At 35.6% G+C, this 72,089-nt stretch overlaps 2 protein-coding genes across 2 annotated transcripts in view; one reads left to right on the top strand and one right to left on the bottom strand.

Annotated features, from left to right (window-relative positions):
* Window positions 1-13,608: 13,608 nt before the first annotated feature.
* On the bottom strand, window positions 13,609-47,698 carry LOC123307376. The gene is made up of 5 exons (XM_044889658.1): window positions 47,466-47,698; window positions 36,465-36,696; window positions 29,019-29,123; window positions 18,306-18,431; window positions 13,609-13,835 (listed from the first exon to the last, which is right to left on the bottom strand). The coding sequence occupies exons 2-5, from the start codon at window positions 36,631-36,633 to the stop codon at window positions 13,717-13,719; spliced, it is 519 nt and encodes a 172-aa protein (XP_044745593.1). The 5' UTR covers window positions 36,634-36,696; window positions 47,466-47,698; the 3' UTR covers window positions 13,609-13,716.
* A 16,952-nt stretch (window positions 47,699-64,650) lies between these two features.
* LOC123307924 overlaps window positions 64,651-72,089 on the top strand; it is a 14,090-nt gene continuing 6,651 nt past the window's right edge. Inside the window, exon 1 of the mRNA XM_044890423.1 lies at window positions 64,651-64,897. Within this exon, the coding sequence (XP_044746358.1) occupies window positions 64,801-64,897 (97 nt within the window). The 5' untranslated portion in view covers window positions 64,651-64,800. The remainder of the gene's footprint in view (window positions 64,898-72,089) is intronic.

Genomic DNA, 72,089 nt, shown 5'->3' with positions numbered 1-72,089 from the left:
CTGATCAAGCTTTATGAAACCGAGGGTTAAACTCAAAATTCAAGACCTTACCAGACGGATTTTTTAATCCAGTAGATAGTCCAGCAAGTAACGCTTGCCGAGAAGATGTAACTGTTTCATCGGTCCACACTTTGGATTTAGTATGACCAGCATTTACCCAAGTTTCATCCAAGTAGTAAATCTTCCTGCTTTCATCACGGAAGGCCCTAATTTTCGTGAGATAGTTTCTTCCCCAACATTTAATGTCGTCACGGTCCATTAAAAAACTGTTGCGTTGGCGACGTCCATCAGGCCCGGATCTACGATTTTTTCTGACCGGGGCAAAAATTCATGATGGCGCCCCCCCCCCCCCTTCTAAGGTTCGTAGGAAAAATCTAATTGCATATTCGTCATCGCTTTCAACCCAAGTTATTTTTTTCACTAGTTCGAGGTCGTATAGATTATGAATATGCAATTAGATTTTTCCTAAGATGAGTACTTTGGGAAAAAAATCACTCATATTTTTTTCCCATTGTTCCATCAAAAGATATTGTTTCTCATTGTTCCATTAAAAGTTATTCTTTTCCCAAAATACTTCCAAAAATTGCATAAATAAAAAAAAATTAAATAGTTTGTATTAACAAGAATGTCGCTTCATGAACGAAATTATTCCGAACAAAAATTAATTTTTTTAGCTACATATATCGACTCGGATCATTTAACATATAAATTCAAGGTAGATCACGAATATGATTGATGACAATTAGATTTTTGGAGGATCAGTATTTTGAGGAATAATTCACTTTTAGTGCGAAATTTCGGAAATATTGGTCAACTTTGAGGAGCTGTAGCTGCTAGAAAAAAGGCACTAGTCATATGCTGTTTTTTTTTGGTGATGAATTGGTTCTTTGCAAGTATAAAAACCACACTTCATTCAGCTATCTCGAACGGTTCAGATTTTATGAATTTTTTCGCGAAGGTCCAAAATTTCCGATTTTCCATCGACCATAACTTGAAAAATAATTTTTTTTTTAAAATATCTGTTTGCATACTCGTGTTCTACGCCCTCGAATAAGTGTACAGAATGAATTCGGTTTTGATCGGAGACCAAAAATATTCTTCAGAAAATCGCCCACTCTGTATATATTTCATTTTGTGAAAACATTTTAAAAAACTCAATTTCGTGAAACTTTTGTATAAAACTTTTTTTTGTACCTATCTTAGTAACAAAGTTAAAGGGGGGCTCAAATTATGGTGAAAAACTCGGTACATCTATGGAAAATTTGAAAAAATTTGGATCTCACCGATTTCCACCAAAATTGGTGTTTTTACTAAGGCATAGATTACGAATATGCAAACAGAATTATGCTGAAAGGATTAGTTTTTAAGTTATGGTCTATAGAAAATCGGAAATTTTGGCCCTTAGTTCCAGATGAGTCGGTAATTCCCCAGACAAAGAAATTACTGCTTGCGACGCAGTGTAAACATATCAAATCTTTCAACCTATTTCACCCAAGTGTTGCGGTCATTCGTAGATGACTGAATAATATGCAGTTAATTGATCCCTCATTGATTTTAAAGATTTTAGGCATAGTGATGGTTTATCATGTTTCCATTCTATAGTTGTCCATTTAGCGCCGAGAAAATCAAAAGTAAAAAAATTTTAACCTCTGGTTGATTTTGGCGCCCCCTTAAGCTGGCGCCCCGCTTGCCCCCCCCTAGATCCGGGCCTGACGTCCATATTTGAAATTAAGTTTTTTCAATATAATAGAGAAGGTACTCTTCTTAAAATTTGGCAAGTTCGAGTCTTCATTAACCATTTTTAATACTTTCTCTATAGTCGGGTGTTCATTTCTGAAGAAAAACTCGTGAACTTTTCGCCGTATTACATTTTTATCGAAATCTGATAAGGACTCTCATTTGGTGGTCCGATTTTGATTTGTTGCCGGCTGTGATAGAACACCGGAATTTATGTATTCGGAAATAATCCTCCTAACACTTCGAGCTCCAATGCCAAGTCTCTCAGCAACTCGGAGTTCTACGTCCTTTAAACACATTCCTGCATTTTGAATAATCTCAATTTTATAAGTATTCAAAATCATTTGTTTTATCTCGCCACTGAAGTGTCGTTTCAGACGTCTCTTTTTTGGAGGACTTAAGTCAACACGCGATTCCACAGCAGTATCAGTACTTGGCATTATCTTAAATGCTTGTAACTTGAATAACTTGCTACAACTATAAACCAATTTACGAAAGAAAAAGCAATGAATGACCTCTGCAGTTCTGCACAACAAAACGCTTACGCATACAATCAATGAATCAAACGTAATGCGGTTCTGCGGAGGGCTTCTTACTCCCGCCTGCAAACATATGGCGTTCCTGAAGCTTTGACCAATAAGAGGAATACCTCAAATAAGATCACGCGTTAGTCAGTTTGTTTACGCTGGCCTCTCGGATTTGGATAGACTATAGACCATTTTGACACAACATTCATCTTGGTAATAATTGGAAAGTTCTAATCGATTTTTTCACATCTTTTCAATTTTTTTTATCCAATAAGGCGACCACTCACGAACGGCAGACGGACGGTTTCAAGTTCACATTATTGAAATGAACCAAAATTGCCAAACCAAACCTTTGGTAACTTATGAGGTAGTTGTTTTTGCTGCCAGCTCTCGGACTACTATTGAAAGGGGGGTATCCTTGAGAGACCATATTCGGAATGAAGAGATCAGAAGAAGAACGAAGGTAGAAGATGTAATAGGTAGGATAGCGGAAATGACCTGGGCCTGGGTGAGACATGTGGCTCGGCAGGAAGACGATCGATGGTCTAAGAGGATTGTACATTGGAGATCACGAGAAAATAAACGAAGAGTGTAGGAAGACCACCAAATCGCTGGTTAGATGACATTGAATCAAAGATTGGACGATGTTGGCACCGGTTCCTCAAGATAGAGAAAATTGGAAAATTCAATGGGAGGCCTATGTCCAAGAGTGGATGCAGACAGGCTGTTGAAGAATATCCCGCTCAGCACCGTCAGCGGTTTGAGTCGGCATTTGAATTATTGGATTCGTTCCAATGGTTGCTGTTGCTGATGTGGAGCTGTGTAGCTTTTTTCGCAGCAGAAGCTCGCTTCCTTAGCATCCGGCATGCTATCACGTTCAGCGCCGGCTGCAGACATGCCCTGACGATCCCCAGGCACTGGCTTGTTTCCGATGGTTCTCGTTATCACCATTTCCATGGGCTTGTGCTCCTCTTTCTCGCTTTGGGTGAGGGGTAGAGAAATGAGAGTAGGAAGAGCACCCCTATATAAGATGTGAAAGAAAAAGGAAAGAGGAATGAGAAAACGGACGGCGTGGCTGGCTGGCTGTACCATATACGTTGTTACGGTGGCTACCTGACGGTCCATCTACCAGAGACCTGACAGGAAGGCCAATTATTATTATATCAACCATCTGCAGGCGCAATAGCAATTCAATTGGACCTTACATCATTTGAATAGCGCAGTAATGAAATGACATTTATGAGGGAGTGCTTTCTCTTCGATAAGGTTGCAATTGTAAGGATAAATTTCTTCTGGAAAAATTCGTCCTGCAAATCTGACGGGTAAAGCTAGTAATAGTGGAGTAACGTTAAATTGTAAAATGAGAAAATGTAGTAACCTACGGAACATGCATCGATTTCGAAAAAAACTTTTTTATCAGATTCTTTATATTCCCTATGAAAATGTTTACCCATCAGAAGTCGTTGCTCCTTTCGAAATACGTCAATTTTTTCAAGAATATACAGGTTATCACAATAGTATCGGAATTGTTAGAATAACTAGGCGGGAGAGCATTTCTTCTGAAGTTCTGAAATGCTTTCCTGGCAGGTTATTCTGCCTCTTTAGCACATTTGCAACATAAAAGTGCCAGACGGATATAACGATCGTGATATTCTGTTACTATCATGGCCCATCCCTGAAAGTTTTAGAAGTATTTATCTTTCATTTGTAATTGTTTGAAACGAAGTTTAGTAAAAATAATAGTTTATTTTCCTGTCAAAGTAAGTATATGAATAAACATTATATTGATGCTAAATTAGTTCTAATCAATCATCATCAATTTTTAATGCAGGTGAAGGGTTTGAACAGCTATTTCCGTTGCAGAATATGAAGAATACAGAATGGTCGAATATATTTATTTTTGTAAGATCTCAACTTACTTTTAAGGCTGGTTTTTTCTTCTTATGTTAATGAAGAAACTGGAAGAAGTTGGTAAAAATTTTTGTTCGGAGAAAATTCATCACATCAATGAAAAACTATATATTCCGAGAATTACTGCAATTTTTTTTACGATAACTCGGTCAATTTTCGAGGTATGGAATCGGACTATGGACCATTTTGTAGAAATTTTTTAAAGTTATGATCTCCCGTAAAGGAAAAATTTTTAACTCGTTGAGCGCAGCATTGACAATTGCAAATCTGCCCCTGGGACCAAACCTTCATATCCATGTATTTCAACCAGTATTAGAGAAACACTCATTATTTAGTAACTATATAGTAACTATCTCTTTTATAACATTTTTTCAAAATGTCCACCGGTGAGAACGTGGTCTTACCAAGTAAATTTGCATCCTTGGACCGCTAGCCCACCGGTGGTCACTAAACTTGCCTCTCGGACCATACAGCATACAGTAGATTATTATAAGCCAATCGATGGAAATCGTGCCCATGGATGGACACTCGCAGTTTGAAATAAACCCTCGATGTGCCCACCAGTGGGCACGCGGTCCTTGGGACAATGCACAAAATGCCCACCGGTGGGCACGCGGCGCTCAACTTGTTAAAGAACTCCACTTTCAAAATTATTATCTTCAAATGCATGGGAAAAGCGAACTTTTACTGCAACATGCAAACTTCAAAGTTTCATAACTCAGTAATTTTTGATGCTACATAAAACAAACGAAAACTGTTTCATAGTAAATTTAAAATATTTCATTTTTGCATTCCTGTTATGTTCTCATATATGCTTTAGTTTTTAACCCTCTAATGCCCAAGTTCTTTTTCTTTTTTAAAATTATTTCCGTATCGTTTCAATTTAGCTTATGTATAATCTACATCTTTTTTTCGCAAATAGTTAACTGACTTACATTAACACCTGTTCTCACAAAATGAACCTATATGAAGCGGACAGGGACAGGAAATAATTTTCTATCCACTTATATGCAACCAGTCTCAAGGCGGAGTTGGGTATTAGAGGGTTAAGTAATTTGAGAAATAATTAAATTTTTTGTTCAATTCTAAAAATGTCTTCTCACTTGATTTCGTTTTTTTCCAAACCGAACATACAAGAAGGTCCAAACTACTGTACAACCTTGACAGTATTCAAGTGCTAGGAAGTGTAAAATGATAACTATTCTATATTCTGGTGGTAATGCATGGGGGAATTGTTAAAAAATTTTATGCTGAAAAATGACGATATTGAAGTTTTGAATATCATAGCTCTTTTCAAGTACTTCAAAAAAGGTTCTATAAATTTTTTCCGAATTTGTCTTTGTTCTTCTGCTATTTGATGTTGAACGTTTGAAATTCAGTAGTTCGCGAATTCATACTCAACATAGATAAGTCATATCTCGGTTCATATTGCATTCAGATAGTTCGTTGACAGCTAATTTGTTTTGTTTTTTAAAAGACTACAATTTTGTTTAAGACAAATTTTTCGATAAAGCTCATAGTTGTTCGGTTATTCGTGAAAACGTGGCTTTTTTAGGTGAAAAACCTTAGGTTCTGATCGCAAATAACTCGAAAACTATTGATTTCACGGAAATACTTTTCGATACATTTTTGCTTAAATTCAATCCCCCTAACTACTTCTGAGGGTTATTTCAACTGTACTGATTCAGTAATTTAGATTGTTTATAAATAAATAAATAATAAAAAGAAGCAACAATTATTTTTGGGCAAACTTTGCCAAAAAAAAAGTACAAAAAATAATTTGAGATTCGGGTGGTATTCTGCTTTAATCTGTAAGCTAATCTGTAACTTTTCATAACACATAAGGACAATTGCAGTTCTGGACGTGTTTTACTTGTAGCTAACAGGAATCCGTAAATATTTACGAGTATTAGAGGGGTGCTTATAACTTTGGGACCAAAGGTTATAGAGTATATATATTAAACTGATTCAAAAAAATCGACTTTCTTTTTTTTTCGAGAAACACACCCCTTATTATCTTCAGGGCATTGAAAAATGACGTCTGTGAAAACATTAGCCAAAAATCTTATTATTTAGAGGTCGCTCATCGAGGATTTCTATTTTCCCTACTAATAGCAGGGGAAAATAATTCTAGTTAAAAAATTCCAGTTCGCAAACCAGCGATATATTTTTATGTAGGGAGTTAAGTGCTGTACAAAAACTGCCCCATGAAATTTTTCCATAAAACGGCTTTTCGAAAAGTTATTAGAGCTTGAAATTAAATTTTTGTCGAAGTAGCTGTTTTCACTCGGATATCGGGGAGCAGTTATTGGAATTTACTTTGAAAATCAGGGAATCGTTCTCGAAAATTACAATTGATATGATTTTATTTAGATTTAAATCATTTATGACATCCCCAAATTGTCAACCTCAACAATTGTTAGGGAGTTAGTGTTTCATACTCTTCAGAATCAAATTATTTAGCATCTCTTATTTCTCATTCACTTGGGTCAGAAGGAATGATTGGTTTTGTTCCCTCTTTCAGATTAGTGTTTGATCTTAAACTCAGTACTTGTCTTCAGTTTCATCCATAATACAATTTTGTGTATTCATTATTTTTGCAAACCCAAAATGGCCGCATTCACAAAATTCTCGCTATATGATTTCATTGGAGAAGACATTACGTAGTGAAAGTAACATATAGATGATAGGATCTTTCTGTTGTTAACGGATTTAGCGGAGCGAGTTATTGGTTTAATTGAAGAATGCAATAACTACTAAAAGAAGAATGAAGAATTAACAGTTACAGTTTCTTTTACAATTGATCATTTGAAACACAGATGGCGCCACAATCGCTTTAGTCGCCTCGTTTCCCATCTTTCTACTCTATAATCTTTGTTTTGCATTTCTGAATATATTGAAGGCAATTGAGAATCTTTGAATGGACGTATAAAAGTCATAATTTCTCCTAAATTGTCCCTTCTTGCAAGGTATGCTTCCTGCATTCAGCAATTGACGTGGATGAACAGTTCTCAATCGACTTGCAGTAAAATGTTCATTGCACATGGTGTAGTCAGTAGTGTTTGCAGGTCTTTACGCCCTGAAAATTTTATCCGCTTCGTAGAAATTAGACAAAAATTTCAATAATCAGCAACTAGAACGGGCTTGAAAAACATAAGGCGATACGAGGTTATCTCTGGATACGAGAATCAAAACTATGGAGAGTAGAGAGAAGGAGAACGATCGCTGCTTTGAGACCACAGATTTTTTGTCCCCTAAAATATGTACCAATAGTAGTAGTTCATTTTTTTGCCAACAGTCGCGCTGGCCATCACGAGAGTGCGAAATTTTGTTTACACAAATCAAATTGTAGTTGGCTCGTTGGCTGAGTGAACTGTTTTCCTGGTGACAGATGATAGGAATATTATTATTGTCGATTTTTGATAAGAGAACAACATGACCATGGTGAAATGTTGAAGCGTGCGCTAGTATAAGAGTGTTTTGGCATCGGAAAGAAAAGGAGAAGAGATAAAATTTCCGAGAGCATTTTTGAGAGAAAATTGGAAAAAACCTTATCTCAAGAATCAACTCCCAATCAATTTGTGTGTCAAGAGCACTTTTGCGATGAAGATATCAAAAAGATGATGGATTCATTATAAACGAAATCGAAATTGTCATCCCTCGTGAGAAGTTGACTCTTCTGAATAAGAATATTTAACCAATAAAACTACATGGTTCAGAAGTAAATATTCTTGAAGAATTTTGTTGGCATAACATAATATATGGTTTATATCGGTTCTCAGCTGAGTATTGGCAAAAGAATCTACTCTAATACCTAAGTGGTAAATCTGAGACTGCTACCTTTTGTTGTCTTGATGTGTACTGCTCCTCACTACGGATTTATATAATTTTGAAGATTAGTAAACCAACTAACATAGCTGCTTTCAATAAACAATGATAAACAAAAGTAGGTACAATTTTTTTGATCAGTGATTTCTTTTGAATTTCATTGATTTCGACTTGCATTTTATTGCATATAATTCAGAGAACTCATATTCAATATAGATTTGAAGAAAGGTATGTATTTGAAAAATCATCAGAAAAACCACGATGACACATAACCTTAAATAAAATGAAGGCTGTTCATTTCAAATTGACGCTTGAATCCCCACTCCTTATCGATACCCGTTGTAATCGCAGCGACACCTATTTTCCCCGTTTTTGGAGACACATTTTTAGTACGGCGATCGTTCTCCTCTCTACTCTCCATAATCAAAACATTCAAAACCTGTTTGATCAAAATGGCCATATGATTCTGACATTTCGCAAAATTTCATATGTCCCTCGAATTAAAATTTTAACCAGTCTTACGTCCAGTTGCAGGAAAGTCCATTAAGATTTGATGTCCTATCAAAATTTAAAACTGTCATTTTTGAAGGGGAAAATGGAGGATTAAGATTTTAATGAAATATTAAATTTTAATGGACTTTCCTGCAACTGGACGTTAGGGCCTTAAAAACACATTTGAAACATAGATTGCGCTCACATCACTTTAGTAGTACGGTGACTCTATCAAACAAGTGGCGACAATTGTGTTCTCGTTTTTCATCGTTTTAGCAAGAATATGGCGGATTTGGTCACATGACGTGACATGAGCCAATCCGCGTTCCGAATAAGAGATCATAGCATTGAAATCTGTGCTTCTAAGCCGTCATATTCTTGCTAAATTTCCAATTGTCGCCACTGTGTTTGATAGAGTTACTGTGTTTAGTCGCTTCGTTTCCTATCTTTCTACTCTATAATCTTTGTTTGGGACGTTTATTGAAATATGTATACGACAAAACTTCAATCAACGCTTGGGAGAAACTGGTATCTTCGACATAAATATTTTTAAAACAATAAGTTGTTCCAAAATGACACTTTGATAGTTACAGGTGTAACGTGGTGACCTCGGAGAAAACTTACCTCGAGCGCCAGCTATTATTTTCACTAGGAAGAATAGGAAACCTACCAGAGTAGCTGCTAGTCGGAGACAGAGTACGCTGTTATCTAGTAGTCCGGGAGGCAGGGCCTTTTTTTTCAAGGAATTTCATCCCGGCTGAATTTGATACTGTATGTTGTAGTCACATTGCAAATGACGAAACTGACCGTCAGCTGGTCAAGTAGCGGTGGGTGCGCGCGTGGGAGGCGGCGGAACTTGGGAAAAAATGCAAAATTTCAAGTGATTTTATCCCGGCTGAAATTTTTTATATGTGATATTAATGTTAAATAGAAACAAAATAGTGAAGTCAGCCGAAAGGCGGACGGTGGAAAATACGTTAGTCGAGCGCATGAACTGGGGAAAAAAATTTGAAAATCAAGTGATTTTATCCCGAATGAAAACACCTCCATATGATTTCTTACATATATGGAAATATAAAAATGACCGTCAGCCGCGTGTCTAGCGGGGGAAAGACCGTCAGTCAGATCATTGAAAATTCCGCGCGCCGTAAAAATGCATGAGCGCGCTCATACATTTTTGCTCTGACTGACGGTATTTCCCCCGCTAGATACGCAGCTGACGGTCATTTTTATATTCCCATATATGTAAGAAATCATATGGAGGTGTTTTCATTCGGGATGAAATCACTTGACTTTCAAATTTTTTTCCCAAGTTCACGTGCTCGACTGATGTATTTTACACCCTCCGCCGATCGGCTGACTTCACTATTATGTTTCTGATTATGTCTCTACATATAAATGTAGAGACCATAAACTGTCAGAATGTTGTTTTTTCCAAAGTGACCCCGAGACGATTCTCTATGTCCAAATGATAGTATAGATCTTATTGCACATATGCAATAGGTCATTCATATTTTTATTAATTCGTTATCAACATAATCAACATTCAAATAAATCTGTAGGTACCTACAGGTAAATGTTCTTGGCACCAAAGCTGGTGCTGGTGGACGATGTATGCCGTTCGAAAGAAATGTTGGTTCATTTCAGCCTTAGAGGGCGGGAATAACAATCCTTCAATTTTTTTTTCCAAGTTAAGTGGATTACAATAATCTTAACTGCCGTATGCTCTATTGAATGTTAACACATGAGCAGTGTTGGTATCATCAAATTCTGTAAATCCATATATTCCACAAACATAGCATTCTAAGTATGTGAACAATTGATCGAGGTTACAATTGGAAATTTGTGAAATGTCACGCACTGCTTGGATGTACGTTGGAGACTTTCGGAGAATTTCAAACGTTTTTTTTTTTCTTCACGGTAAAATGCTGAGTTGAAATTGCATCCACTGAAGGCATGAAATCCTGGCAATACAGAGCACATCAATGAATGTCTGAATATTGCTGGTCCAACATGCATCGAGATTTGGACGTTCTTCTCGATGAAATTCATATTTCCCAACATAATGATCAATATATCTGCATCAGAAAATCGCATTGTTACAAGAACATCAGATTTCAAGTGACAGACATGGAAAACCATCTCTGCTTCTTCGTGACCTGGACACGTTAACAATGGATCCGATGATCGTTGAATTTTACCTTGTTCAACTTCATATTTGTGGCATTCCATATTGTTTACGAAAACTGTTTTATTCCCAATCCACGATGCCATGTGATTCAATTCAACGAGCGCGTCTTTGAAAATAAGTGTGGTGGGTGCGGGCGTGGGAGACGGCGGAACTTGGGAAAAATGCAAAATTTCAAGTGATTTTATCAGGGCTGAAATTTTCTATCTGTAATATTGATGTTAATCAGAAACATAATAGTGAAGTCAGCCGATCGGCGGAGGGTGTAAAATACGTCAGTCGAGCACGTGAACTTGGGAAAAAAATTTGAAAGTCAAGTGATTTCATCCCGAATGAAAACACCTCTATATGATTTCTTACATATATGGAAATATAAAAATGACCGTCAGCTGCGTGTCTAGCGGGGGAAAGACCGTCAGTCAGATCATTGAAAATTCCGCGCGCCGTAAAAATGCATGAGCGCGCTCATACATTTTTGCTCTGACTGACGGTCTTTCCCCCGCTAGACACGCAGCTGACGGTCATTTTTATATTCCCATATATGCCTCCCACGCGCCTCCCACGCCCGCACCCACCGATGGTATTGAAGCTGACGGTCAGTTTCGTCACTTGCAATGTGACTACAACCTTCAGTATTAAATTCAGCCGGGATGAAATTCCTTGGAAAAAAAAGCCCCTGCCTCCCGGACTATAGGGTGGTAGCGATAACGAAGTAATCAAAATCAAATTATGTACTATAGTTTATTCACACCTTCGGAAACTGATTATATATACAACGGAAATATGTGTATGTATGAAATGTGAGTGAAGCGATCAGCAAACATACATTCTGGAAATTCTATCCGATCACGGGCACTTTATAAAGTTTATACCGGGTACAGTGAAGAATCAAATGATACTAAGGATGACCCCGCGAAGTGAAATGACTTGCTATACGGTATCGGGATGAAATTAATTGTATTTCTCCAGAAATGAAAGGAACATAACCAGGGCGGATCTACTCGAGACTTTTACTCGATACCCCAAGGGCTAACGCTCCATGACTGATAGAGAAGAAAAGGTCTATTTTTAGCGCAACTACGGGATTTCACTGACGACGAGCGGTATCTCTTATTCTCTACCCCAAGGGCTTACTCGCCATGACTGATAGAAAAGAAGAGATTTCGGATTCAACACTTATGACGCGGAACGCGAACAGGGGGGTTAACGGGACTTTCCCTTCAGTACCCCAAGGGCTTACGCACCATGACTGACATCGAAGGGAAAAGTCAGACTCGCGAAACAGGGTAAAGTACGATAAAATATAACAGAAAGCGATACAGTACAGCAGTATCAAAGAAGTAACCGGTGTAGGTCTAATTAAGAAACTGAACGGTAAAGACGGGGACCTACCTCTTTTATTTCAGGCACTCGCGGAAAACAAACGAAAACTAAAAATTAATTCCCAATAGCACTAACCCTCGCAACACAAAATTATTTCTAAATTTGTTGAACAGCTTGTCGTGCACACAATTAAAGTCTTATCGCAGAGAAAAGATAGTACGGAGCGTAAAAGCGACTAAAGAGTAAAAGAATTAAAGTAAAGAGACTGAAGTAAAAGAGGCCGTCGCGGGGGAAAATCGTCTTTTATAGGCAAATCCCCACACACGTTAAAAATCTGAAAATTCCAGAATGCGACAAGGGTGAAAAACATCTTCAGCTCCGGTTTATCGCATATCAACATCAGGAAAACGTCCAAATCTTCAACGGCGTGCAAGAAAAACAACGTTAAACACAGATAAACGGTTTTTTACATTTACTCTGCTTATCGGAATGAATGTACTGAATATTTGAGAATTAAAATATTATCAAAGGCGGAAATGTAAGATGAAAGGAATGCACTAAAATAAACTCCACTTTTTCTCAGAAAGCTGGAGATCATTACACAGGCATAGATCAATCTATGGTTACAGAAACCTTTCCAGAATTGCATTATTTACGAATCTGCAAATCGGACACTTACAGATCGACCGTACGCTACAGATTCGTAACTTACAGATGAAAAGCAGAATACAACCATTCAATCTTCGGTACTCAGATGACGAATATCTGATGCAAATTATTTTCTTTTATTCCTTTGTTCCACTGTTAGATTCATAGACTCTGCAATATTTCACCATGTCTCAATGTTTTTTATAATAATTACTTTAAGAGATTTCATTAATAAAATTTATGTTTTTTTTTGAAAAAAACCTATTCTCATTGAAAAGTTTTTGAATGTAGGGGGGAGGAAGTTTTCAAGCGTAGGGTCCCGGAAATGGTCCATCCGCTACTGGCTAAGATTTGTAATAGGTGCACGGTGCACCCTGGTCTGTTAGCAACATACAAATCTATCATGATTGCAAATGAGAAAATTTCACGGAGTTTATATAGGGGAAAGCCTAAAACATGTTTTAAACAGCAAAGGAATATCCGAATCAAGAATTCAGGACTCTGGAGACTATAAGGCCTGCCGCAGACATGCAACTTTTCAGTTTTGCAACTGTTCAGTTGCATTTCTGCGGCAGGCCTAAGAGTTGGTACTACGACCCGAAGGAAGGTAGAGGAAGAATGACAAAAGTAAATAGACTTATTGGAAATATCTCAATAAGTGACATCTTCACAGGAAAAACACAAAAACACCAAGAGGATAGCGTATGTATAGAAGTATAAACAGATCAAAAGACCTACCTACGTGATTAATATATCCTGATTGAATTATAACGATAATCACGAATAACGTGAGCTGCCAAGCGGTAAACACTCCATACTGATAACCACCCGACAAGTCTAGGAGCAGCCTTACATTCTGTAGTACTTCCTAGGAATTGATGAATAAATTTATGAGACAGGTGTCCCATGAATTCTCCTGTACATTCATACGAAGATGTCAGTTCAGAACATATATAGAATATCGAACATTTATTCATTTATGTAACAATGAATTAACAAATAATTTAAAACATTTTAAGGTCAAATAATACTGTTAATTTTAATACGTACTAACAAAATACATCAAATAAGAATCTTTGGATAATAAATTAAAAATAATATATTCAAGAACATGAGGTGAAGCGAATGAAATCTAAATTCACTTCGAGTAGAGTTGTTCCTTTTCATCAGTTTTTGTTTCCCTGAAAAAATGAATAGTGATTAATCATTTTTTGAAGCTCTGCCTGAGTGAGTAAGAACATACATATATAGACATTTGTGATTATTGGTAAGAGATGCGTAAAAGAATAATATCTAATCGAATCAGCTATATTTCATTCTAATGAAATTCATGTAATTCAGTTTTTTTTATTTAGTTATAGATTCTCATCAAGCATTGGCCACATCAAATGTTGAGACTCTCACTGTGATTTATCCATATTACAAGATTCATGTGTTTGACGGTTCTTTGCGGTTGAAATTTTTGCCAGTCACCTTGAATTTTATGGATTCTTTTGTTATTTAATATTTAACTCAATGAAAGAAATTATTTTCGCACGTTGAAAGAAATTATTATGGAATCTGCTAGTATTAACTTTTCCTTTTCATTCATTATTATTTTGGGAACATGATTAGAGGTAAGAATTACGTTGAGCCACAGACAGTAGTGGCGCTTTCAGGAGTGATTTGGGGGGGGCGGCATATTTTTATAATTGAAATTCTGAGAGGTGTTTGTTGATATAAAATAGGTATATCTTCATAATTATAATATAAGCTATATGTTATGCTTATTCTTATTGGAAAAGGGAAATAAAATCATTTTTCGATATTCGAAAAAGTATATCTTCCAGAAAAAACATCGTAGATTTCTGAATGTGATACATATTCTGAAAAAGCAACTCTTTTAGTAATGAATCTCGAAATTTCAGCAACTTCGGTGCAAATGTTCGGTCTTGACGAATTTTTTACTGACCTCCTCTTTTTCGGAATTTTTCGAAGGAGCTCTTTCGACACGTAGATCGTAGAAACAAATGTGATAAATATTCCGGAAGAGCAACTCTTCTTGTAATAAATCTCCTTTCGGTCTTCACGAGTTTTCAACTGACCGCATCTTTTAGATAGCACATTTCTCCCAGAAAAATTATATTAGATCTGAATGTGATGAATATTCTGAAAGAGCAACTCTTCTTGAAATAAATCTCGAAATTTCATCGAACTTGGTGCAACTGTTCGGTCTTGACGAATTTTTAACTGACCCTCATCTTTTTCGGGATTTTTCGAAGGACAACTTTCGACACGTGTATCTCCCAGAAAAATCATCAAACACATCGTACACATCCAAATAGATGAATATTCCGATAAATTATAAATCTCGAAATTTCATCGAGCTCGTTGCAGTGGCGGCTCTAGGGGTGATGTTGGGGTGGGGGCATAATTTTATATTTGAAATTCTGTAAGGTGTTTCTTGATATAAAATGAATAGGTATATCTTTATAGTTGTAATAATCAATATACAGAGTGTTTCATGGTTCGTTGGCCATTGACCAATATGGAAATGCAGGTCATCCAGGCCTTTCAGAAAACTGGCTTGTTCTGTATCCTAAGGCTATTATTTTCGGAGATACGGGGTGATCCATGCATATTGACCTAAATTTGCGATATCCATAACTCTGGAATGCAAGGTCCAATTTCGATCAAAATTTATTATTATGGGTTGGTTCACTTCAGAATGCTCTTTCAAACAGTTCATAAAAAAATCAATATTTTCAGTGCAGTACTCAGAATATCATGATTTTTCTTTCAGGCTCCAAAATCTATATTTTTCACATCATTTACTGAAATTTCGTTATTGCCATGAAAAACTACATAATTTATTATAAGGAATTCAATTTTCACTTTGCATGGCACACTTATGTGACTTTATGACAAAGGGAAAAGGAACCGGACGAATTCATATTTTATGTCATTTTTTCGAAATGCGGTCCTGTTTTTATTTCTTCAGTGATAATATTTATTGTCATTCGCCGCGATTCTGAATTATTTTAAATTCTGTTCAATTCTTCTTCATTTGAAACCCTCAGCACATACTGAGTGTTCGTGAAAAAGTGTTTAAAAGTATGCAAAGTCGAGCTGTGAATTCTTTTGAAATTACATATTGAATTCAGATACAAACGATGTACACCTTCTTAGAAAATGTACTTCGTAAGTGTACTTGCTTCATACATAACTATTGAAATTTATTCTTCCGAAAAATTATAACCTTACTATTTTCTTCCATAAAACAACAATGAAGGAACCGGACGAATTTATGTTTTCATTCATTCATTTATTCGAAATGCGGTTCTGTTTTTATTCCTTAGTGATATTATTCATTGTCTTCGGTCGAGATTTTAAATTTTCTAAAATTCTGTTCAAGTCTTTTTCATTTTAAACCCTCAGTTCCCACTCAGTGTGCTTGAAAAAGTTTCAACTACTTCTGAAATCACGGGAGCATTTGCGGCAGTGGATAGAAGCCTGTGCAGAAGTGGAACAAAATCCAGATATGGTAGGAAGGGCAATAAATAATCTGATAGAAGAACTCCATTTCGAACGTCTCTTATCATAGTACCTACATTTTCATTGTTGAAGAATAAATTTTAATACTCATGTGTGTAATGAAGCAAATACACTTACGGATTACATTTTCCAAGATGGTTTACATAATTTGTATCTGAATTATATATATAATTTCAAAAGAATTCACGGCTCGACTTTGCATACTCTTAAACACTTTTTTACGAACACTCAGTATGTGCTGAGGGTTTAAAATGAAGAAGAAATTGAATAGAATTTAAAATAATTCAGAATCTCGGCAAAGGACAATAAATATTATCACTGAGGAAATAAAAACAGGACCGCATTTCGAAAAAATGACATAAAATATGAATTCGTCCGGTGCCTATTCCCTTGTGACCAGTGTGCCATGCAAAGTGAAAACTGAATTCCTTATAATGGGTTATGTTATGTTTCATGGCAATAACGAAATTTCTGTAAGGGATGTAAGAAATATAGATATTGGGGCTTGAATGAAAAATCGTGATATTCTGAGTACTGCCCTGAATATATTGATATTTCATGAACTGTTTGGAAGAGCTTTCTGAAATGAACAAACCCAAAAAATTTGATCGAAATCGGACCTCGCAGTCCAGAGTTATGGATATCGCAAATTTAGGTCAATATTCATGAATCACCCCGTATCTCCGAAACTAATAGCCTTAGGATACATAACAATCAAGTTTTCTGAAAGGCCTGGATGACCTGCATTCCCATTGGTCTATGGCCAACGACTCATGAAACACCCTGTATACTCCATTCACTTTAATTTTAGTACTCGGTTGGCCATGGAAATTTGACACATTTGTACTCTGTATAGTACGAAAATGTGGGGTTATGACGCTTGTCAAAACATTTTTGGGTTTTAAATCAACGCTATGTTGACCGTTCTACGTGAAAGTTTCTGTTATTACGTATTTTATCACAATGTCGAATCTCTTCGGAAAATATGTGACGAACATAATTGAAGTTTATAGGTACAAACTGATTGAAGGCATACCAAATTCAGTTATTTGCATGGAAAATACAAGAGATCAGTATAATATCAAGATATGCACTAGCTTGAGGAAAGTTAATGTTTGTTATCTTCTTTGGGTAAAGTTTGAATACGTTACATCAGTTGTAGATTTCAAAAATATTAACCCGGAAGATGAAATGCATATGATGCAGTGGTTGGGAATGGGTATCTCCCGAAAGAATTACCAGATAATTACAAGAATGTTAGATTCTTCAACAAAAATCATCTTGCATCAATGGAAGTAAAAGGAATTAAAGGAAGTTTCAAGATCAAGACTTCACCTTTGAAGAAAAATTTCACATGAATAAACAATTAACAGGACAACTGCCGCGTATTTGTGGCTGTTCATCTCAATACATTGATATAATAATAATAATTAGCTTTATATTGGTACCTTAAGACATTTACAATGTATAGGGCAAGTCAAATGAAAAATAGAAACATCAATTATTCTACGATGACATTCAATCCTGTAGTAAACCTTTCGCATTAATTCACTCAAACATAAAATTCTCAAATGCCACCACCTTTTTGGGTCTCTCAATAGAAGGAAATTGGATTTTAGAATATCAGGATATAACTATTTGAATGAGCGGACCTGAATTCTAAATAGCACTTCCTGAAACCCTGTCTCTTTTTTCAATCACTTTCGGTATTTTCGTAATAAAAATTGATATTAGTTGTGTCAACGGCGTTATGACATTAACGACATTTTATGAGTGCCAACCTTACTCCGTTCTAATTAAAAAAAACTTGAGAAAATTATTTCATGGCCAACCGACTGCTAAAATAAATGTGAATGGAGTATATATACAATTTTTTTGAAGGAAAACTACTTTGAAAATCATTTATAACTAAAGAGAGAAATAAAATCATTTTTCGTTATTCGAAAAAAATATTTCTCTCAAGTTATCAATAGGAACTACCCTTGGTCACAGAACATCAACCTTCAAAATTCCATAGCCTGCTTGACGATGAATTACTCGAACGCACGTTATCAACCTAGGCGATACTGACAAATACAAGTATATTTTACGTATATCAATATTTATCGAATACTTACACAATCTCAAAACATGTCTGTCACAGCAGCATAACTTCCTCCTATAATATTCTTCACAATCCGCTGCTATTGTTCTGCAGAGCGTCGTACCCGAATAACATGTATGTGGGATGAAAGGCAGCGATTCTAAATCAAAAACACATGATTATTCAAATTGCCTCCAGAATTCAGTTTGATATTATTATCTTATTCAACAAAAATATAAGATGGTTACAAACAAACAAATGGTCTACTCCACTATATATTTAAATTATGCACTATGCATTTCGGCAAGGTAACGAGCAGATTAACTTTGACTGTTCAACTTTTTTCAATTCTATACGAGGTGCCTGATTTTTGCTGAGTTTCATTGTTTTATTGTTTTTGTTTGTTCGTGGACTGTTCATTTTTGTAATTTTAGACAATATCGAAGAACGGGACGACATCTAGGTTTTCTTTCTTTAATGCGTGTGTTTTCGCATGTTCCCCTTTTTGTTGAAAAGTGTGATTGTGGATATGTTTAATTTGATTTTAATTGTTAAACATAGATGTCGTTATTAGTGTGTTTTCTTGATGATTTTGTTTATTTTTATTCCATTTTGCTCATATTACATCGTTGACGTCTTAACAACTGCATCGGTAGGTTATAATTTGTTCAATTTAAGATCTTTTCATTTGTTTGACAAATTGTTTGATTTTAGAGCACCTGATGATGGCAAGTTACCTTGCCGAAATGCATAGTGCATAATTTAAATATATAGTGGAGTAGACCATTTGTTTGTTTGTAACCATTATTAAAAACTCCACCGATGGACTATTACCAGATTTTAAAAAATATAAGAGGAAGACTTAGGTTGTTAGGCCTTTGCAACATTGTTTCAATAAAGTTAATTATTATATACTACAACTACAAAGAGTTACTGGGAGGAAACAGAATATAGATCTCTCAAAAGCTTAGTACTATTTAAATGTATTCAATTTTCCCATCGGAATGAGAATAAATTGTTCTTTTAACTTGTGTATCACTTACTTCTTATATTACGAGTTCATAGAATAAGTCGTGTAAACGCAGGAGGTGACAAATGGAATAACTTCTATAATATTTTTCCGCAGCAGTATGACTATATTTGAAGCATGCTATATTCGTAATTACCACGAAACTTAAACCACTGTTTTCCGTTCTTTAATGAACTACCTACCAAAAATGAAGAATAAAGGACTATTAAATTAATCTAATGATCTTCTATGCAGGTGAAGAAATATACAGGCTGTCCCACGAGGAACTTTACATACTCCTACCATATCATATAGGGTCAACCATGAGAATCACGAAATGGCTACTTGGAAATGTCTCCTATCTTTCCTTGCCAATATACAGGATGATTTATTCATTCTGACCGATATTTCATTCGACTATACCTATTTCTGGTTCTGTATATCAGAATTGATTGATTTTTCAAAATTTTCAACACTTTTTAGCATCTGTTGGATTATGTCTACCGAATATCATATTTCCAGTACCGTACTCGGAAAAATCAATTTTGACTGCTGATGTGAAAATGACCACCCTATAGGCCACTCTCTAATTTTTTTTACATTAATTCGAAATGCATAAACACAGAAATAGAATTCAATCATTCAGATTCTTGTCACACCTCTGAACGTGTTATAATGATCAAACAAATCTGAAGATACAGGAACATTATGGGAATTATTCATTGTTATTCTAACCAGAGTAGCTTGAATCCAAGAAATTTTTTCATGAAACATTTTATAATAATCGAGAAAACCAAAAATAAATGTTCGATATTTTTTCATTTACAATTTTATCATCATATTACATCTTGACAATAATGACGATAATTCATTGTATGTTGTCGATTCTTGATGTATGCATTCAAGAAAACTCAGTTAAAAACAATTTTATAAACAAAATTAATATTCAGTTCCTCGAAAAACACATAAATTAATAATTGTTTGAAAAAAGGTGAGTAAGCTCACAACATACTTTTGACTCACAGAGGATGCTCGAAGTGGAAATCACCAGTTTCCACACATTTTCTTATGGTCACACCATCATTGCGGATATCATTTGTGAAATGTATAATCCTATCTATTAATTGCTCCCTTGATTCAATATTTACATTAGAAACCATTTGTGTCAAATGTCCCCAAATGAAATAATCTATGGGGATCTGGAGATCGTGGGGGCCATTCAATATGACCACCACACTTCATGATCGCAAAATTTAATTGCTAAAATACGCATGATTATTGAGAATTTTACAAGTGAAACACTTAGGTTGAGTGTGGAGCTATGAAAATACGCAGATTAGTGACAAATTGATTTTCTCACTATCATAAATTCAAATTTTGAAATTTTATGAGAACATTCAAAGAATATGATCTCCCGAATCGATGAGATGAATGTTATAATTTTCGAATAATTCACTAATTTTTTAGATTCGTTCGATCATTATGAAACGTTCAGAAATTTGAATGATTGAATTCTATTTCTGTGATTATGCATTTCGAATTGATGTAAAAAAAAATTCAGAGAATGGAATATAGCTAGGGTGGTCATTTTCACATCAACAGTCAAAATCGAATTTTCTTAGTACGGCGCTGGAAATATGATAGTCCATAGTCGGTATACATAATACAAAAGATGCTAAAAAGTGTTGCAAATTATGAAAAAAAAACATTCAATTCTGAAATACAGTACCAGAAAAAATATAGTCGAATGAAATTTCGGTAAGAGTGAATTAAAAATGATGAATTGGCCATTTCGTGATGCTGATGTTACTGATGGTAGACCCTATATATGGCAGGAGTATGTAAAGTTCCCCGTGGGACAATGTTTATGTTACTGCTAAAGATAGGTGTGAACATAAACTTAAGATTAGCCGACTACACTCAGGTTTAGCTTTGGGTATTTGCTAATGTGAGTTTCTTCTATCTTTAGCCGGCTAATCTTAAGTGTAACCAACCACATCCCATCGGCTAAAATTGTAGAAGATAATAGAAGAGAAGAAAAGTATTGGCAAGGCTTGAGGGGAGCAAATTTTGGGCAATTAAAAAAATTTGAAGAAATAGTATAATAATATAATCAAACTATTAATGGAATGCATTTCTTGTATGAATTTTACATATTTTCAATAGAAGAGAAAAGCATTCTGTTAAGCCCGTTTGTAACAGCCGAGAATTCTCTACCAAATTTTGGTAAGAAAACGGCAGAGATTATTTTGTATGCAAGTGAACAGAGAATTCTACCGAAAGTGCGTATGTAACGGTAAAGAATTCACAGCGCATGATATCTCGAGTAAATTTTCTAGAGAATTCTCGGCTGTTGCAAACGGGCTTTAAGCAGTTGAGAAATTGAGAATGAACATATATTTGTTTCTACTGTGTCTCAACGTAATCTTATTAGCGAATCTAAAAATCTAAACGCCTCATGACAAAATGCGAGACGAACAAGCTCTTTTGAGCTTGAGTCTCATATCCGATAATTCAAAAGATATCACCCCTCCGCGTGTCCATCGAATATATTTTTAGCCATTCCGTTTTGGGTAATGTGCACATTAGGCCGGTCCCCGAATATAAACCTAAGTCATAGCCGGCTTATCTTAAGTTTATGCTCACACCTATCTTTAGCCGTAACATACAGGGTGATTCAAAACTCGAGGCTAAAAATTAAGGTACATATAGAGACTGATATTCTTGATTAAACGTAAAAAAAATTTTGGCCGATGAGGCTTCGTTTCCGAGTTTTTGGACATTAATGTTTCTGTATGCAATCAATTAAATTTCATACATTACAGTAGGCCTAGAAATAAATGAAATGAATCTCACCTGGTGACAAAAAACTTATTGTTTGCCAATTCAAAAATTGCTTTGCTGGTTTAGTCCTTCTTTTAAACATGCAGTTTTTTAACGAAGAATATGCAGATATTATTTTTGTGTGCGGTTTCTGTAGTGGCAGCTCATTAAAAGCTTGTAGGGAGTACAACATGAGATTTCCTAATACACGACAAAAATCTCGCCGGGTGTTTTCTGACGCTCATCGAAGGTGCTATGGCCAGCGAGATCACCGGATTTGAATCCTTTGGATTATTTTGTATGGGGACATTTGAAACAACAACTTTACGCAATGGAAATGATAAAGAACAATTAATGGAACGAATTATTAATGCAGTCGAATCCACGCAGAATTGGCAAAACATGCAATTAGTGTACAATTCCCTTTTTCGTTGCCAAGCATTGTATCGAAGCTAATGGTGGCATTTTTGAACATTTGATTTAAGTTTTTCTGTATTTTTATCAGCTATTAAAGTTTGAAATTGATGACATGCAGAAATTTTGAACACTTATACCTTTTAAACAAGGCAATATCCAAAAATTTATTTATCTTTTTTATCAAGAATAGCAACCTATATACGTTCCTCAATTTTTTGCCTCGAGTTCAGAATCACCCTGTAAACATCGGATCTGTTTGCAACTTTGAACAAAGATGCCAAGGACCTTTTTTTTAAATATTTTCTACGATTTATGACTTCCGGTGATAGATACCGAAAATGGATCAACTCGATTATTTCACATGAAGCACCCTGTAGACTATTGTATTCACCAATGTATTTTCAAATTCTACGTTCCATAAATATACAATCAAAAAATGCACCCCTTAAAATAAAAATTGACATAGATTATCTCGGCGTTTTCCGTTTTATATGGGTCATCCGGTATAAGAATTTTCTGAATTGAAAAATGAGCTCGAAGAATACTCATTGCTTCTCTTTAATTTGAATTCCATTCAATGAAATATCACTCTGCATAATCATGCAGAAACCTTCTTCCCATTTCGACTTAAATATTCTTCGAAATATTTGACTTAAAAGTTTCCTCAAAGCCAGAACGGTTACGATATTTCAGACAAAGATCACATTCTTCTCATGTAATGAGGATATTATTCTTCATTATTTTGGATACCTAATAAGGAATGACTCTTGGAACAAATACGAATCGATCAAAAAAATTTTCTAGAAGAATATTATAAAATTGGTAAAACATCTCAAATTCCTTTCCCTAAAATTTAGTACTTTCGTATCTTGAAATCACTGATAACTTTTTTTGAATGTAAAATAAGTATTTGTGATATTGCAATTCAAATAATTCCCTTGGCAAGTTATTGTAATTGTGAACTACCCAAAGTTATCCATTTCTAATGGTCAGATTTAATTGAAATGATTTTTCAAGTGAAAGATGCGTCAGTTTTTTTTCAAGAATCCGTTATAGATTGAAGTATTCGAATGAGAGGATTTTTAATATTCATCGAAGGAACTTTCCGAGTAAGAAGGAATTTGTATGCAACAGAGGAAACACAGATAGTGTAATTCAGATTACACTTCCTATTACTCACCGTAGGTAAACCACCTTCTGGAGTTTCACGACCTTTACTGAACCGCCTTCGATAAACCTAGCTGCAATATAATTGAAATTTCGAATCGAAGATATAGAACAAGTGGAAATCGCACAGATCTACATGTTATAGATACGTGACACGCTAGTTTGGAAATATTAAGGGAGATCGGCCACCGAATGCGAAGTTGAGCGAAGCTGAGAGTTTTCAATGCTAAATGATGAGCTACGTCACTCGATTCGTAGCTTGTCGATTATATTAGTACTGAAAATGCCCAGCTTCGGGCAACTTCGCATTCGGTGGCCGATCCATCTTATATTTCATGCTTTATTATTAACCACAGCGTATAGAAAACCGAATGAGATCTTTTCTCAAATTTTTTTTTCCTTATGAATGAGCGAGATCCATTTGGACCCAAAGGAAGCTACTTTTCAAAAGACTGACAATTTGAACGTGACGCAAGGTGACAGTGGTCCTTTGAAAATGCAAAAAAAATCGTTACTTGTAGATACTCGAGCGGGTCAGATTTTCATAAGGATGGTTAATCTCGGTTTTGCAGGTACTGCAAACAGTGTTGTCCCATTAATCTGACACTAATCAAGGGGGTTTTTCTTAATCTTACAGTTTAAAGATAATAAATAAGCATTTTTTTAAAATATCCCCCTTCCTGTGCCTCTAATCGTTTCTATATTCATTATGAAAGTTGCAGATAATAAAATTCTATACTACTTTTGGCTGAAGCAATTTTTCATACCCTTAACCGTTTTCGAGCTAGAGGGTGTTAAGTGCGAGGAGCTTAGCCACACATGGGAAAGGCCAAGGTCAATGTAAAAACCCGGTCGAATATACATTCATCGCCATATATATCAAAAACGATCAAACGTAGAAAAAATTGCTACGGACAAAATTTGTAGAAAATGTTATGTTAATGAATTCGAAAACAATTCGAAGCCCATGAGAGGAGAAAATTAAAAAGAACTGATTTTTGTGACCTTTAGGGCCAATTTTTATTGCTTCGGCTTGCTAAAACTGTCAGATTATATTATTTCCGTCATTCTTGAATCATTTACTTTGAATAAAAAAAAGCCACCGCGCTCGAGAATGTACAGGGTGGGCAAATTTCGATGTTTTAGCACTACAGCTTTTAAACCAGAGGAGATAGACAAAATCTGATACCCCATTCTCGTTCTCTTTTTCCGAGAAACTTACAATAGTAGTAGTGATTTTTGGCCACTTTCTTTTGTTTTCGAGTTATAAGCAAAAATTGGAAAAATGGCGATATCGAAATAAATTTATATCTCCGCTAATACTGATGATAGAGCTCTGAAATTGAAACATTATACAGGCACTTTTTTACGTAGAATCCAGTGGCGTGCTCGCCTTTTTTGCAGGATTTTTAATTACGAAGCTATGACCCAAAGTTATGTTTTTTTAAATGGGAACATTAGATTTCTGTGCAATTTTTTGAATGCTTAATTTTTACTGATTTCAAAAATATATAACATCATTTGGTTTGTGTCAATATAAATAATAGAAAATGGTCAAATCCACTTTTTCCCAATATTTCTATGGTTTCAACTTTTGACGAGCACAGAAAAATAGAGTTTCCTATAACAAAAGCAGTCTCCTTCCGGCAATGTCATTCTTTCTATGAATATTGGTAAAAAGTTACCAATATTCACAAAATTTGAATCAAGATATATTTCATAAATTTTCATAATAATGAAAGGACTTATAGAAGGAGACAGTGGTAATCATACGATGCTATATTTTTCTATGCTCATCAAGAGTTGAAACCATAGAAATATTGAGAAAAGAGGTTTTTGACCATTTTCTATTATTTATATTGATACAAACCATATGATGTTATATATTTTTGAAATCAGTAAAAATTGAGCTTTCAAAAAATTGCACAGAAAAGTAGTGCTCCCATTTAAAAAAAACATAACTTTGGGTCATAGCTTCGTAATTGAAATTCCTGCTAAAAAGGCGAGCACGCCACTAGATTCTACGTAAAAAAGTGCCTGTATAATGTTTCAATTTCAGAGGTCTATCATCAGTATTAGCAGAGATATAAATTAATTTCGATATCACCACTTTTCCAATTTTTGCTTATAACTCGAAAACAAAAGAAAGTGGCCAAAAATGACTACTACTATTGTTAGTTTCTCAGAAAAAGAGAACGAGAATGGGATATCAGATTTTGTGTATCTCCTCTGGTTTAAAAACTGTAGTGCTAAAACATCGAAATTTGCCTACCCTGTACATGTGTTTTTTTTTGCAAGTTTGGCACCCTCCTACACCTTTTCGTCAGGCTTAAATTGTCAGATTGAGAGAATTTATACTTTTCAGCATATAATTTGCCACATATATCTTAATCTGACACTCTCGAGTATGTACAATGATCCGTTTATTTACTATTTTTACAGACTGTCTTAGACAATTCCCCCTAGGGTCTTATTTTCTTAGGGGTCTTATTTTTGCTAAAGGTAATCTACAATGTCCAGGGTATATCCCCTTATACACTGCTCAAAAAAATTAACGAACTTTATGGAAATCTCAAATTTATTCTACAAATGAAGGTGTTCTCAATGATAATTATTTTTATCAGAATTATGCATGCATATGTTATCCACTTTCAATGGTTTTCTTCAATACAGATGTTTTTTCCCAGCAGAAATAAAATAAGATGATATTATCAGATCAATAGTTTTTCTTTCGTTTGATTTTCTACACTCGATCGCTATGCAACGCGAAACACGCAATTTGACCCAAGAGGAATGTGCCCAAGCGGTAGTTTTGCGAGAAGAAGGGTGGACATACACAAGAATTGCAGAAAGGTTTGGAGTTTCCCATACAAGTGTGTCCAGAATGTTGCAGCGATTCAGGGAGACAAGTATGAATGTCCGAACACCAGGAAAGGTAGACCACGGGTAACAACTGCCATTCAAGAACGTTACTTGAGAGTTTCTTCGTTGAGACAACGGTTTGCAACCGCTCGCCTCCTTCAAATTCAGCTCGAGCAAACTCATGAGGTCATTCATTCATTCATTTGCTATATCCCGTTGCCGGGAATGAATCTACAAAAAGACGAAAAAAGGGAAAAAAGAAAAAGGAAAAAAAAATGAATAAAAAGGAGGTGCGAATAGACTTATAATTTTTCACGGCTAATTGCGACTGTGTGCTCTCCTGTGACTGTAGAGACCCAACCGTGACCTACATATCCTACCACACTCCGGGCATGGATAGTCACCAACCAGATCTGGCCGCCGCTGTATCCTTCTCAAGTCTCCATTATAACTGTGTACCAAAGACCTCCACTGTGACCTGTCTAACGCTAGTGGTTCCCAGTTATGATTGGCGTTAACTGATTTTAGGGATTGAGGTGCAAATTAGCACTCAGACAATAAGAAATCGCCTCAGAGAATATGATTTTAGGCCTTGTGTCGCGGCAAGGGGCCCAGCTCTTATCCCAGCCCATCGAAGGGCGCGTTTGGATTTTGCGAGAGAGCATATCCATTGGGAAGAGGCCGATTGGGAAAGAGTTCTCTTCACAGATGAGTCTAGATTCTGCCTCTACCATTGTGATCGACGTTCCCTTGTATACAGACGTCTACATGAAAGATATGCTCAGTGCAATTTCCTGAATACTACTGGTTTCGGAGGAGGATCGATTATGGTATGGGGTGGAATATCTTTGACTGCTCGCACAGACCTCGTGGTCGTTGATAATGGAGCTATGGATGCTGATAAGTATATAAGGAATATTCTTGAAGAGCATGTATTGCCATTTGCCCCATACATTGGTGAAAATTTCATTTTTATGGACGATAATGCTAGACCCTATCGTGCGCGCATCGTTCAGGAGTACCTTGAAGAGGTTGAAGTCTCTCGAATGGAATGGCCAGCAAGAAGTCCAGATCTCAATCCGATTGAGCAGGTTTGGGACAACCTCAATAGAAGGCTGAGAAGTTCAGAAAATCATCCAGCTACTCTTAATGACTTAGGAATCCAACTCGGAGAAATCTGGGAAGGATTAGATCAGAACATTTTAAGATCACTCATTTTGAGTATGAACCGTCGTTGCCGAGCTGTAATTAACGCAAGGGGTGGAAAAACCAAGTATTTAATCACTTATCAGCATTTCAGTATTTTGAAAATTGTTTATTTACGTTCTTTCACATAAGATTCGGTGAAATCCTGAATTTTTCTTCCATTTAATGTTCTTGTTTCGTTCAAAACCTTCCCGAGAGAAGTTATAAAGTCAATGTAGAGTTAACTTTCATTAAAATTGAGATTTTCAGAATGTGCGTTAATTTTTTTGCGCAGTGTATTAATCTGTCACGCTCGAGTAAATTCCGAATTTCCCTCTTGGGTTCCCCAAGTATTAGGTGAACATTGACGACCGGCACTGAAAAAGTTTTCAAAGACCAGTCATTGTTTTGGAATCAGTGTCGACAAAGAGCAAGTTTATTGCAGTTTTGAAAAAATTTCATTGAAATTTCCTTTTTTCCACTGATGCGAGCTTATAAATTTAATAGTAACAAGGTGAGGAAGGTCATTCGACGCAGCATCTTATGCTCTTCAATTTTGAATACAGTGACAGTGACAGTGGGAGCGGAAAAAATTTAGAGGTTTTTCATGTTTTTTGACCTCAGCCGGTACTGCTAAGACGCAGCAAACTTCAGATTCGTATTCAGCAAGCCAAAAAATATATAATTCCGTTGAGAAACCTGCTAGTGGACTCATCCTACGAAACAGGCACTCTTGAACACCATTTGATCAAGCTAATTTCAGAACTTATTGCTGGAATTGTTTCAGATATGTGCCAATATGAAAATCCTGAGTTTTCCCCCTCGGCGGATTTGTGCATAAGAAGGGAAGGGGGAATTAAAATGTGCCCCTAAAGGCGCGTTTTCGCGGTTTTTCGATCATATCTCCTGTGGGACTGAAAACTTAAAGAAAAAGATTGAAATGAAAGAGGTAGAGCATTAAATTTTGCATTGAATCAGACCACACCCATATATTTTGGCAGCGTCGGCTCGTGACAGTATAAGATGGTGAGGCACATCAGAGAGAAAAATTATTATTATTTTTACATATTTAATTTCCGGACAAACTTCGTGTAGTGAACTCTCTGATCAGTTCCAAATTAATCTTCACCGATAAGTTTACATCAATAATTCAAATACATAATTGGAAAAAGTCGCTAGTCATATAATCCCTATATTATCAAACAAACTTTTTCCTCTAGTATTACACCCTGCTAAAGTAAAAAATAATTAAAAGGAATATCGATATATGTATCATTTTCTCACCAGAAAAACGTTTATCACAGCAACAATGGTCATTAATCAAATCGGATCCAGAACAATAACGAATTTCTTCATCAGTACAATTCTGGCAACCTGGAGAGGAGGCAACTGAAAAAAAAATTTCATTAGAAAAATATGCATATGTACGAGTAAATGTATTCTAGGACTCAATTGTGCGAGGACATGAATGTTTTAATTATTGCTTAGATTGAAGTAGAAATAGAGTTGAGTGTAAAACAAAAAATTTTAATACTTATGATGATTGGGTATGGAGACAGATCGCAAACTCAAATGGAAGTGTGCAATTTGTTTAAAGATAAATATCCAGAAAGACCTATAACGCGTTCAACAGTCAGTAAGATTGAAAAGAAATTTAGAGAAACTGGTACGGTTGAAAATGTATGCAAATCAGGTCGTCCCTCTACAAATGCTGATACAGCATTAGATGCACAGATTACAGAGTAGATTAGATGTTTTACTGATTTTTGAAGATGCGCACACTTCTCTGTGCATAGAGTTAGTCGCGATATCGGTGTTAGCAACACAACGGTACCCAAACTATTGACGTTTGAAAAATGGCATCCTTATAAAATCAAACTGGTACAGAACACTCAGTATATGTGCTGAGGGTTAAAAATGAAGAAGAATTGAACAGCATTTAAAATAATTCAGAATTAGAAAGGGCAATAAATATTATCACCGAAGGAATAAAAACAGGACCGAATTTCGAAAGAATGACATAAAATATTAATTCGTCTGGTTCATATTCCCCTCTGACAAGTGAGCCATGCAGAGTGAAAACTGAATTCCTTAGAATGGGTTATGCAGTTTTTCATGGCAATTACGAAATTTCTGTAAGGGATGTGAAAATATAGATATTGGGGCTTGAATGAAAAATCGTGATATTCTGAGTACTGCCCTGAATATATTGATATTTCATGAACTGTTTGGAAGAGCTTTCTGAAATGAACAAACCCATAAAATTTGATCGAAATCGGACATTGCATTCCAGAGTTATGGCTATCGCAAATTTGGGTCAATATTCAGGAATCACCCCGTACCTCCGAAATTAATAGCCTTAGGACACAAAACAAGATTTCTGAAAGGCCTGGATGACCTGCATTCACCATTGATCTATGGCTAACGACTCATGAAACACCCTGTAGACTCGACGGAGAACGTCATCGTTCGATCGGCTTCAACACTGAACAGTTTGGTTGTCTATGACAATGGGCCTGTTCCGATATTGCTGGTTTTACTGGCCAGTAATCGAATAACAATAGAACTCGAACGACTGGGCCAATAGGCATCTTCTCTGAAATACTGACAGTACTGTTCAGGAATATCGGAACAGACGGACTGAATTGAACACATGAAGCCGTCTCCAGTGTAGCCGCTAGAAAACGCTTCCCAAGGGACACTCGGGTTAAAGCGGCGATTTTGAAGTAGAGTCTTTCTCCTGACACGTCCTGTATCTCTAACTCTTCGTCTACAGCCTTCTGGATTCGATAGCAGACACGAATACACTATCGTATTTGGTCTTCTCTGTGACCTCGTGGCTATTTCTTTGAGGGAAAAACCAGCCTTGCGTAAGCCCACTATTCACTCCAGGCGTGATAAAAAAAAAGCAATTTTTTACCACAACATGTTATACGACCATTGAATGCGAATTGTGGCTATAAAACACAATTATCGCGTACTTGAATTTTTTGTGACAACAGACGATAACATAAAAACCACTCAGCAGATAAGGTTGAAAAACTGATCGTATTTTTCCTGCTTGAAGTGAATTCTTTCGAATGAATTCATTAATAGGTACTGGATGTTCTGTTTCATATATTTCGTAGAAACCACATCACAAAAATAAAACGTCGAAAAACATTATGTATCTCTCTAAACGCAAAATTTCGCAGATATTGGAGTTTAGAGTCACGAACCTGATCGGATCTGTATTTTTTGTTATATAGAAACCAGGGTCCCAAGCAGCGTTGGGAGTGTTCAATAGCTGAATGGGTGACTGTCCTGGTTATGAATCTGAGCAAGCGTGCAGAATCTCCTGTTTCCATTTCAGTCCTATTCATTTTTTGTGCAAAGGTTAATTTTTGATTTTGTGTTGTGTCTTCAGTTGAATAGAGGAAAACATCGAAGACACATTACCTAAATTTGATATATGTGCTTCTCATGATACAACTGAATAGATGAATAAGCTTGCTGATGTTGAAGAAGATTTTGGAAATATTGTTGCGAAGAATGGATGGGGAAAGTGAAATTCAATTGTTATAAAATTGTTGAGAGGAAAATTTCAAATTAGTTTCGAGCCTAGCAGTAAACAGAACATATTTCAAACTTCACTAATTGATGAAGGATGACATGGTGAGCGAAAAAATTGAAAGCCTGTCCTAATTCAGATATCTTGCAGCATTTTTTCGACATGAAAATAAATTTTGGGCGAGATCAATAAAATAAGCCCACTCACTCTTTTCGTAGAAACTTCAAGTATCGATTCTATTTCTGAATTGTAGTATAGTAAGCAATGAAAGCATCCACATAATTAACAGCTCGCTAATGATACATGTCATCTTAGACCCTATTCACAATTAACTGTTGTTATTCAATTTGAGTTGCTGAATGCTGCAGTTAGTCATCGCCTGATCAATTAAAATACTTGAGGAATTGATACAATATTCGATGTGAGCCAATTTTCTTTCTTGCATTTGGATTTAAGATTAATAGAGAGCCTTGCAATTTTGAGTATACCGCACGCTTAACTCATCAATTAGGGGCATCTCGGGCGGCTATTAAAAATCGAAAATACTATGTTGGTAATTAATAGTCCATTCAGGAAGATTTTGGGTTACGGAATTCAGGTTGATATTGTGAGATCCACTGAACGATTACATATAAGTCTATACACTGACCGAAAATTTTCAATATTGTATTGATTCATTATTACAGCTACATTCCATAACAGCATTGATCAGCTGGTAGGGAAATTATTCTCAAGTAGGTAAATAGTATCTGAATATTCAAAATTTATTTTCTCATTTATTTAATGTAGATACATACCTACTTATTTCTTGATTGGATGGAGTAATTGTGAAAAAATTGTATGCAAGTCTTGAATATATAAAACGATCGAAGGCGAGAAGACACCCAATCAAATGACTTAGGTTAACCATAGATCAAAAATGGTTGCTCAGAGAGATGTGTTTTTGATCCCTTAAGGTGAAGTAATACCTCAAGAATTCGAAAACGACATTCACTAGTTCCTAATTTACGCTTTCAATTTCTTAGGTGAAGCCTTGATTTTTTTAAATTGAAGTTGAAGAACGTCTTGATGTAACCCCGTCTGTTTTTTTTTCAATTTACTTGTTTTCTTATGAGAAAAAAATTGAACCTTAGTGTCAATGAAACTTGTTTTCACAATAATTTTTCGACGGTTTTTCGACATATTTCGATAAAAATAACGACGGGGTGACATCGGCGATTCAATTCTTTATACATACCTATGTTACAAGGATTTTCATAGCGATATATGCCAAAATCACGCTGTATTCAGGAATAACTGAAAATTATCGAATATTCCTAATATTACCTCTCACGTGATGATTTCTACTTTTCAACTGACTCAGTACGTAATTCAGGCTATTGCTCAAAGATGTGAAACATTTTCGTATTTGGGGTAGCATCTGTAAAGCCACCAATGTCGATCGTCTTGATCTCGAATCGTATATGTACTACTTCCCCTTAAGAATTTTCCGCCTAGTTTCCAAAATGAATTCATCATGTAAAATCTACTTCACAAACATTCAACACGTGTAATGGTAAAATAACTCATGTTTGTGAAAATCATATAATTAAGTTTTTAGTTCAATTTGTTGAAATTCTTTTTTTTTTCGAGCAATACCTAATTATTTTATGACAATATCGCAAGGAAAAGAGTTAATGTCACTTAGGACCATTTATTTTTGAGGTGATCTTTGTTTTACTGTTTTAGGAATTCATTTTTTTTTCGTTTAGAATGGAGTAGTTTCTACATAATGAACTGTTTTCGGAAACCAAAGGCGGTTCACTTCACTCATTCTTTGGAAACGACAACTAATGAGTAGGTAGATATAACCCATTTGAAGTCAGCCTTTGCATAAGGTAGAATAAATATATACAGGGAGTAACACGAATTCCGTTGTTAGAAATTATTCTGCCACTTTGGAGTTAAGTTTTGACCAGAGAGATGACACTCCTTGAAAATTCAACTTTCGTTTAAGGTAATTGGTAGCGATAGCCCCATATTTCATTATGAAAATTGATTCCTCATGAGATTGTGCGTTGTTTATTTATTTATTTATTTATTCATTCACTTTGAATGTTAAGTTTTCAAATTCGCGTCATAAAATTGTTTTTCAACCTGAAATAATTAAGTCACCTGGTCTAGACGGCCTTACAGCGGAGATATTCAAGCCCTGGATGAAGACATTGTCAATAGTTTAGTAACACTATTCCGATCTAGGAACAAGGAGAGTGACACAAGACTTCTGAGACCCTTTAGTTATCAACCTCTAAAAGAACAAAGGCGATACGTCAAATTGCAATAATTACAGGGGCATATCGTTGCTTAGTGTGGCCGGAAAAATTCTCTCGAAGATTATGGCTAATCGTCTGATTCCATTCATAGAAAAGCTATTACCTGAATCCCAGTGCGGCTTTCGACCCAATCGAGGTACGGTGGACCTAATTTTTACACAGCCACAGCTGCAAGAGATGGCCCGTGAACAACATATTCAAGGATCTATGCAGCCTACATCGATTTAAGTAAGGCCTTCGGCTAGGTGAATCGGAGAACGCTATGGAAAATCATGGGACGCCTAAAGATTATAGAGTAGGTTCCCTATAATCTTTGGAAACGCCTTGGAGTACCCGAAAAATTCTTAGCAGTGTGTAAAAGCCTTCATACAAACAACACCGCTAGAATACAGCATAATGGCTACAACTGACCCTTCACCAACTCTGGAATAAAACAATGCTGCGTGTTAGCGTCTTTACTGTTCAATATTTTCGCCATAGCTGTCTCGATAATTGCTGACACGAGTATGGCTGTAAGAGACGTTGGAATAAGATTCTGATTTGATGGAGGCCTGTTTAACCTGAAGCGCCTCATAGCAAAAATCCGTACAAAGTTTAACACGGAACTTCAATATGCAGAGGACTGCGCACTTATCGCTAGCAGCTCAGAGGATCTACAGATAATGTTGGACACCTATAAACATATATATGAAGCTTTAGGCCTTAGACTCAATATCGACAAAAACAAAATCCTGGTAAGCCCACCAGAAAGCCTTCAAACAGATATCAGCCTGGAGGATAAAACTCTAGAACAGGTCGAGCAGTTTGAATACTTGGGGAGCTTCATAAATACTAGGGCTAACCTGGACACGGAAATACACAACCGTAAATTCGGCATCACAGGCATTCCGGAAACTAAAAGACAGAGTGTTTCAAAATTACGACCCCAATCTGAAGAACAAGACGGCTGTTTATAAAGCAGTGGTCCTCCTAACGCTTCTTTACGGAAGCAAAAGCTGGACGCCCTACCGGCGGCATATTGAACAGCTTGAACAAACGCAACAACGTCGTCTAAGACAAATAATGCACATAAAGTGGTTCCACAAAGTTTCAAATGCAGAAGTCTTGCAACGCGCGAGTTGTACAATTGAGAGTCAAGTAACGAGGGTCCGACTCAGTTGGAGCGGCCACATTCTGAGGATGCAAGACACAAGTCTCCCCAAACTAGCTTTGTATGGCGAATTCACAGAGGGAGTTTGTCTATGGGGAGCTCGGAAAACAGGAGGACAGTATGAGCGGTTTAAGGATATACCTACTGCATCAATCAGTTAATGCCAATCATAACTGGGAACAACTAGCGTTAGACAGATCACAGTGGAGGTCTCTGGTCCACAGTTATAATGGAGACTCGAGAAGAATACAGCGGCGGCCAGATCTGGTTGATGATTATCCATGCCCGCCGGAGTGTGGAAGGATCTGTAGGTCACAGTTGGGTCTCTTCAGTGACAGGAGGGCACACAGTCGCAAGCCCTAATAAATTTTAAATTTGATCGCACCGATAGTTCTGTTTTTGAGTCTTTTTGTAGATTTATTCTCGGTAACGGGATACAGCAATGAATGAAAGAATGAAAACTAATCCGAAAATGTAGCTCTGATGAAACAAGAATATATAATTTCAAGGTTTCCGATCAGAAAATTATCATTTCATTTGGTGTTCTATCATCCCCAGAAATATTACTCGATATTTTCTATTTACCTTCTATATTGATTTACGATCTGAATCTGATTTAATCCGATTTTGGTATCAAATTCGATCGATGTCCTGCCAATAGTACCTACCTTGTAAATAAAAATGTAATGTGGAAACAGCTACAGAAATTTAGCAGATACGCCTACCTCCCTAATATTTCATTCCATAGTTGAATGAAGTCAATGATTTTCTTTCTTTATAATTATTCATATGATATTCCTTTGGCAAGAGCTATAATACAATATCAACAACCTCGTTTGAACTCAGGAAATAGGATACTTAAATATTTAACCTTAACTAGAATTTCGGCAACCATCAAGAAATGAAACGTTTCGATTTCAAGAAACGATATACCCCATTATAATAGTTATAAATAAACCAAAGTGAGGTGAAACACGAAAAAGATATCGATTGAAAGTTTTATCAGTCAATGACTTCAGCTCTAGTTCCGTGATATGCGGAAATGAACTGTTGAAACAAGGAGGTTTTCTTGAATTTTTTCATTTTGCATTTTTCTAGTTCTAAGATTTCCGATATAGGTAACTATCAACCCATTTCCTGCAGCTCACTTCCAAATATAAGACTCAACATGTTGAGCGCTTAAATGAAGAATTCTGAATGAACTGCCATAAAACAAGACTCACATCAATATCTTCTGATCATGTTCGATTAATTGTGAAATCATACTAGAAACCTTTTTCTATAGATAACTTCAAAAAAATATTCGAACACTGTATATACATTATTTATATTAAAGCTTTGACGTTAATGAAAAATTTCCTCCTATGATGTGAGTCTAAAAATGACTGTGGGGTCCTTTGGAAATGAAAGCTGGGAAAATAATATTTGATGAAAATTAATTTGAAACAATAATGACAGGAGCTGTTGTGTGAATGAAAATTTGTTATTTTACTATCATTCTGATCAGAACAGCTTGCTATACAGATAAATACAATTAAATAATCTTAAAACAAGACAACAACAAGTTCACAAATTTTACACTCATTTATCTAATTTATGGTCAAAATGAATGAAATTCATCCAAAACGATTATTGATTCCCTAACCTTCACCTAATTCGTATGATGCATCGTTCCAAAAAATCTATCGATCGAGTTAAAAATATATACATCCACTTACAAGAAGTTAAGGCGATCGTTAGAGCTGAATTCTTCGCTTGGGTCGCTGAAATTTCATGCTCTATGACGTATTCTTCATAACGCACCCTCCTATCATTTTCTATCATTGGCGAAGAACATACTGCACTGCACGCCATCATAAAAATGAGATAAGTAAGTGAGTATTTCATGTTTCATCTTCATGGGATAACCACAATCAGTCTTCAAGAACATTTCATTCTCTTTCTGGTGTCCTGAAAGAAACAAATCGAATTAATTTCATGTCATTCGAAGTACATAATAATATACATATATAAAAATAATAATGCTAAGCACTGAGTTACTCATTCGGTGTTATTACTTGGACCACCACTGATTAAGTAGCCCTACAGAAAAAAATAAGAACAATGATGACGAAACATCAAAAACATCACTCTAAAAGCTCAATAGAACGAACTACCACGACATCTTATGGGTCGAGGACAATATTTCCTGAACAAGACTGCTTCATCAAGCAGTTTCTCATGCCGATAACTCTACTCCATTCGAGCCGCAACAGGATCACATAAAAATCGAGGTGAACCATGATTATATCGACATATCTGCGTCGAACTACTGGTTGACTTCCGGAAAATAGTTTTCTGAGACATCATTGCCATCCAAGATCAAGTAATTCCAACAAGGAACTATATGAAATATAACGCCAAGGATAACTCAGTACTCAGTCGCGGACGATAGCTGTCCTTCTGGCTGTGCGACACATAAAACCACAGCCAAAGATTATAGAGTAGTCTCTATAATCTTTGACCACAGCCTTCTTACACACACTGTGCTAAGAGGGCATCCAGCACATCACCGGTCGATGCCAGAAGTTCGCGTGCACGGAGTACAAGAATCGACATGATGCTGTTGCCAAGATTTCAAACCAAGAATTGGCTATAAAATACCAACTTCTAAGGCAGCCAAGTCGAACTCAATATCACTCAATATCACAGGTTGGCCAAAACCATAAAGACCGTAGATTCAGTGCGCCGCGAAGACTTATATCTCAATAAGACGAATTAGGTACTTAAAATCTAATCAAAAAAGTATAGATATTTATGGAATCACAAAAATGCACTTAACCTCATCTTGGAAAGACCAAGTAGGTACTGAAAATTTTGACAAAAAAAATATATCAATATTTATTGAATTACAAAAATTAAAAACATTGAATTTTTACCAGACATTTGACATCTTTTAACAAATTTTGACAATTTGGGATATGAACTGCGTTCAAGTGTTCATCCCTTAATCGCAATTTTTCTGGAGATTTGCTTTCTCTCATCAAAGAAAATAATTGTTCACCAATTGAACTTGCAAACATTGAAAGTATTTATTTTGGTGTCAAATTATCTCGTTTCTCGAAATTGAATAAGCAAAAAATTAAATTCGAATTTAGAAACACAATCGAATTTTTTTTTTAAATGGGTCTGTCTTTGAATCTCAATCACTTCCATCTGTAAGTAGGGGGAATTTTCTCCATATCGATAGTTAATAAAAAAATGGCTTTTTTGGAACTTAATCTTGCAATGGCTTCCAGAATTCTGCCAAAAGGCTCCCCACTTTTCTGGATATTCTTATTCATATAGTATTGGGACATTTGAACTTTCCTGATACTTTTTACAATTCGGAAAAAGTGAGACTGTTTTTCCCACATCTGTTATAGCTAGACATGGTCCTTGAAAGTTCGTGCTTTTTTTTCTACGTCCAAGCTCTTATTATTCACGGCATACAGGAGAAGCGTTGCCAAATCGTGCAGCAAAATACGACTCGTATTTATATTGATTATGATTTGAATTTTGAGATACAGAGAGGAATCGGGCACTTTCGGCATCTCAGTTATCTTTGAACTTGTCCTGATGTTTCTGTCGCAGATTTGAGTGACATAGATTTTTCTTAATAGCTTTTGTCTTTCAGCTTTCAGGAGTATTCAATAATACTCAATGCTTTTATGAAGCAAACATATTGTATTTTCCTGAATGAAAGACCTTTAATAACATTTTCCATATTCATTGGGAAGCGGATTTTCCAAAAATATACAGGATGAGTCTTTGACTCGTACAAATTTTTTAACAGTAGATTCGTGAAGTCAAAATAAACACTTTTTCCTATGCATTTTTTTCCAAATCGGCCCTGATAAAAAGATATAGCCATTTTAGATTTTTATAATGAGCTGTGCTACTTCTGGAAAAACAAAATTATCTCCAGTATATTTAAATAGATCTGTGACTCTACATATCTGGATCTTTTTAACAGAGTTGTTTTCAACCAATGTACCGAATTCTTCAAATTTCACAGATACTTTTTAATTTTTGAACATCAATTTACTCGAAAACGGCGCATTATCTATACGAGAATAAAGAATACTTTTATTTTATTGTTCAAATATTCATTAGATAACGTCCAACTTAGTTTAAAGAGTTGCGTTTTTTGAAATTTTGCTATTTTTATGGTACGTAATGGACATAATGAGAAAACTGGAAGATTGGATCTTGTGTTCGAAAAGATTAATCGGATAAATGAAAAAATATTTATATTTCGAAATTAATTTCATTCGATGAAACCGTTTGTGAGATAGACCTTAAAGTAATATTTTTTTATGGCTGTTTTTCAACAGCCTGTATCTTTTGAACCGAACCGATTCGAAAAAAATGACGAGGAAAAAAGTGTTTTTTTTTTACCTCAAGAATCCACTACTATTTATACGAGTCAAATACTCGCATCCTGTTATGAATGTATTCAGTTATTTTTCGTTGTTGAAAAGTCTAAAAGGTGAATTTTTGGCACTAAACTGTGATCAGTTCTCCATAAACGTCTAGTAGGCCATCGCGGTGAATAAACCTGTATGTAGGTAAGAAAAACATATGAAATGTATATGTTACGGGCAATGTAAATAATTGGGCATTGTTCATAATGCCCGGGCAATTTAAAAAGTGCCCAAATGGATAAGACAAAATGATAAATTATGTTCCAAATATGACATTGCCCGGTCATTATGTATAATGCTGGAAGTCAAGTGGGCAATTTAAAAATCATTTTTATTCATATTTCTTATGAAAAAACCAAATTTTTACATACCTAACTGACAAAGTAACAAAAAATAACAAATTTCACATGCTGACAAACAAACCGATGGCGATGAAATAAGTACAAACAAAACTTAAGTCCAAATAAAAATAATGTATTAGATATGTACGTACTTATAAATTTATATTTACACAAAATGTCAATATGTAGCAATACCTACATAGAGGGTGTATTTATTAGAGCATCTTCCACTTTGGTGACATTTGGAGTTACATAGCTTTTTTTACGACACTTGCACTTATCGGATTTACAGCCACATCGACTATAGCTTTGGCCCTCTTTCTTGGATGACAATCTTGCACATTCTCATAGTGAAATCTCTGTCTGTGGAATATCTTCGCCATATATAAACTTCTCATTACAAATTGTAAATTGGTTAGTGGAATAAAGTTGATTTATTTCCGTGTTTCGTGCGGTAGTTTCTCCTTATCATGATGACTTGGATCTGGTAGCTTCGCTAACACATGTGATTTATTTTGCAGTTGACCTTTTTCTACAGACTGTAAATTGATCTGATCTTCTACTAAAACCTCTAAGTCCTCTTCACAATTTATATTATGCAGAACATCTGTGGTTAAAAAACTTTTTAGACCAACTTTTAACTTTGTCCCAAACATGGCCTCGTACGGAGTCACAGTTGATGCCATTAAGATGAGCCACGGCCCTCTTAACCCTTAAGAGGGCTGTGGATGAGCTCTGTTTTTCATTAGCTGACCATTAATCAAAGTGCCCAAAGAAATAATAGCGGTATTTATAATGACCGGGCAATGTGAGAAATTATCGTAAAGTAATTCGAATTTATCAAATTGCCCAATTTTAATGGTCATTTTTCATAATAACCAAGCATTATGAATACTGACCAAAATAATTACATTGCCCGTAACATATATACATGTTGCCTACGGTTCAATAAATCTTGATGTCAACATGTATACTTCGAAATTTGACATCAAGTAGGTATGTATTGAACTGTAGAGGAGAGTATTTTCTGAATTTCAATTCTGAATCGAATTGTTAAATAATTGGAAAAAAATTGGTCGTAATGAATATTAAAACTTCTATCATATTTATAACATAAGTATTCGAAATGAGAATAATATTAGCATCCAGAGAATATGAGACATTTTTTTCTAGGTATAATGTAGGACAAGATTTGTCAGAAATTGTTCCATATCACTTCAATCTTTAAATACAGTCAAATTAGTATAATTATTTTTTTTTCGAGAAACGGTTTTAATGTTATGACTTTCAATAGCTTTGTTCCACAATTTTTCCGATAGCATATTTGAATAGCCCGTGATAAGCAGTATCTTACTTCATACTGATCTGTCACTATTCGATTCTGCCACGATCATTCACAAAATCTATCTACTCACGTGCAATCAAGCCCTCTTTAAGAGGTCTGTGGCTGATAGTTACTACATGGCCAAGGGCCTATAGGGCGGCCAATAATGCAAATCTGCCACTGCCTATTATTAAGGCATCAGGATAACAATGAAGCAGCACACATCAAGGACAAATGAAAAATTAATAAATTCACTTTTAGGGGCTACAATCCATGATACCCATTAGTTGAAATGGAACGCCCTGTATTCATTTTCATTCTAGCTTCCGGAGGTATCTCATTATAAATAATGAACCGAAAGAATATTAATAAACGTAATAAGCGTTCAAGCACGAATTATGATATTTATTGAACACTTAGAATAGTTAATGGAGAACAATAATTGTTTTTTGTTGAGAAATACGAAGGTTGAGGACAATTTCATTCGATAATCATTGAAATGAGGACTGATTCAACATGACAAAATGAATATAAAACATGAATTCATTATTGTTATCCATTATAGCATGAAATATAAAAAATATAATTTGGGCTATTGTTTCGTTAATATACATATATTACATTACATGTTATAATAATATACAGGGTGTCCCAGATAATATGGGAAACATATTAATGTGAGATGGAGAACATCTGGAGGGTCACGAAAAACCCCCATATGTAGTATCTAGGAGTTCTAGATTCTGATTTACAGGGTGTTTTTCAAATTTGAATGGAAATCAAAACCACTCTATCTTCTGAACGGAATCACCGATTTATCCGAAATTTGGAATGGAGATAGCTTCCATGAGGCTCCAGAAAAGTGCGATCAAATATCATTCGAATTTCAGGACCGTATCATAAAAATTTGGACAGTTCTTACAAGTTCGCGGAATCACCCTGTACAATGAATTTTATGGAAGCTATCTCCATTCCAAATTTCAGATGAATCGGTGATTCCGTTCAGGAGATAGAGTGGTTTTAATTTCCATTCAAATTTGATAAACACCCTGTAAATCAGAATCTAGAACTCCTAGATACCATATAGGTATGGGGGTTTTTCGTGATCCTCTAGGTGTTCTCTATCTCACATTGAAATGTTTCTCATCTTATCTGGGACACTCTGTATAGTATATGTATTCATTTTGCACAAAAATGTCCAAGCAGATCAATTTTCATTTTGAATTAGGCAAATTTTCATGTAAAATTGAGTAGTTTTTCGTGCACCCCCAAAAAAGAGCAATTTTTTTTAAATGGCAACATTATTTTTTTTGCGCCAGATATAGATAGACTTCTTGTTGTTGAGGATTATTTAATTATTTTTTTATTAACTTTTCTATATCATAAGAAAAAATGTATGTCATTGAAAAAAACCTATCATAACATAACCAAAGCATCCTGAGTAACAAAAGGTTTTTCCAATTCTGATAATAAATTGGGGTTGCCTTTAAATAGAATCAACTGCCACGTCGTGAGCGTATATTACAAACACCTCAATTTTACATGAATAGTTGCATCATTTCATTTGAAATGAATTTACCTGTACGAGCACTCTGCTATACAAAAAAGTAATTTGTGCCTTTGAGTATTCAACTCAGTGGTTGTGCGTAACTTTTTACTCACTCTGTATAAACTTTTGAATCGAAAAATACAGGAAATGGAATGTAGACGAATTGCTCATTCTAGTCATTCTTGTACTCGGTCGGAACCAAGAAAACATCAAACTTCGAAATTATGCAAAGAATCAGTATACTATTAAGTAATAATAATTTCACTTCCAAAAATGAATATTTTATACTTTAAAAGGTATCGGATATTTTGACAATTTAGCCATCGACGTCTTCTCATGTATTGTTGAAACTAAAAAACAATTTCCAAATCTTGCAAACTTTCACTCATTATATCTATCTTTTGTTCATAAGGGTTAACGTAGAAAAAATTCTATATGATTTCATTGACCTGCAAATGTTCTCCAAGTAATTGATTAATCAAGTGTGGGTGGAAGTCAAAAATGGTGAAAATAATATAAGAGTTCGTTTCATCAAACGGAGTAATCCAAAAGTTGATGTTCATTAGGAATTGAATTGACTGTTCGAAGTGTGATATATTATTGCAATAATTCGATATAATTGTGTCTCTACATTTCTAAAGGGAGATTGATGGATGTTCGTTTTTGAACAGTATTAAAAGACTTCAATCCATATAGGCTATTCACATAGATAATTACCCGGTAGCAGGTCTTTTATTGTGTCGTGATAGCATAGGAGTGGTAGGTACAGTGATGGGTGGGTGATTCAGGAGGTTAGGAAACACCTAATTTTCCGCAATCTGGAATAACACTTTTATCGAAGATTGGCAATTTATGGTATGGAGTAAATTAATATTTATTTATTCGTATAAATTTTCATCTATACAAAATTCACTATAGAGTTTAAAAAATAATGTAGATAATGTAATTATTTTGAGAATTTTCAAAGTAATCAATATCTCTAATGAAAACTAGTTTTAACTGCAAGAATCTGATCAAAACAAATAATTCCTACGCTTGCAGACAAAAATAAGTATGTACTATGCTTACAATACATCCTAAACGTCACGCTAAAAGCTCAATAGAACGAACAGAGCTGCGACGACTCCTTGGGGGTCCATTTATTGTAGATTTGTCAAACTGTATGCCTCAGAAAATGGAAGTACTTTGAGAACATTTTCTGAACAAGGCCGATTCATCAGAACTGTATCGAGTAGTTTGTGATGCTGATAGTTCTACTCCGTTGAAGCTACCACAGGACCAGACAGACTTGGAAACCGTCTAACACTCTGCAGAAAGCAAAATGCATAAACTGATTGGCAAACCTTTGCATGAAAGACACCAGAACGAGGTCAATCATAATTACATCGACATATCTGCGTCCAACTACTGCTTGACTTCCAAAAGGTTGTTTCCCAATACCTACAGAGAGCTTCACCATTGCCATCCAGGATCAAGTGGTTCCAACAAGGAACTAAATGAAATGTATCGCCACGGATACCTTCGTGGCGGACGAAAGCTGTTTAATATATGAAACCATCGAACACATCAGATACCAGAGGTTCGTGAGCATGTCTCATAAGAAGAGACGTGATGCTGTTGCCAAGATTTTACATCAAAAATGGGTGCATAAGGTGAAAAAAGGTTGCTTATTACAATAACCATACAGTTTATGTTTTGCACAATGATCATCACATGCTCAACTGGAATTGCATGGTTTTTACAGGCCGGAAAATAACTCACAATAGATCTGACCTCATATTGCTGAATAAGGATAAGAACAGAGCACTATTCATCGACTACTTATTATATACATTGAAAAGATTTCAAGATACAGAGATCTCGAGAAACAAGCCAGAAAACAATGCAAGTTGAAAGATATCAAGACAATCCTGACCATCCCTATTGTATTTTCATCTGCAGGTCTTATACCGACGATACGATTCGATTTCCATAGGAGAGCTAAGAAGACAAATCGAAAGATTTTAAAGTTTTTTTGCTCTAGTAGAAATCCAATGAAATCAGTTTAATATGAGGTCATTTAATTGAACAGAACCAATCAGAACAACATTATACGGAAAACAGATCCCATGGGCTGTTTTCACTGTTTTCACAATTAAATTATTTAATTCAATTTGGACGTTTCAAATATTTAATATCTACAAATTTCACGATTTGATCATAATACTGATGAAAATATCAATGAAATTAAAGAAGCAAATATACCAAAAAATACTGTTTACAGTAAAAAGTTTGTGTGGAAGGCAGTGGAAGAGTTTACGTCGATTGGGCTGTGAACATGAGAAGAAAAGATGGTACAGAGTTCAATGAAGCTACCAGTCAAAAACTATATGGAACCTAACAAATAAGCTGTTACAAGAAAAATATTATAAAGAAATGAACTTTTCTAATTTTTCTTTTGATAATTGCACATCTAAATAAATTGTTTTGGCTCTGTATTTTTTCTATAATGAGCAAAAAATGTTCTATCCGAATAACCCCCGAACATTGATAAATAGTCGAAAAATTTTTTTAAAAACTTTCTTATCGGCAACAGCATAAGACATTGATGTAAAAATAACTGTTTTGTTACCATACCATCCAAAATTTTTTAATTCTAACTAAACTCAGAGTTTTCTTAATATCAGAATTTGTTTAACAATTTGTAATATTACTAAAATTGATTTTGAGAAAATTTGAACCATAACAGTACCTTCGATAATTCTCTAGAACTTACACTCAATTCTAAATAAACTGCTCCACAAGAGTTAGGGATATCGTATTCAATCGTTTTTAAAGTATGTAATCTTCGAGAAAATCGCTGTAAAATCATTCAAAACTCAATAACAACTTGAATCGATCCAATAAAATCAGTATGAGACATTTCGTCAATCTGGTCGCCTTTTTTCTGAAGTTTGGTTCTTTGCATATGCTTCATGAATGTTCTCATTTTGAAATGAAGTCAGTTTATCAACGGCTTCGATTTGAAACAAGTTTCCTGAAAATGCCAAGACGGAAATTAACAAACGCTGAGGCTAATAGGGCTATCGGAATGCAACAGGGTGGCCTAACTCAGGATGTTGTAGCGGAAAGGCTCCAAGTCAGCCAAAGTGGATATCTCGACTTTGGAGTAGGTTCAAGAAAGACCAAGGCTTAGTGGGCGACGAAAAACAACACCTGCTCAGGATCATTTCATCACCGTTTCGGCGAGAAAAAACCCTACATCTACGTGTAGAATGCTACGGCATACTCTTCAAAATGCAGATGGGGTCCAAGTTTTCATCGAAACCATCAGACGACATTTGAGAGAGGTGAATCTAGGTTCTAGACATCCATTAAAAGGAGTTCCATTATCACGTGACCATAAGCGTCAAAGACTGGAATGGGCAAGGCAACATATCAATTGGAACGATCAATGGCGTAGTGTCTTTTTCACTGATGAATCCAGATATGGATGATTTTCAGATTCTCGAAGAATAAGGGTATGGACAATCCCACGCATACCCCGTAATCGTGGCTATATGTCCAAGAAGTCCATGCATTCCGAGAGGGTAGTGTTATGGTATGGGCTGGGATATGTTTCAACGGGCGCACAGATCTACACATTTGTCCTGGGAATATGACCGACTTACACTATAGAGAGCATGTCATTGACAATGTTGTGCTAAATTTTCACGCTGCTATTGGTGAAACTTTTCAATTTCTAGACGATAACGATAGACCGCACCGTGGAGCCATAGTTGAGAATGCGCGCGAGGAGCTTGGTATACCACATTTACCAATACCTCCGCACTCACCAGATTTGAATTGCATAGAACATGCATGGGATATGCTCCAAAGAAGATTAGGTAATTATCAACCTACCCCAGAATCCTTAAATGATCTAAGAGAGCTTCTGTCCCGTTTATGGAACCAAATTCCTCAAGAAATGTTCAATAACCTCGTGTGTAGTATGCAAAGAAGATGTCAAGCTGTTATTGATGCCCGTGGAGGCCATACATTATATTGATAGTCTTAAAATGCTTGAATTCTCTGGGAATAAAATTTCGTTATTTTACTCGATTTTTCTCAACCACCCTGTATACGCTGCAGACCTACAGGCTAAAATTAATTTGCAACTCGAAATCATATTAATATGAATTTTCATCACAAAAATCTTATTTTACCTATATTTTTTTGCAATTTAAGTCAATATCTCTAACTCATGTGGAGCAGTTTATCTGAGAAAAAATCTGGATTCATCTCTGAACTTCGAAGCCCATTTTGAGTAATATGTGTCTGAAGTTGAAAACTAGAAATAATATTCTGCAGATACTAGCTACTTATACTTCATCGGTTACTGATGCAACTACCCTTCGTACGGCAGCCCTATAGCCTTGTTTTTTTCGCTTTCTTCGAAAAAAATATCGATATACAACTGAATTTATGACAGTTATCACTTGATGTATTAGATTTTTACCTATTCATTGGTTTTTTGTTGCTATCCGTTCTTCGAAATCGCCTCATATTAGTCATATTCACCGATAGATTGTCATTTTAAATTGTAAATTTTTATTGTAGGTAATAATACGATCAGCTCGAACTTTTGTGCAATTCTTCGTATCGATACATCCCACAGTGTTTCAAATCAATTTCAGTAAGATCTATATTTGTTATTTGAACAACAATTTTTTTGAGATGCTTATAACTCCAAAACCATCTGCTGGATTTGCGCATTGAGCGAATTAACCGGCGCATTCGGTACCCTGCAAATTACAAAAGTTCTCTGTTTCTGTTTTCTTGCGTTACATATTGTTAAGGTTTGTGTTGGATGGTCATAATTAAATTTGACCACGAATTCTTCACTAATAAGTCAAACTCAAGCGTTTGATTCGAAAAGTACAGACATTCGGGCAAAATGACAAGGCTCATACTCTTAGTGGGAAGCGCGCAAAAAGAATAATATAAGCGAAAACACAGAATCACATGAGAATGAGTAAATAAGTACTGAATGCTTTACTGAAACTTCACTAATCATTCAAAAATGTCGTAAATAAACTCACAAAATATTCCAGAGCGACGAGCACTGATTGAATACTGGATCCGGCAATCGAAACACGTGAAACAATCCTAGAAAAGTTCGGCCCAACACCTCAGCTGCGATAACGAACTGAACGAAATTCAAAGTATCTATATGACGAATTCATTCATTACGGTGCCATGCGCGATCCCTGCACGATCACCTCTCGTATAAAATTCCTGCGGACTGGACTGAAGTACAGGAAGAAATGTGTAATGCACCGACCGACAAGCCTCTGGCATATTGATTAACATTAATTAAAAACTATCATTAACACTTGACTGACTAACTAAAAACGTAATTGTGTTATTCGATGAGCCTTCAAGTGCAAGAATTAGCAAGTTTTCCAGCAGATAAAACTTCAACATTGAATGACATTGATGTCGTTATACAAGTTATACATTATGAATAAGCTATTGAATCGCTTGTAAAGGGTTGGGATAAAGTATCGAACCGAATAGAATAGAATATAATAGAATAGGTATATATTTATTTTCAATAATTATTGCGATATCCCAAGGTACAACAATAAAAATGAAAAAGTCAAAATCATATTAGAAATTGCTATGTGTGATAATCTTTACAGAAAGTTTCAAATTCATGTAGACCGTATGGTTCACACTTTAGTATCAGATCGTATATTGTTTTCTTGAAAAGCCTTCAGTCTATGATCTTCTGAATCACCCTTGGTAGTTTATTAAATAATTTTATACCTGCATAATGCGTGTTCTTTTCTCGCAAAGTAGAGCAATGAAGTGGATATATAAAGGGTGTTTCATGAGTCGTTGGCCATAGCCTAATGCTGAATGCAGTTCATCCAGGCCTTTCAGAAAACATGCTTGTTTTGTATCCTAAGGCTATTATTATTAGTTTCGGAGATGTAATTTTTTCGAAATGCGGTCCTGTTTTCATTCCTTCGGTGATAATATTTATGGTCCTTTGCCGAGATTCTGGATTTTTTTAAATTCTGTTCAATTATTCTTCATTTTATACCCTCAGCAAATACTGAGTGTTCGTAAAAAAGTGTTTAAGAGTATGCAAAGTCGAGCTGTGAATTCTTTTGAAATAACATATTGAATTTGGATACAAATAATGCAAACCATCTTAGAAAATGTAAATCGTAAGTGTATTTTCTTCAAAACACACTTAAGTATTGAAATTTATTCTTTAACGATGAAAATGTAGTATCATAAGAGATGTTCGAAATGGAGTTCTTCCTTCTAGACACATTTCCTAGCGCTTAAAATCAGATTAAATAATCTGATTGTAGGGGCAATAAATATTGCCCTTTTTAACATATCCTGATTTTGTTTAACTTCTGCACAGGCTTCTTCTATCCTCTGCCGCAAATGCTCTCGTGAAGTCAGAAGTGTCTGTCACTTCTTCACGCACACTCAGTGGGACCTGGGACCTGAGGCTTTAAAATGAAAAAGATTAAAACAGAATCTGTATCAGGATTCTCGTCCATGTTATCAATAATAAAAACAAATTATCGGGAATTTGGACTTTTATTGTGGATGTTAAATTATCTTAAATCTTCGCCGACGTTTCGGACACAAACTTGTTCCTTTATCAAGGCTCGAATTTTCATTAATTTAACATATAAGCCTTTGGAAGAATAATCATTAATTTTAAAACTTTGTAACGCATTTGGTGAGATTTTTCTCTTTCTTTCCTTTTTATTATTAAAACAGAATTTTAAAAAAAATTAAAATCTCGACCGAAGACAATGAATAATATCACCAAATGAATGAAAACAGGACCACATTTCGTATAAATGACATAAAACAGAAATTCGTTCGATTCCGGTTTCATTGATGTTTTATGAAAGGAAATGAAAAGATTAAGGTTTTTCGGAAGAATAAATTTTAATAGTTATCTATGTGTATGATCGACTTGGCATACTTTTAAACACTTTTTTACAAACACTCAGTATGTGCTGAGGGTTTAAAATGAAGAAGAATTGAACAGAATTCAATATAATTCAGAATCTCGGCGAAGGACAATGAATATTATTACCGAAGGAATAAAAACAGGACCGCATTTCGAAAAAATGACATAAAATATTAATTCGTCCTGTTTCTATTCCCTTGTGACAAGTGAAAATTGAATTCCTTAGAACAAATTATGTAGTTTTTCATGGCAATAATGAAATTTCTGTAGGAGATGTAAAAAATATAGATTTTGGGGCTTGAATGAAAAATCTTGATATTCTGAGTACTGCCCTGAAAATATGAATATTTCATGAAGCGTTTGGAAGAGCTTTCTGAAGTGAACAAACCCACAAAATTAGATCGAAATCGGACCTTGCATTCCAGAGTTATGGCTATCGCAAATTTAGGCCAATATTCATGAATCACCCCGTTTCTCCGAAACTAACAGCCTTAGGACACAAAACAAGCAAGTTTTCTGAAAGGCCTGGGTGACCTGCATTCACCATCGGGCTATGGCCAACGACTCACGAAACACCCTGTATAAGGATTCATTTGTTTCGGATTTTGCACTCCTCAAAATAATGGTTTTGTTTTCGGAAAAAGAGGTGAAGTCTGTGTATGTAAAGGCCATATTTAGTTAAGATGTTATTATTCTCTATAACCCATTCCCGGGCGTAAGGCCCGCTTTTGTACATCGAAAGCTTTTTCTGTAGATACCACCCCAAAAAATAATGCAGTACGATGCTAAAGATTGCAAATTAGCATAATAAATAACTTTTAGTTCATCTAAGTCGACCTGCTTTTTCGCTACGGTTAGTGTATATGTTACAGCTAAAGTTAGGTGTGAACATAAACTCAAGATTAGCCCGCTAAACTTAGGTTTAGCTTCGGGTATTAGTTAATGTTAGTTTCTTCTATCTTTAGCCGGCTAAACTTAAGTGTAACCACATCCCATCGGCTAAAAATGTAGAAGGCTTGAGGGGCGCAAATTTTCGGTAATTAAAAGAATGTAAAGAAATAGTAATACGAGTATAATCAAACCATTAATGCAATGCAGTTTTTGTATGAATTTCACTTATTTTAATAGCAGAAAAGCATTCTGTTAAGCAGTTGAGAAATTGGAGAATGAACATATATTTGTTTCAACTGTGTCTCAACGAATTCTTATTGACGAATCTAAAAATCTAAACACTTGATGACAAAACTCATGACATGCTATTTTGAGTGTGAGGGAAAACTGTAGTGTTAATGATTATTTTTCATCTTGTTATTGTTCATAATTTGAGGGGAATTGAATGAGCAGAAGGAGATAATGAAGACAAGAATGATGCCGCCAACTTCTTCATCAAAATACCAAAGGTTAAATTCTAGAAAAATATAAGTAGAAGTACCCAATCTTGTTTGTAGGACTATTTGGCTCAAAGATCATGGAGTTAACTCTATAATCTTTGATTTGGCTGATAAGCTTTACGATGAATGCACTTGTATCCCCCGGGATGATTCATCAAGGGTGGCGACAGGCCATATTTTGGAACCCGTATGTTCAATGACTCGGGAAGAAATTTTTAACAAAATCAGCTAGAAAAAGTGTTTTCAACTATGATCATGTTCATAGTTTTTTATTGTTCTTTTTTGCGTAAGAATTGGTTGGAAAGAAATTGCAACGTTAGAAACTATAGTTCCTATTTCGTAATTTTTCCATAAACCCAATTATCGAATGGTAGGGAAAATATACTTTTGTTTATGTAAAAAATTTTCTATGTCTAATATCTCATTTTCTTGTGGGGTCATATCATGGTTTTTCACAAATTAGGCTCGGTTTTAAGAGCATTAATCTCCTAACCAGATGAAAATAACTCGTTAAATGTTGAATTGAAAACCCTTGGGCGTTATGTAATATAACCCCAATATATTCGATGCTCTTTTGCAAATTAAAATTCTGAAAATTTGAACAAAAAAGTGGCCGTGTGCGTTCGTCTTCTCCCATCTGACCATTCATGAGACATCACCTTTCCGCCAGTCTATCGAATACATTTTTAGCCGTTCCGTTTTGGGTAATGTGCACATTAGACGGCTAAAGATTAAATGCTCACACCTATCTTTAGCCGTAACATATATACTATGGAGGAAATGATACTCTTCAGTTGTGTAATATGGGGAAACCATTTCAGAGCATTGTCCATCAGAACACCAAGAAACTTCACTTGTTTACTAACTTTAATTATTTGGTCTTTGTAATGTAATATATCAGGTTGAATCCAGTGGGTTCTTTCGGTAGTGAAAAATATACACTCCGCTTTTTGCATGTTCATTACAAGCTTATTATCAATGCACCACTCCTCCATTCTAGCCATAACAGACTCCAAAATAAGAGTCGACGAAAGTATGTTTGTGGTTCGGATCAGGATGTTTGTATCATCAGCATATATATAACGGGTTGACAATTTTCCGTTGGTAGGTATTTCGTTATATCATTTATATAGATGATAAATAGTAGCGGTCGTAAAATGCTACCTTGGGGTACTCCCATAGTTGACACGAGTTCATCTGAAGTGTATGTGATTCCACTCACCATAAGAGACACTTTCGGTTGGTGAGGTAACTTTTTATGAGATCCAGTTTTTTATCTCTTATTCCACAAAGTTCCATTTTTTCCAACAATATTTCGTGGTTCACGCAGTCAAACGCTTTGGATAAATCAAGGAATAGAGTAGCTGGAATTTCACCTCTTTCCAATGCCAAGACAATGGTATGTGTTAGTTCAAAAATTGCAGTTTCAGTATTTTTGTTGTTGATAAACCCATGTTGGCTGTTAGACACAACATAAAACTTGTTGAAGAATTTCAGGATTCTAGTTGCTGAAACTTTTTCAAACATTTCGGAAAATGAGGTCAGCAGACTGATTCGTCTGTAGTTTCCCAAGTCAGCTTGGTCTCCTTCGTTATGTAGGTATAGGCCTGATAATTGATGTTTTAAGTGCATCTGGAAAAACACCCTCTTTGAAAGATGAATTCATAATATGTGCAAGGGTGGGAGCTATAATATGAATAGATTTCTTAACAATACTCATGGGAATTTCATCATAACCAGTGGAGCTTTTGTTCTTCATTGGTTTTGCTGCTGCAACCACCTCAGATTCCTCAATATCAAACATATAAAAGGAGTTCGGAAGAGGTGCAGAATTATGCCTGTATCCAACTCGGGTTGACGAATTATTACACGTTGAAGGAGCACTATTGATGAAGAAGTTATTAAAATCATTTATCATTTTGTGCAAATCTTCTTGGTTGATGTTATCAAAACTAGATTTAGGACTTCTATTAGTGAGTTTGTTTACTACCTGCCAAGTTGCCCTTGATGTATTCTGTGCATTTCTTATGGTTCATTCATTTTTTTCCATGTCTTTTAAATATTTTTGAATTCCTGTCTTACTTGAGATAGAGATAGAGTGTACTTATTTAAGTACACTAGAGACATTTTTCTCTAAAACGAAAAGGACGATAATCATTCTACGTATTCTACGCAAATACAATGACGCATATAACCATAGCCTACTAGAAGTAATTCTAGTAGTCTATGATATAACATCTGTGATGCCATATTCTCTGGTACTATTATACTTCTGATTCCATCGAAAATGCCCACAACTCTTTTCAATTTAAATGAGACACTGAGTATTTTTGCCGATTCAAAAGACCTTGTTATTTCCTCTTTGTATATGTACTAAGGAAAATGCGAAAGGCTTATGAATTCCATGAATACCGGTCGTAAGGAGAAATGGAATAGTGTAGTTTCAAACATGAACTTCACACATTCTAGTAGGAGCTCATGGGCTGTTCTGAGGAAACTAGGTGAGGCTGCTCCTTTTGCGATGTCATCTTCCAAAATCGAGCCTAAACTCATTGCTCGTCGACTCATTGATATTTCTAATTCGGTTAAAATTTCACAATCAAAAATGAAAGATGAAAGAAGCATAAACGACACAATTTCAGGACCTCAACTCTCAACTCCAGCCGTAGATGTCATATCTAATCCATTCGATATGGATGAATCAAAAGCAGCAATCAAATCCTTTAAATATCGAAAAACTACAGGTTTTTACGGAATTTATGCGGAATTTGTCAAGCATTTAGACGGAAGAGCGTTGTCTTGGTTATTATCTTTTTATAATAATATTCTGAATACTGGCAATTTTCCTGTCGAGTTTCGGAAAGCAAAATTCATAGGAATCTTCAAACGTGGAAAGAATTCTTCTGATTCAGTAGTTATCAACCAATTAGTTTATCGAGTGTTCCTTTTAAAATTTTAGAGAAGCTACTCTTTTTCGGATTGAATCGACTCTAGAAGGCGTTCTGCAAATTGTCATGGGGGTTTCAGGAAAGATAGAAATTGCTGTGATCTGCTTCTGAGCCTTATTACCACTTTCATTCAAGCAGGTTTCAATAATAAACTGTAAACAGCAACACCATTTGTAGATTCATCTGCAGCACATGACATAGTATGAAAGAATGATTTTGAAACTTTATACACTGCGCAAAAAAATTAACGCACATTCTGAAAATTTCAATTTTAATGAAAGTTAACTCTACATTGACTTTATAACTTATTTTTTATGTTCTCGCGGGAAGGTTTTGAACGAAACCAGACACATTAAATGGAAGAAAAATTCAGGATTTCACCGAATCTTATGTGAAAGAAGAGAAATGAACAATTTTCAAAATACTGAAATGCTGATAAGTGATTTAATACTTGGTATTTCCACCCCTTGCGTTAATTACAGCTCGGAACGACTGTTCATACTCAAAATGAGTGATCTTAAAATGTTCTGATCTAATCCTTCCCAGATTTCTCCGAGTTGGATTTCTAAGTCATTAAGAGTAGCTGGATGATTTTCTGAACTTCTCAGCCTTCTATTGAGGTTGTCCCTAACCTGCTCAATCGGATTGAGATCTGGACTTCTTGCTGGCCATTGCATTCGAGAGACTTCAACCTCTTCTAGGTACTCCTGAACGATGGGCGCACGATGGGGTTTGGCATTATCGTCCATAAAAATGAAATTTTCACCGATGTATGGGGCAAATGGCACTACATGCTCTTCAAGAATGTTCCTAATATACTTATCAGCATTCATAGCTCCATTATCAACGACCACTAGGCCTGTGCGAGCAGTCAAAGATATTCCACCCCATACCATAATCGATCCTCCCCCGAAACCAGTAGTATTCAGGAAATTGCACTGAGCATATCTTTCATGTGGACGTCTGTATACAAGGGAACGTCGATCACAATGGTAGAAGCAGAATCTAGACTCATCTCTGAAGAGAACTCCTTCCCAATCGGCCTCTTCCCAATGGATATGCTCTCTCGCAAAATCCAAACGCGCCCTTCGATGGGCTGGAGTAAGAGCTGGGCCTCTTGCCGCGACACGAGGCCTTAAATCATATTCTCTGAGGCGATTTCTTATTGTCTGAATGCTGATTTGCACCTCATGAGTTTGCTCAAGCTGAATTTGAAGGAAGCGAGCGGTTGCAAACCGTTGTCTCAACGAAGAAACTCTCAAGTAACGTTCTTGAATGGCAGTTGTTACCCGTGGTCTACCCTGTCCTGGTCTTCGGACATTCATACCTGTCTCCCTGAATCGCTGCAACATTCTGGACACACTTGTATGGGAAGTCCAAACCTTTCTGCAATTCTTGTGTATGTCCCCCCCTTCTTCTCTCAAAACTACCGCTTGGGCACATTCCTCTTGGGTTGAATTGCGTGTTTCGCGTTGCATAGCGATCGAGTGTAGAAAATCAAACGAAAGAAAAACTATTGATTACTAGAATTGATGGAGAACAACTGATTTTAGAACGGAGCCAATACATTCAAAATCTGATAATATCATCTTTTTTTATTCCTGCTGGGAAAAACATCTGTATTGAAGAAAACCGTTAAAAGTGGATAACATATGCATGCATAATTCTGATAAAAATAAATATCATTGAGAACACCTTCAGTTGAAGAATGAATTTGAGACTTCCATAATGTGCGTTAATTTTTTTGCGCAGTGTTTTCATCTGAAGTGTAAAAAAAAGGTTCGCTTACTGGAAAACATGCTGTCAGATAGAATGTTTCGTATTTTTGTTGATGATAATGAAATTATTTCACTTCCATATACAGGGTGAATCCTGTTGAACTGTACATACTTCACACAAAGGTGAAAAAGTAAATTTTTTTTAGCGGCCAAATTTTATGGAAAAATTATACGTAAATGTATAAGAAGTTGAATATTATGAGGTTATATCCACTCACTATTCAACTATTTCATTTTATTGGCATCTTCTTTTTCTTCTTTTTTTTCTTCTTCTTTTTCTTCTTCTTCCACTCCTGAACATAGATCTCTTTCAACTGCATCCATGTCTCCCTATCTTGTGCCACGTTTATTCGTTTCAGAATATCCCAACTGCTTTCCGAATTACGTTCAGATCTTTTTTTATTTTCTGGCTAGCTTCTTCTATTTTCATAGTAAGCTGATCCCCAGTATTGATCTCAGAGGAATCAACTGTAACGCCCTTTTCTCTGGTATCTCGAGCGCCAACTATTCTTTAAAGGGAAAATAGCAAACCTACCCTGATAGCTCCAAGCCGAAGACAAGGTTCGGTGTTATCTGGGGTGTTAGCGATAACCAGTGAAAGTCAGAATCGGATTTCACAATTTTATTCGTTGTCTCGTGGTGAGAAATACAATCGGCACAATTATTATAGTTTCGGTCGAGTGAAAATCGTAATACAATAAAATATGAGTCTACTTTACAGCACTAATGAGGTTTTCCTCGGAGTCATATACAAGTACACAAAATGGTGGATTCGCGGAATGAAACGGACGGACAGAAAGAAAAAGGGGGGGGGGCGATCTCAAACGTATCGCGGATGTTACAGACTCGTTCGCCAGCCAGAACAAAAGAACCCTGAGCGGGCAAGATGATTGGGGCTCAGTTCCAAACTAAGGGACTGTAAGAAATTTACAGCGCCGATAAAGAAAAAGGCTACAAAATGGGCGACCACGCAAGTTTCATCCAGAGATTTTCCCCAACGCAGAAAAAAAAAACAGGGTAAAGGGTGTACACCGGGTGACCACGCTAGTAAAGGTAAAGTGGTGCACAAACTGGTTACCACGTTGGTTTCCGCTTCTGACGTGTTTGCACGCCGGCCAGAAACTTCCCCCAACGCAGTGAAGGGGAACAGGGTAAGGTTACACAACGGGTTGAAACTGAGGTTCCCAAATAAAATACAGAAGGCTATCCTACCTCTGAACTCAGTAACGAATGGTTCTGGTTCCTGACGGCCCGTCGTTAAGTTGTTAAGTTAACAGAGCGAGAGAAGAGAGAAATGAAAGAAAAACCACAACGTACGGCGGATATCGAGCAAAAAAAGTGAACAAAATGAAAGAAAATGCGTTGCGACTTTTACTGCACTGTTATTTGATCAAGTGGACGAACCATACGAAAACTACTCGGCGGCGAATCACACGAATTAATTGACCAGCGGGGGCACATCTGATTTTATATCGGCCGGGGGGTGCGGAAACGGGATGTGCCTCAGATGTCAAAAATGGGTGATATTCGCGTCGATGAAGATCTGTTTATCGGTGCCGGCAGAAAAAACTCGGTTATCTCTCAATTCAGGAGGTTTTTTAGAACTAAAAACGGAATAAAAAACGGTGCGGACCGTTTACAGTTCCGAACGATGTCGAAATCCTGAATTGAAAACCGAAATTTTTCTCAAGAATTAAAATTAAATAAAAATCATTCAAAACAAAAGAATTTCTCTAAGACTCTCTGCAACTTCGTCACAGAATATACTACATTTCGAGCAGCTTATGTAGTTTTTTTCTTTTAACTTTGAATTAATCTTTGTTTTGTTCATTTTTTGTTTGGAAAACATGTAGGTACATAATTGTTTCAACAAAAATTCATCTCAATTCTGTCACTGAAACATTCAATAGCAACATCCAAGCAATATCAATTTCGGTAGATTCAAACAGAAATGGTCTGCAGCTATAAAAAGGAAAACCAATGTAATAAGTAATTACTTAGTAACGTCAACATAATTATGGATTCGATAGTTTTGGTATTTCACCATTGAAAGTTCGAACCACTTTCCGGAATCCAAGGAGGTCAATAGAGTCATAGTTACTTACTGCCACTCTTTCCTGTTCTCTTCTTCTTGCCACGGATTAATTATTTTCCTTCGTCTTATTTTTGTAGCATTTCTCTTCTCCGAGTCCGTAGTATCGAGGGGTCAAAGAGAGTCATATTTACTTCTTGCTGTTGGTTTTCCTATCGTGTCCTTCGTATTTGTTGTTTTTGTCTTTGTTTCCTGTAACCCACCGCCTTTTTTGTTATTTCCTTAACTACACCTTTTCCAAGTGTATTTCAGAAATCGTCAACTGTATTTCAGATTAGTCAATTCGATTTCAGAAAGCGTCAATTGTATTTCAGATTAGTCAATTCAATTTCAGAAAGCGTCAATTGTATTTCAGATTTGTCAATTCAATTTCAGAAAACATCAAATGTAATTCAGATTAGTCAATTGAATTTCAGAAATCGTCAATTGTAATTCAGATTGAAGTATATGTATTTCAGAAACGGTCATTTATGATTCAGAAAGTACATAGAGATGTAAAAAAGGATTTCTTATGTAGATGTCAGGTGATTTTGAGAAAAAGTCAGATTAAGTCACGATCACCTAAGTTTTCAATTTTCAATAATGAATTTGAAAGACCACTGTGCAATATGTCTTATTCCCATGTTGAGAAAAGCAGTTATAAAATTGCATCCGTGCCAACATTATTTGCACCAAAAGTGTTTTCTACCGATCAATACAACTTGCCCTATTTGCCGTACATCAGTGATAAATTTTGATAATATCCAAAGGAAAAATTATAAAAAAAACACACGAGAAGACCGTCAAAGAATTGTAAATTGTGCTAATAAAGGCGAAGATTGGGTGAGCTTAACGAGAACATTGGGCGTGGAATACAAGACGGCATATCATTGGATTCGTTCTGGACGCGTTGACATGAGGAAAAAAGGTGGAATAAAACCTACAACACTCACTGAGGAAGAAATTAACACAATCATTCTATGGGTAGAGGAAGATTCTTCCATAACCCTCAAACAAATGAAAACCAAAATAATGCAACATTTTCAAAAAGATGTTTGTACATCAACAATCGGCAATTATTTAGAGGGAAAGCTTTTCACTCCCAAACAAGTTCATTATGAGGTGACAAACATGAATGTAATAGAAAATAAGAGAGGAGACGGGCTGAATATGTACAGTCTTTGAATTCATATATCCAGCAAGGAAAACAAGTTGTGTGGATGGACGAAACCAATTTCAATTTGTTCTGTAGAAGATCAAGAGGACGGTCCCGAGCTGGTACAAGAGAGATTCAATATCTTCCAGCGTCAAGGGGCCCAAATGTCCATTTGATTGGGGCAATGTCTGCTGCTGGTATAGTTGCCATGGAGAAACGTAGAGGTTCATTCACTGCGGACTCAGCAAATGAATGGGTGGTGACTTTATTGCAGCAGTGGCAAGATTTGGGAAACCACTTAGAAGATTTAGTTATCGTCTGTGATAATGCTCCATGCCATTCGAGATTGGAGACTGTAGTAAACCCTACACCAGCAATACTGCTGCGACTGAGCCCTTATTCTCCTATGCTGAACCCCATTGAAATTGTATGGTCGAAGATCAAGACCTATGTAAAAACACACCTAAGAATTCCCAACTGTGTGCCACCGAGAGTTCTTGAACAAAGACTCATATATCTAGAAAATATAATTGACCAGGCTAAGGAAACAATCGTTGGAGGTGATTGTGCTCGAGCAGCGCAGCATAGCACTGCCTTTCATGCAGCTGCTATTGCCATGGAAGATATGCCTGTAGGAAGTTAGATATTTTTATGTAGTTAAGAGTTATTCGTTTTATTGTTTGACTGTTTCACCATTTCCAAGTGAATTAATAAAGATTATACAGGGTTTTTCATGAGTCGTTGGCCATAGTAAATGCAGGTCATCCAGGCCTTTCAGAAAGGTTGCTAGTCTCGTATCCTCATAGAATGGAAATCTAGGTCCTGAACAAGTTATCATGCACTATTTCTTTCTCTCCGTACATTTCTTCCAATTCCAAATACAAATTACTCTCGTTCACGTGGAGATCACGTATAAAATGTGAAAATTGGAGATTGTCTGCATTAGAATTATTAGCGGATAAGCACAGCTGTGTACTCATAAACCCACCAAAATTAAAAAAAAAACACCTGTATTGAAAAACCATATTTCTTTTTTTAAGTTTCAACACCCTGTATCTCATGAGAAATGCAGCAGAGACCAATAGTACATAGGAACTCTGTCTGTTCCATGAAATCGTCTGAGCACCGAATTTACGGAACCTTATTCTGAAACACGACGGGCTGTCTTAGTTAACTCCCCCCATAATATATGAGTCTTATTTTTGGTAGAGGTACTCTGCAGGGTCCAAGGTATCTCCCATTATATTAAACTAAAACGCTCGAGCCACTCCCGAATTTCCCTCTACACTCCCCAACTATGACCGGAAAGCCACTCTACATAATCACTATCCCAAGCGCATCATGACAAGTCTTCATACAATAAGAATAATATTCACATTATATTTGTGTAGCTACATATGTACAAAATTATTCAATTTCTACAATTGTAGCCATTCGGTAGATCACTTGTAACTTGTACATATGTATGTATGTCGAGATGTATGTAGACTTGTTACACTTGTATGGTTTGTGTTATAGGCCCCAGTTGTAATTCAGATTAAATGATTTGTAATTCAGAAAGTACGAATATCATTCAAATTACATAGAAATGTGAAAAAGTGTGAGTTGAAAAAGAGAAATTTTCTTCAGAACGTTGGCAAGCTTTCAATGAAGATTTGAAAAAAGAGATACATTTTGTCCAAATTCCCGCAATCACTGTTAAAACACTGAACTCATGGAATCTGATGTCAATGATACTGAATTCACGCGTTACGCGAGCAGCTGAAGAAGGCCTATACTGTTGCTTTATTTCTCTTTTCAATAATTGTATTCATGATTGAATGTAGGAACTGCTTTAATCTTATTATTCGTTCGTTTCTTCGTTCAATTTGTGAAGATTACCATCAATAACTACCAGAAGCAATCCGTCCATGCTCCATGACTCATTCACGAAATCACGAACCCCTAAAATGTCTTCCAAAAAAAGATCTAACGGTTTTTCAAAGAACTTCAGTAATGTTTATTACATTACATTAAACCGAATTTCCAAATATCACAGTTATCTCACTTTCAGTCTGATTTCAGGATTCAAGAGAATAAACCGTATTTCCAATAACCATTTCTGTAACCTATATGAAATGTGTGTAATTTCGAATTAGGATTTCCGAAATACAATTGACGATTTCTGAAATTAAATTGACTGATCTGAATTACAAGTGATGTTTTCTGAAATGCAATTGATATTTTCTGAAATTGAATTGACTAATCTGAAATACAATTGACGCTTTCTGAAATTAAATTGACTAATCTGAAATACAATTGACACTTTCTGAAATCGAATTGACTAATCTGAAATACAATTGACGCTTTCTGAAATCGAATTGACTAATCTGAAATACAATTGACGATTTCTGAAATAAAATTGACGATTTCTGAAATACATTTGGAAATGGTGTAGTCATATATTCCATTTGTTTCTTTCCCTCTTTCTTTGTCTGCCTTTGCCTTCATCACGCTTCGTATCCAATCCGTTATCAGAGGTTTCTAGCATCTTGTCCACTATGTTGTGCCTGTTGTACTGGCATTCTGGATCTCCTTCTGTTGTCTCCGCCATATTTTTCTTTGATTGCTCCCACTTCTTGCAGTATATCTAGGCTTATATAGGCTTTGGCAGTTCCAGCACTTGCATGGCGTTGTTACGTTTTTTCTTCCTGAATGTTCCACAGCATCCGTGCCCGTTCAGGAATTGCATCAACTCGTATTCTAGTTCCATCTATTTCAGAGGGTCCTTGATCAAGTCTTCGTCAACTTTGCCCCTCTGTGTTCTTGCACTTCATCTGCCCATTTCTCTTTCTTATTGACTTGCTCCTGGTAGTTATTCTTTCATAGTGAATGGTTCTGCTTCCCTGTCTGGGCTTCTTTCCTAGATAGTAAGTGTACTTCATTCATTCATTCATTCATTCATTCATTGCTGTATCCCGTTGCCGGGAATGAATCTACAAAAAGACGAAAAAGGGAGAAAACAAAAAGAAAAGAAAAGAAAAAGAAAGGAAAAAGAAAAAAAAAAAGAAAAAGGAAAAAAAAAAGGGGCGAACAGACTTATAATTTTTCAGGGCTAATTGCGACTGTGTGCTCTCCTGCGACTATAGAGTCCCAACCGTGACCTACATATCCTACCACACTCCGGGCATGGATAGTCACCAACCAGATCTGGCCGCCGCTGTATCCTTCTCGAGTCTCCATTATAACTGTGTACCAAAGACCTCCACTGTGACCTGTCTAATGCTAATTGTTCCCAGTTATGATTGAGTAAGTGTACTTACGATTCTGCCCTCGGTTTCCTCATACAGATTTTCCCTCATACATATTCCCATTTTCTTCATGATAATCCTGTATTCCTGGCACCATATGTCCTCGTCCAGATCGTTTATGAGGTCCTTCCACTTTTGTCGCTTGCTTCTCTTTATCGCCTTCTTCAATTCCCTCCTAGCTTTTGCTTATTCCTTGTCATTTTCTCCGTGAAGTTTCTTGTTCATTCGCGTCTCCGTGTTACAGATTTTAAGTTCCCTTATCTTGTCGTTCCACCAGTAGGTCGGCTTGTTATTGAATCTCTTGTTTTTCCTAGAGGCAGACCCGTCACATGTTCTACTTACCAGTTCGGTGAAGCTGGCTGGTTCCAGCTCTGGTGCATTGGCTCTCCAGTCATTGAAAATTATTTCGAAATCATCTAGAGCTCGGAGAAGATGAGATTTTCCAAATTTAGACAATAATAGCCGAATACTAGTTCAACATGCTTAGGTTCAAATCCGACAAGTACGGGGTGGGCAAAATTCGTTGTCCACTGAGAGAATTTCGAGAACTATAGCAGCTAGAAGAAAACGGATGACACATTTCCGAGCCCATTTTCGGAGAAACAAATAATGGTAAAAACCGCAGCTTCCTACGATACTTCGTTTTTGAGTTTGACAATTTCGTAAAGTTCTCATAATTTTTTTGTCTTTAAAGTTACAAATCTGAAACTTGAAACTTCTACAGGCACTTTTTTACGAAGAATCCATGCACTGATGAGCTCAAAATTTTTTATCATTTGGAATCATTAGGTGAACCTGCATTTTTTTAAATGCAATCTTTTATTGAAGTTGTTATTTTTGAATTGGAAAAAATCTTTTGTCAGTAGATTCTACGTATGAATGTGCCTAAGAAAATTTAAGTTTCTGTAACTTCATAGACAAAAGAATTATGAGAACTTTTCGGAATCGTCAAAATCTAAAAATGATAGGCCGATTCTGATTCAGATTTGGATTAGTCATGATCATTGTCCACTGAGTAAGGGTTGTGTTCTTGAATTTGTTCATTAAACTGATCTCTAATGAGGTCAAATAAGATGGAAACCATGTTCAGCACATAATCCTCTTTTTCTTCTGGCGTTTGGCTTAATCGATTATTATTTGAATCCAAGCATCTTTTGATGTTCATATCCATGCATTTCAATTAATTTCGATGCCGGTATTATGAGAACGACGGTACTCAACCCAGAAGTTGAGGTGTCTCCTATACCCCCCTTAAGATTTGTCATTTTAGTTACAATGTGAATGAAATCTTGATCAGTACTTGATCAGAACTGAATTTATTTCGAAATTCAAAAAGGATACTGTCGAGTCTATAACTTGTAGTGAAATATACAGGGCGTTCCTGAATTTAAACGACAAAATTCAGGAGGTGAATGCTCGTATGAAAGTAAGATGGGTCTTTCCTATAACAAAATTTGCTCAGCCCACCCCATTCCCAGATATCGCCCTCCACCTTTTTGGGGTGAAATCTCGGAAAGGGGTGGGGAAATTTTGTTACAGGAAAAACCCATTTTGATTTCATACGAGCAATCACCTTCTGAAGTTTGTCGCATGAATTTAGAAAAACCCTGTATACATATACGCAAATAACTCAAAAATTTCAATGCTGCTTGTAAAAATTTCAACACTATTTCCAGTTGTAATTCAGGTATGGTCAAAAAACGTCCCTTACCGTATTTTGGATTAGTCAGGTTTATTTGAGGAAAGATCAAAAATGTAATTCAGATTTATCGATTATTGATTACATATTTTCATAAGATATTCAACTGAAACTTGGCATAATCTTTGAAATTGATGGTTCACACCATATGACATGCCAATTCCGACAGTAAATTTACAGAGTGATATTTTTTCTGGAACACTGTCCCCTCTGTTTTCCTCCAGAATTTTTTTGTTGTTGAGCCACTGTCAATTTGAAAATATGTCGAAATGTTATACTAAACTATATGGTCTCTTGTAGTTTTGTCGTATCTGCTACCAATTCCGAGAAAAAAATATTCAAATTTTAACACTCTGTATCTCGAAAACAAAGCGATCCCATGTTTATGGGACATTTTTTTCTTGAAATTACTAAGGGAATTTCCCCTCTTCGTTTGTACCTCCAATTTAGGAACACCATTTATTTTAAAAACTATCAATTGTTATTTCAATTAGTCACGTTATTTTCAGAAATCGTCGATTATTGTATTTGAGAAGATATCTATTACAAAATTAAATGTATTTCAGAAAATTGTATTCTCTTAAACCACTCAATTCTAAACGAAAAACTGAGAAGTAAGTTGTTTTTGTTGGAAAATTTACTTTAAAGAATTGCTGACGTGTGTGGTCAAATGGAAATGCTTCAGAAAGTGCAGAAAGCAGAAATCTTTCGAATTAAATATTTACTTCTGCATCAAAAAGGACTGTCATCAATTTGATTCGACCAAGTATGTAGTTAGTGAGTAAGAAAATAAATGGAATTTATATTTTGAATAGTAATTTTTTCAAAGGTTTGTGTGGAGTTGTATTGTGAGGAGAATTTGAAATATACTTATAAACATACAACTCATAATGGCATTTGAATATTTTGGTATTTCATACAATTGACTCATTACAGTTCAAAAATATCATTAAAACCTTTTTACTGACCATGATGAGAGACAATAGAATTCATTGAATACAAAGATATGGATAAGAAAACTAGTTGTTGATATATGAGTCCAAATAGGTGTATAAATTCTTGACATCGTCCTCAAATGGTGGAACCTCTACAATGGCTCTAGTGAAGGGTTTGTTTTTGATGTTCATTGTTATCGTTTCGTTAGCGACAGGCTCCACGAGTGAAAGCAGAGAAAAACTATCTAGAAGAGGTAAATTTTGTTTTTAATTTTTCCAATCTAGAATAAAAATAGCGAAACAATATCGATTTCAGGTATCATTACACATAGGTAGAGTTGCCGAACGTAAATTGATACTTGATACAGAATTTCATGGTATATAGAAACAAAATCAATGGAAGTAATTCAATAGTATTTGCGTTAATAACCTTCACATTTTTATTTTGTGTGTATTTATTTGAACAAGTGAAATCATGTATCTTATTTCATCGGTACATTTATTTGTCCATGAAGTTTGCAGAAAATCTTAGAAATAATACATTCTTCTTTCTGGTAGGTATTGGATAACATTAATCACTTGCATATTTAACAAGTTGAAAAATGACATAATAATTTCTCTGACTCTCTGTCCCATATTTTTTAATAAGCTTGATGCTTGATGGAATTCATTTGTGAATTCACAAATGATTCGATGGATAATTCGATGGATGCACTTCAATTTTTCTTTCGGAACTTCATACATTCAGTTAACATACAGGGTGGGCTTTTTAAAACGAAACAGACGAGATAACGGGTGGAATAAATTTATTTCGAAAAAATGCTCGTACACGTCGATTTTTGTTTCGAGGGGGACAACTTTCAAGGTCAAATTCACAACTATATCGCTTCAACCCTTAATGTTAGAACACCAACCCCTGAATTTTTAATAGGAAAGATAGGGTGTGTGATACCTCATTTGAAAGGCCCTTTCATCCTGAATTTAGCGTGTTAATTTTTTTTTTTATTTAATACATTCGTATTCGAGATATTCAATTTTGAATTTCGTACATTACAAGTCATTCCGCAAACCATGCTATGTGAAATCATCAATAATTTGACTAATTCATTCTGTGGTTATGATGGTAACCGTTAATTGTCAACATAAGACAACGAAATAATTATTATTGGTAATTACTTTGTTCAACAATTGATTTGTTGTCTCGTCTGTTTCGTTTTAAAAAGCCCACCCTGTATAAGATATTTGTAAAATATTCAAATGACGAAGTAAAATCACCCTTTCCGACTATAATAGTTACCAACAATTAGGTAAGCCTTTTCTGGTGAGAAATTATTTGTTATATAGATTCGCCTTATGGAAGCTGTATTTTGGCCTAAACATTTTTCGAAAATATTATTTTGGCGTTGAAACGGTGGCGTCACGCACAAAATTGTTTGAATATTGAAAGCAAATATTAAGTTTTTTTATCTTCATAATGATGATTTTCTAATGGTGATAATAGCTTAAATATATGGTGATGATTTGTCAGTTGAATGGTGCATACTCCTTTCCAGCATATTTCTCAATTTTTTACTGACTCTTAGGCCTGCCGCAGACATGCAACTTTTCAGTTTTGCAACTGTTTAGTTGCAGAAGTGAGTACAATGCATTCATATGGGGCCGCGCAGACATGCAACTGAAAAGTTGCAGCGATTTCCTTTGTGTGCGCCCTCGAACCGCTTGCAATCAAACTGTTGCGCAACTGAAAAGTTGCATGTCTGCGGCAGGCCTTACTGATGAATTCCTGAGTTATCTTCGATTTCATTCGAGATTTTCAGTTATTAATTATAATATAATATAAATATAAGGGCAGTATCTTAAACTACATTAGTAGTTCAAGTTACGACCTATTATCTCTATTCAAAAATAGTTGCTCTAAGTGGTAGCGGCTAGAGGGGTAATGATATCGAATTCAAAGATTATAGAGTAGAAAGATAGGAAACGAAGCGACTAAATACACTGACTCCATCAAACACAGTGGCGACAATTGTGGTCTCGTTTTTCATCGTTTTAGCAAGAATATGGCGGATTTGGTCACATGACGTGACGTGAGCCAATCCGCATTCCGAATTAGAGATCATAGCATTGAAATCTGTGCTTCTAAGCCGCCATATTCTTGCTAAATTTCCAATTGTCGCCACTGCGTTTGATAGAGTCACTGTACGACTAAAGTGATGAGAGCGCCATCTGTGTTTCAAATGTGTTTTTAAGGCCCTAAGACTGGTTTAAATTTTAATTCGAGGGACATATGAAATTTTGCGAGATGTCAGAGTCATATGGCCATTTTGATCAAACAGGTTTTGAATGTTTTGATTCTCGTATCGATAGACAACCTCATATCGCCTTTTGTTTTTCAAGCCCGTTCTAGTTGCTGATTATTGAAATTTTTGTCTAATTTCCGAGCGGACTCTAGAGTCCGCTCCTCATCCTGAATAAGCTTATTCAATACTGGCAAGCGCTTTGAGTGCTATCCAGTAAACAGAGCACTACTGAGGGACTGTTCTGATATTGCTGGTTTTACTGGCCAGCAATTGAATAACAATAGAACTCGAACGACTGGGCCAATAGTCATCGTCTCTGAAATACTGACAGTACTGTTCAGGAATATCGGAACAGACGGTGAGTACTATCAATGAGGAATCTTTGGTACTATACAGTACAGTGATTATATATTATATATAGTATATAGTCACTGTACTATACAGTAACACAGAGCCCAGTATGAAACGATATCCGATTAAATCCCCTCCAGGTAGAAACCCAGACGAAGACATTAACATATGTTCCATATTTTCTCTAATTCAGTACCTACGCCGATTCGCTTTTCTTATTATTCGTGAATCGGACAAGCTCTCAACATTCTTCGACTTAGGTATCAGCTGCCCAATCGCACACTTCTAAGAAGCAGGGAAAGTACCGGACAGGATACAGCTATTTATTAAATCTTAATATATAAAACAAACTCGACCATTTTGTGGGTTACAGCATTTATAACTTGAGATTGGATTAACTGTTTGTTATGAAAGATGATTTTTTTGGATTCTTCTACGGACGGGTTAACATAAAATACATTAAAATTTGATGAAATTAAAGAAAAAAAAGGAAATAATTTTCCTTCTTGCGAATAACGCCAGTAGGTGTCGCTACGGTTAACATTTCGTGAAAGTATTATATTCGATATTTATTCGGCGAACTACATTTTCCAATGATATTACCTCATCTGAGTCCAGGTGTTATTAAACCTGTCTTTCTATCGAACCCTACGGAAAATTTTAATACGAAATGTTTTGAAAAAATCCCCATTATCGCCATTTTAGATGGCGATTATGGAGGGTACCCTCCATAATGGCGATGTAAACAATTATTGTGTATTTTGAGTTGCCTAAATGTCTTATCCTTGGAATTCTAAGATCTTAGCGCAGAAGTAAGTGCGGATTCACAATAGATTTAACCGTAAAACTTCTGTCAAAGTTCGTGCACATAATAATTATATTTAGAATTTTAAAGTACTGAATTTAAAATTTAAATTAACGCAAACTGTAGTATCCGGTGATTAGAAATTGAAATTGAAATTGAATTCAATACTTTAAAATTATAAACATAGTTATGTGTACGTCCTTTGACAGGAAAAAATTTTTGATATCAATTCGGTAAACTACATTTTCTAATGATATTCTCGCATCTGAGTCCAGGTGTTATTACACTTGCCTTTCTACCGAACCCTACGGAAAATTTTATTACGAAAGGTTTTGCACAATTCCCCATTCTACTAATATCGCCATTAGATGGCGATGTAAACAATAACTGTGTATTTTGCCTAAACGTCTTAGCCTTGGAATCCTAAGATCTTAGTGAAGAAGTGAGTGCGTATCTACAATAGACGTAACCATAAGTTCAATTTCAATTTTCAATCACGGGCTACCACAGTTCGCATTAGTTTAAATTCAGTACTTCAAAATTATAAAGATAATTATGTGTACGAACTTTGACAGGAGTTTGATACGCAGTTACTTCTGCGCTAAGATCTTAGAATTGCAAGGCTAAGACGTTTAGGCAACTCAAAATACAGAGTAATTGCTTACATCGCAATACAGAAAGGGGATTTGTTCAAATCCTTTCGTTATAACGTACGGTAGAAAGACAGGTGTAATAACACCTGGACTCAGATGCGATAATATCATTAGAAAATGTAGTTCACCGAATTGATATCAAATATAATACTTTTATTAAAACGCTATTAACCGTAGCGACATCTAGTGGCGTTATTCGCAAAAAGGAAAATTATTTCCTTTGTTTCCCTTTTTTCTTTAATTTCATGAAGTTTCAATGTATTTTATGTTAACCCGTCCGTAGGAGAATCCAAAAAATTCATCTTTCATAACAAACAGTTCAATCTTGTGTTATAAATGCTGTAACCCACAAAATGGCCGAGTTTGTTTTATATTATTACGAGATGCTCCTCGTACTGGAACGCTGACGCCAGCTTCGTCTTCGCGGAAAGTGTTAGTGCGAGAAGAAAGTGATGACTCGGATTCTTCCAGAATCCAAGGTTTCCATGTGAAAAGAGACACATTCTAGTTTAGTTCCATTTTAGAATTCATTCTGTTTGTAACTCCTTTCCGCTCTGTTCAATTATAAAGTCATTTAGTTTTTCAAAATTGTGATTTATAATTGAAAGAATAAAATTCTTTTTAAAAACAGAGTTTGCGGATCGAAAATCATAATTGGCGCTGCGAACAGGATTTCGCAACGGTTTTCGGTTTTTTCAAGAAACGAACTAACTGAAAATAGTTTCCACTAGTGAACACAAACTGTTCGAGGAACCCCGTTGAGTTTTAACTCTTAGTGCGAAATTCCAAACTTCACCAACCCACTTCGACCAGAAGGAAGGACGTTCCACCCTAGGATGCAAATCTTGGTGTAAGTCCTATTTTCCACCACATTTCCTATATCACCAGTATTCTTTATTTCGATGACAGACTCATCTCATCAATTAGAGATAATTGCTGAAGAGCCAGAAATTTTAGAATCTTTGAATTCTCATAATATTCAAGAACGCTTACTTAGGAATAATCGATTTCGGCCGTATCCTATTAGAAATTTCAATAACGAAATGAATCAAAACTCTTCTAACACCCCAACACTCCCAACAGTAGCCGACCCTATGTCTAGACAAGACATCCAATTATTACTTAATTCTATTCCAGAATTTTCACCGGGTAAAAATTTATCAATTTTCATAAACGAGGTAGATAATTTAGTCTTACATTTACGTGGCAGACTAACAACCGATCTCGAATTTTGCTTGAATTTTTCGATCCGTTCGAAAATCTTAAATGAAGCACGAGACTTCATCTCTTTCCAAAATGCGACGGATTGGCCTTCGATCAGACGTGCTCTCCTTCAGAGATACGGAGATCAAAGGAACGAAGAACTATTAATTGCTGCGGTTTCACAATGCGTCCAAAAAAGACACGAAAATTATTTAGATTATTATTGCCGAATTTCAAAAACTCTGAGTGATCTCTTACAACACCTCTCTTTGAATATACAAGACCAAAATCTATTAACTTATAAAAAATGCGAAGCAGAGAAATTGTCACTAAAAACATTCCAAGCAGGATTACTCGAACCTTATAGATCCTATATAAGCAATTTCGAGTTGAAGAGCTTAGAAGAATGCATCAATAAATGTAAATTTTATGACAACAGGAAACAAGAATGGGAATATTCCGAATTTCTTCGTAAATCCCAAGAAACCAAGAAGCCTTTGGCACAACCTCATTTCAAACAGAATCAAAATTATAATGATCATTTACCTAGATTTTCTAATAACAGTTTCAATCAAAATTTACCAACAAGATTTTCCAATAGCAACTCTAATCAAAACTTACCAAACATTGTTTTTCCAAATAATCAACCTTTGAGAAATAATCAGAAATTTTTCACAAATCAAGAAGTTTTTGGTACTAAACCAGGGTCAAGTATCTATAAATCGAATCCAGAACCGACACCAATGTCAATTTCGACCAGAAATACAAAACCGACGCCTATGTCGATTTCTACCAGAAATTCGAAATTACCACAAAAACAATTATTCAACGTACAATTCAAACCCGATGATGTAATCGATCATGAAGCTGAATCTTACGAACCCGAACATTCTGAAGAAAATGTTATGAATTTTTCCGAAGAAGATGAGAATTATTATTACGAAATGGATGAAAATTTTCAAGAAGCTCCTCCAGAAATCCCAGGAACTTAGATCTCAATTCCTTGAAAATAAAATCAAAACTTCCTTACATTTATCTTCCAAAAATAAATTTGAAAATTTTAATAGACTCGGGTGCCACAAATTCAGTCATTAATAGAAAACCAGCATTTGAGAAATTTTTCCAATTTTTGTTCAAAGAAAAATTCAGTGTGTCCGGATTAGGAAATACAATTAACGCTGATGATAACATCAATATTCCACTGTTTTACGAATTAGGAATCTTCGACAATATTCATTTACATGTTGTCGACTGGCATAAAAATTTCGATGCTTTATTAGGAACATCCGATTTGCAAAAATTAGATGCAAAGATTGACTATCAAAACCACATTCTGGAAATGAAAAATTTGAAAATACCTTTTAACCTCGAGTACTCCACGAATAAACTTAAACCAAATAAAACTATAGCAAGAACATTTGTAAAAATTCCAGTATCCCTAGAAAATGGTGACGTTTTACTGCCCGAAATCAATTTTAAAAAATTCTCAACACCAGAATGTATAGCACGAGCAAAAAATGGTATTTGCCTAATTCCTATTTCAGAATCAATTAACGGGAATTTAGAGATCAACTTTTCGGAAAGAATACCCGTGAAATCAATATCTGAAACAGAAGTATGTGCTCCTCAAATTGAAAATTCTAAATTAAAACTTTCAAAAAATATTCGTACGCAACACATGAATTCTGAAGAAAAACGAGAAATTTTGAAACTTTGTAGTAAATTCAAAAATATTTTCTATAACGAAAACTGCGATCTCTCTTTTAGCAATACCGTCAAGCATAAAATAAGAACGAAAGATGAAGAACCCGTTCACGTTAAATCTTTCAGACACCCTCACAACATGAAAAAGATTATTCAAGAACAAATTCAAAAACTTTTAGATGATAATATCATTCGTCCATCTATTTCACCCTACAGTGCTCCAGTTTGGATTGTAGACAAAAAGAAAGACGCTTCCGGCCAAAAGAAATATCGTATGGTCATTGATTATCGCCGTTTAAATGAAAAAACCATTGAGGATAAATATCCGCTCCCGCGAATAGAAGAAATTTTGGATAATTTAGGAAAAAGTTGCTATTTTTCGACACTCGATATGGCAAAAGTCTTTCGCCAAATCGAAATGGACGAGGAA

This window comes from Coccinella septempunctata, chromosome 2, assembly GCF_907165205.1.
Source record: "Coccinella septempunctata chromosome 2, icCocSept1.1, whole genome shotgun sequence".
NCBI classification, from domain to species: domain Eukaryota; kingdom Metazoa; phylum Arthropoda; class Insecta; order Coleoptera; family Coccinellidae; genus Coccinella; species Coccinella septempunctata.
Note: the sequence above shows the minus strand (reverse complement) of the source record. Positions and strands in the feature narration are given on the sequence as shown.

Excerpts from the sequence above, each read along its gene's own strand:
- LOC123307376 (XM_044889658.1), bottom strand. The coding sequence starts at position 36,633 with ATGAAATACTCACTTACTTATCTCATTTTTATGATGGCGTGCAGTGCA. Across the intron at positions 18,432-29,018 it reads CTGTGATAAACGTTTTTCTG|AATCGCTGCCTTTCATCCCA; the intron begins GTGAGAAAATGA and ends TTTTTGATTTAG. Across the intron at positions 13,836-18,305 it reads CAGACATGTTTTGAGATTGT|GGAAACAAAAACTGATGAAA; the intron begins GTAAGTATTCGA and ends TCATTTTTTCAG.